The sequence below is a fragment of the Aplidium turbinatum genome, chromosome 5 (assembly GCF_918807975.1).
Source record: "Aplidium turbinatum chromosome 5, kaAplTurb1.1, whole genome shotgun sequence".
NCBI lineage: Eukaryota > Metazoa > Chordata > Ascidiacea > Aplousobranchia > Polyclinidae > Aplidium > Aplidium turbinatum.
This window is the reverse complement of record NC_137476.1, coordinates 24,785,776-24,857,864: the sequence shown is the minus strand read 5'-3', so window position 1 is coordinate 24,857,864 and position 72,089 is coordinate 24,785,776. Positions and strand designations below refer to the sequence as shown.

At 35.7% G+C, this 72,089-nt stretch overlaps 1 protein-coding gene across 1 annotated transcript; it reads right to left on the bottom strand.

The window, feature by feature from the left end:
* Positions 1–40,479: 40,479 nt before the first annotated feature.
* Positions 40,480–54,934, bottom strand: LOC145771058 (EGF-like repeat and discoidin I-like domain-containing protein 3). Its single transcript, XM_082582802.1, has 5 exons — positions 54,820–54,934; positions 44,676–44,864; positions 43,362–43,502; positions 41,847–42,001; positions 40,480–40,666 (listed from the first exon to the last, which is right to left on the bottom strand). Exons 1-5 carry the CDS (start codon positions 54,932–54,934, stop codon positions 40,520–40,522), a joined length of 747 nt encoding a protein of 248 aa, XP_082438928.1. The 3' UTR covers positions 40,480–40,519.
* Positions 54,935–72,089: the final 17,155 nt, after the last annotated feature.

The window sequence follows — 72,089 nt, the reverse complement described above, 5'->3', positions numbered from 1 at the left end:
ACTTCTGACTAGCTCAAACTCAACGATGGGCTCCACGAGAATCAAAGTTAACTGCATCAAAAGGTGTTAAACAGATCACATGATATGGTAGAAAGGCAAGGTGCGAAAAAACTAATTTTAAAATACAGAGAGCAAGAAAGACGAGCCGCAAGCATACAATTGTCTGTTCAAAACAATTGTCAATGTTACAATTGTCTTTTCCTGTTTATAGATTTACTTAACTATTGTATTTTATTCATATGTAGTTAAGTTGTATGTATGTTATTCCTGAAGAGGACATCTTGTGATGTCGAAAACGTTCGATATTTAATTGTTGCGTAATTTTGTGTTTTTGTAAATATAATCATCTTTAAATATGCTAAACTTGATAGCGTTGCTCGGCTTCGTATGCCTATGGTTCAACATTTAAATATAACAACATAACATAAACAATTGGACATTTTCGTTCATATAAGTTACATATTGTCGTAGGCTATTCAGGTTTTTGCCAGGTGGTTGAATAATTTTGATTGTGAGTAGGAACCCAGTCTTTGTTTCTGATTTCTGACATATAACTCATTGTCCTGCGAAAAACTAAATGATAATAAATACATGTAGCTTACGGTTCGATTTTTGCGTACACCATTAGCCTATTTCATCCCAAGTTCAAAGTTTCTCTTCTTTACAAAACAAGTTTGTTCCTCCTTAGCATATCTGCTTTCCCAAAACGTTTAATTTTTTTACTTATGTCCTATATTTACTGTTTTGTTTATGCGTTGTGATAAGTATCACATATTTTGCATATGAAATAAGCTCTATCAGGAAATTCGACTATCAGGCTGCAATACAATTAAAATATAAAGCACAATTATTCAAATACATCATGCGACAATTTATAAACTTGAAAACTAACATGACACAGAAGTGCTTATTACGCCCACCCCTTGAGTATAGGGATATTACTTTTCAGCAGAAATTTTATAGCAAATGTTTTTATGATAGCCTATTATAGAAAAAGTAGGAGTTTTCTGTGTTGGCTAGGTTACACCACTGTGCACCGCTGTGAAGTATCATGAAAAAGTCTAAGCCGAGTGTGTTTGAACTGACCTGACTGCACATAGCCTTCGCTCAATCTACAAACCCTGTCGTTTAGTATACGGTTAAATCATTTCGCCCTAAAGTTTGAAAACATTTCCTCTGTAATGTCGGATCAAGATGGAATTTGATGTAAACGATTCCACGTCATATACAACTAACGCGACATCAAGAAACGGTTAACATGTTTCATCATACAAACTCACATGGTTTGTTTGGATGCCAAACTCCCGATCCGCGGCTTCGATCTAATCGACCATATTGTGGTTGATACGAGTTGCTGGCAAGACTACTGGCTGACATTTGATTGTCCTTGATTCTCCCATCTTTCAATCCAGCCTTGCATTCTGTTACAATACGCTTGCTAAAAATGTTTAGTCTTAAACCTTTTGTCTATAAATTATGTAGAAATTATTTAAAACGTTATTTTTTTTGCATATTTGAATTATATCAAGAAGTTGCAATAAATTTAGCATGAAACTCTACGTAGTTATCTTTTGTTTTTAACTTATTGCAATTTTACTAAATCAAATGTGAAGGGGGTGAGGTGGTGGTGGTAGGGGGGTCCGGTGATCTCCATATTCTTTTTGGTTGACCAAGAATGGTCACCATTTCTCAATGGCACAAGTTGAATTTAGGCAAATGCATATTAGGTTAATGTATTGTGAAAGTGAAATTTAGACTGTGCTGCAATTTCGTGAGTCAGAGCCATGCAAACAAATTGGTAAGTCGCTTGAACACCAAGACCTCGGGAACTTGTTCGGCACAATATTGTTTTTTTATATTCAGGACATTTCGATTGATCTGTCTTAACTGCACAAAATTTAGTACATTATTAATCAAGCAAAATTCAAAGTTATTATGATATTATAGATCTATAGACATGAAAAATATGGACAGTAGACTTCTATCAACTCGCTATATATGGGCCAAGAATTTCGTTTGCCGCATCTCGATAGATCTTGGGGTATCTGTTGGAGAACTGCTTTGTTGGTCCGAAAATCTGTTTGAGAATTTATAATAATCAATGGTAAAAACTAATTTTTTCATCTTCAAGGCTTTTCGGTTGATGCAGATAGTATCGTGTGTTGCATCAGTAAGCTACATCCAAGCTGATTAAAGTAATTTAACAAACAATTTTCATGGTTACGAAAGAACCTTCAATCTTGCCATGGTGTTAAAACTTGATTTTGTCAATCTAGTTCGATGTTTAAATGCTGCTTCACATCGCCGCTGCTTAAACTTAACATAGAACAAAATCATATTCTTGGTTGGTTTTGAATCTTTATCCTCGGACTGACAAAGCCTTGATTGGTTATTCCTGGTAGTTTCGCATACTTGTAGAGCAGGGTTTCCCAAACTGTGGTCCGCGGACCATTGGTGGTCCGCGACGACTGCACAGGTGGTCCGTGGCGATATGACAAGAAATCACAAAGTCACTCATATACGTTGTACAGTACGTATACACTGTCAAAGATAATTGCCGCAGTTCTTTACAACTTAAATGATTTCGATAGCTTTTGCTTTCCAATATCGTAAATCTTACTTGTTAAAATTGTTCACGAAAAATTCTCGTATTCCTCGTCTATTTTGACTGGATTTTAAACCCTTTTGTTGTTACAAAGACTGATCTGTCAGGACGCGAAGAAGAATTAGCCGAATTATCATCTGATCGAACTTTAATTCTTAGTTTCAATCAAACAGCTATTGCATCTTTCTGGTTGAGTGTTGTGGAAGAATACCCATTGCTATCGCAGAAGGCAACTAAAATTTTATTGCCTTTTGCCACGACCTACATGTGTGAGACAGCATTATCAGCTCTTACCAACATGAAGACAAAATACAGGTCCAGACTTTCCGTGGACCCTGACTTACGAGTTTGTCTTTCACAAATAACTCCGAGAATTGATGACTTATGCAATAAGAAGCAATTCCATCCGTCCCATTGATGTTGTCAGTTTTTTAAATAAACAAAATTCGGTTTTATTCATTTTTATCTTTGTATTGGGGGTCCGCGAATAAACAGATTCACAAATAGTGGTCCGTGGCACAAAAAAGTTTGGGAAACCCTGTTTTAGAGGCTCTTGACACAGGGCCGGTTACCGAGATTGGCAGAGTGAAGTTTTCCGATTGTTGAAGTGTTGTTGCCGGAAAATTATTCCATTGACTTAGGTGCCGCTGAATGGAGAGCAGTCCTGAAATGCGTTGCTCAAGCGCACATCCCGAAAGTCGAACCAGCGCCGCATGATCTTGAGCCGGGCGCGCAATCACTGAGCTAACGGGGCGAATTTTTATTTGAACTTGCCCAAGTTTGTTGTTATCGTAGAAATTTAAGGCTTTGATTCAGTAAAAAGACTTTTTGACAGGCGTTTTAGTTTTGTTGGTGTTCAATTTTAGTCCATATTTTTCACCAGTTTGAAAACTACATTTTGGCTTTGCATGCAAGACTGTGTCGTTTGCTCAGAGAATGTTATTTATAAGTTTGCTATTTACAACAATGCCGTTGTCAATATCCTACATCTTTCTCAGGGTGAAATCATTGTAGCGCACTATTTATAGAGATCCTAGCTTATGACACAGCCTTCTCAAACACAGCTTATGCTCAATTGCTCATTCATTAGCGCATTGTTTCCCAACCTTTTTTGCTCTATTACTCAAATAAACCTAGCGATTATGACGTATTACCCTCAATATTTCACTTCGTAAAAGAACTCAATTATTATGTTTATATTTATATCGTTTTATTGATTACTTTTCAGCAAGTTTTTAGAAACAACCACTGCAGGAAAAAATATCGTTTTCTGTGTGACGGTTGCGACTGCGTTTGTGAGGTGAAGAACAACGTCCAGCCTATCATGTAATGGAGAGCAAAATTTATTTTTAGCGTGATTGTGGTAGCATGTTACCCCGTAAATCGCATAGTACCTCTCGAGGGTAATTTACCCCCATGTTGGAAACCACTGATTTATCTTGATCATAGCAAGCGATGGACATGAACATTAACTTGCACCTTGCCTTCCTGCTACTCAATCTAGATATTCAACCACTGGACATTTTCTGGACAAAACAACAAACATTCAACAGAGGTTCTGACATAACTTGATCACTCATAGCAAGTCGAGATATCCTGCACTGCTGATGTTTCTTCTGCTTCAACTGATGCGATTGACATAGTCAATAAAACCTTTTGATAATTCTGTTGATTGTTGATAATCTTGAAAATTTTTACACGTAAAATCTGGCGGGATCTCGGATGAATTGGTCACTGCAAGAAACCGTCAAGTATCTCTAGAAAGTACATTGAACTTTATCGAAATGTCAGCAACTTGTTAAAACGAATGATCGGTAATGTCCTCACCCCATAATCTTTCTGGATACTCCCCAAGGCATGTATGCTGCCTAAACTAATCTTTGGAAAGTTACCTCGGGCAGTGCCAATAAAGTGTCAAATTACTTATTAGTATCATTGTTTCAGACAGCAAGTATTTATCTCATCTTCTGTTGAACGTTTGTTATTGATCTTGAAAAACTAGTTCTAAAACTAATACAATAAACATCGATCTCATCAGTGTTATTTATTCGGTTGTACTTATACAGACTGAAAGAAACACACTTGCAAAAGTGTCCTTTTATGGCATTTTCCATCTGAAAGAGATATCCAAACCACACCCAACTGCTTCAAATGTCGTGCATGTCGTTAAAACTTTCTGAAGATTATTGTCACGTGAAACTACAAATACGTTTGTTGGCTATCATGACATAATTCTGTCAAGTTATATTCGAAATATATTTATCTAAACATCTCTCAACTTTTACCTGTTCGTGGTTTACATTGGTGTATGATTGATAGGGCCACTTTTAAACCACTAGGATATGGGCTGCTGTGGCGAATGATGCACAAAACTTAGAAATGCATTTTGAAGAAAACATGTAATAGCCTAATAGCCTAACATTGAAAGTGCGCCAACTCGAATTGTTTACCGGAAACTGCAGCAATGCATTTCACAGATGATTTGTAATTGAGCTTAAGCTTTCTTCTTCTTCTTCTTCGTTTGAATCTTCTTCGCCACTTCATGGGTCGAGGGGATCTGCCTTTTACCACTCTTGGGCAGTGGCGGCGACGCGTCTAGATGTTTGGGCAGGTGTCGAGCAGCCATTTAATTGATTGGTCATCCAGTTCACGCAGACCACGCACATCAATTGGCACATGGTTGGTGGCGCAGTTACAGATGGTGTGGTCTGCCGTTTGTTCCTCCTTGCCGCACTCACAGATCGCGCATGGAGCCATCCCCCATTTGTGCATGTTGAAGCGGAATAGTCCGATGCCAGTACGCAAGCGGTTGAGCCGCACCCAGGCCTTCCTTGGCAAATTGATTCCGGTTGGGTGGGGGTTGGTGTCGGAAATGAAACTTTGAAGTCTTGAAGAGTTCTTCTTCCACTCCGAGCTCCATTGGTGGTCCGCCCAGGTAGCTGCACTGATGGATTGGTCTTCAGCGGTTTTCATCAGGAGTTGTGCGGCACGTACAAATGGTTTTCTCGATTTCAGTCGCCGAGATTGCACGCTCGCTCGCTCAGCTTAAGCTTTCATTACATTTGACAGATGACTTGTATGAGAGTGCAGACTTGACGTCTCACGCCCACCCAGGCCTATTATGGTCTTTCGCATTCTCTCATTAGATGCAAACTGTAGGCTATGTATTCGTTTTATTTTTGATGTAGGCTATGTTTTGTTCTTGTATTAAAAAAAAAGGAAACGACTAACTGTAACGAGCTTTCATTGCAAATGATTCGTTTGTTATGTAATTTAAGTCACTACAAAATTACGACGATTGCGTTGTTCTACAACTGCAACACTACATATTAAGATAGTTCTAAAACTTCGAATTTGTGTTGTTTGAATTAAATGGAAAAAAACTCATACAAGAACAATAATTACAAACGACATAAAGGCAGAACATGGCGACGGGCTTTTGCGTCAATGCTTCTCAATACGTTCGAAATATCTTTGTTTTGTAAGCCTAATGTGTTAACTCTTCTTGGAAGTGCATTGCTTAAAATCAGATTGTAACGTATTTTCTGACGTCAAAGATTTTCATGTGTTCCGTTTTCGTTTCGAACTGACGACGAAACGAAAATTCTTAGAAAAAAAAAATTTTACTAAATGCTTTGATATGAAGTAAAACCAAGAAACAATTTTCATCGTCGAAATCAAATAAAACGATTTAAAATTTCACCTAAAAAAATGCCTTCAACTGCCCTCCACATAAAGCAAAGATTGTGACATTTCACACAATCATTCGATGTGAACTTCTAATTCTAAGAAAATGCTTTGCGCAGAAACGAAGCAAGGCGTTTTAAAACATTTCGTTTCGAACAGTCCAAGTAGCGATGAGGATAAACAAAGGTTTGCCTTTGTTAGGTCAAAGCTTGTATACAACTAAAAGCATCGACAGTGCTATTGTATTTCGGATTAACTGTTGATTTTGATTTTTATGTTTGATTTAGGTCGCAATGCATTGCGTAAATAGTTTAGTTACAATTTGTTGGAAATTTATCATAGCTTATTCTAACGTGGCAAATTAAATTAGTTTATTTCCACAAGATTGAGAGCCCGGCTTTTTGTGAGATGTCTAAAAAACTGATATCCGAAAATCAACTCTTAAACATTGCGTAACTATTGAATGCAGCTGGTAATTACAAGATATGACATGCAATACTTTGCACGTGGGCGCCATCTTGATTATTCTTTGTTGCTTCTTTTGACTCTGTCAAGTTGCTTACGTTTATAGAGTTACTGCTCATTTATATAGCTTACTGATCAGTTTTATATTAAACGCCACCACTTTGCACAACAATTTGTCTCGTTTATTCAGAATTAATCTTGATGCTTATACTTAGACTTTATTGAGATGACAAATAACTATATACAGATATATCTCTTTGGAATTTTACATTAAGATTACGGATTTACCATCCGCCATCTTCTACATCTAGCACAAATTGCTTTAGCACAGCAGATACTCCATCCTTAAGAAGGGTCCTCCGTGGTAAGAACCAACAATGAGGCGAAAGTATCTTCCGGTCACAGGAGCAGGAAACCGATTTGTCACGTGAATATTTCCATCTGCAGGATTCGCTTCAAAAGTCTTGAAAAACAACGTTTAGTGCAAATAGAAAGTTTCAATGTAAAAACACAGTTAATAAATTCATCACAAAATCCAAGTAAACACGCGCTACAGATTTATTTTTGTGTAGGTTTTAAATTCAAAAAATGAATGGATGTGGTGGCAAACATCCAAGCAGGATGTTATTGAATTTCCAAGCCGTTACGAAATTTCACACATATTACATAAGAAGTAAAGATATTTCAAATAGGTTCAAGCAATGATATATTGAGAATAGTTAATCATTTTGCATTGATGTTGCAAGGTAGGTTATTGAAATTGCAAACTTATTACGTCACATTTTAGTTTGGTATTTTCTTACTTTGATTTTGTTAGTTACTACGAAACTTTAAAAGTGGCATTTATCTTTTAAAAATTACAGTGATTTTTCTGTATTAATTATACTAACCCTGGGCATGCGCGAACTAACAGTAGCCTACACTTCAAAGAGTTTTCAAACTTTATCGCTAGAACGTGGGCGGCTATTTTAATTAATAAACGAAGTTGTATTGGAAGAGGTGCATCTACTGTTATCTGGAATTTCAATCCTAGTCGTTGATAATAATCATTCGCTATATCCGCTTGCAGCAGATTGCGCATCAACGTGGGTTACTTGACAGGGTTCCATGTTATTTTATGAGCCGTAGCCTACTGCTTCCATGCTGGCTCAAGGCAGATTGGAAGAAGAGTCGTTGATAGTTTGAAGTATTTCTTGATGATGCACAACATAATGTTTTTTTGGTGAAAATTCAAATTTAAGGATTTAAACCTTTAACTGCCACTGTTTTTTTTATGCATTTTAGGTTTGTGTTTTTTCATATTTTTTTCGTTTCCGTTTGGATATCTGAAACAAAAACTTCAAACTGAGGAAAAGTTTACCGCTAAATGTCAGGCAAGTGTCAGGCTTTCCACACAAAACTTGTTGCAGTGATGTTAATGCGTCAGTGGTTCCCAACCTTTTTGTCTTGGTGACCCCTTTTAAAAATTTTCGTAGATGCCGCGACCCCCACTTATATTCTTTCCTAAATGCAAGTATACTATTAATGATTCTGCGCTAAGAACAACTTTGCAGAGAACACACTGCTGTGGCTTCTCAACACCATTGGTCAATAAAGAAGTAAAGCCAAGGTTAATGTACTCTTTAACGTATTTTTGTTTTTTCTCCATAGAACGATGCTCCCTTTAACTATTTTTCAGCAATCTCGAGTATTGACTGATCTCTGTTGTCTAATATAAAAGGCTATTTCGTTAATACAGTTTCAATTTACACTTTTACAGTCGCAGTAATGTTGTGCTACAAGCAATCCGAATGAAATGGCTAGCGGACCGGTACCTCGTCCTACTTACATTCACTTTTGTTGTTGCATGAGCAACAGCTTCGCGACCCCCTATAAAATGCTCTGCGACCCCGTGGGGGTCGCGATCCCCAGGTTGGGAACCACTAATTTATAGGAAAAAACAACCGAATATACTTCAATTTGCAAAAAAATACAAATTCCCTATAAATGATACAAAACATACCAGAATTATGGTGATTGCAAATAGTGTGTATTTTTAGGGGAAGGCTTCATCTCTATAAAAGGAGCCAGTGGTAGTTCAATGGTTGACTTACTTTATCGCCTCCTGTGGAAGCTTGAATCACTTGCATTTGATTTGTCAAATTTCCATATGATATTTTGAATCCAGTTACCCAGTAAGGTGAATACCGGGGCCCTTGAGTTATTACTCCAACTACTCCAGTCGGGGTCAAAAAATCCACTTGCAACCAAGCTCCAACATCTGCAAAACAAAACCTGTCAACAGGTTGTAGTTTAATCAGGCCGTGCTTGCAGATTCGTTGGCGATAATTTGCAGGTGTTTAGTTGTAGGATGACTGGCTTCCATTGCTTTTATTTTTAGATATAATTATGTCTTCCTAGTTAAATCGTAGAACGTTGCTCATTGACTGTTTGACCGCTCTTTAAGATTTTTGACATACCCCAGACAACAACTTTATGTGGTCCAGGTGTGGACCAGATAAATTAGTTGTCTGCTACAGTAGGCTACATGCAATTACAGCAGCAATAACACTGATACAAATAACAACAATCTACGCATGTTAAACATGCCATGATGCTTCTTGTAAAGTCATTTAATGCTAGGCAAAATTATATTAAATTGCATTTGTACCTACATTTAAATATAACAACATAACATGAACATTGGACATATTCGTTCATGTACATTTTGTCGTAGGCTATTCAGGTTTTTGCAAGGTGGTTAAAACACTTTGATTGTGTGCAGGAACCCAGATTTTGTGTCTGCTTTCTGACATATTACTCATTGTCCTGCGTAAAACTAAATAATAAATAAATACATGTACGGTTCGATCTTTGCCTACACCATTAGCCTATTTCGGGCCATACAGTTTAAATTTTTTCTTCTAATACATCAAACAAGTTTGTTGCTTCTCAGTTTCACCGGTTTCTCAAAACTTTTAACTTTTTTACTTCATGGAATTCCATTCCATTATTCCGAAGGAATAAAGGAATCCTGAAGAATTTGTGAACTTGCCTGGGTTGAATGAGAATGTTGATGAGTTGACGAAAGCGAATGGAGTGAGGCGATATGGACATGTTTTGAAAAGAGATAAAGGTGATGTTTTGAGAAGAGCGTTGGAGTCGCAAGTGGAAGGTCGTAGAAAACAAGGAAGACTCAAAAAACGTGAAAAAGGCAAAACGTTGAGGAGGAAAGCAACAAGGTGCGCTTGACAAGAGAGGACGCCTTAGACAGATCGATGATGGAGGCAAGGTGTAAAGGCGATTGCGGCACTTGGAGGTGAATCTGGCTATACCTTCGGTAACGGGAATATCACCGGATTAAAACTGGACTACTACATCTACAATTCGTAGAATTCATCTCATATTCACAATCTAATTCGATTTAATATTTCAGTCAATTCAATGCAATCAATTCACTCATTTAATCATTCACCATTTTATGAATTGTGACCTTTGCATTTGATCAAGTAACAGCTTCCTAGTCCAACGAAAACAGCCATTCAGCAAATAGGTGAGTATACCTTAGTGACCTTAATAGATGGCTATGGTGAGTGGTATCGGGTATTTCAATCCCGTGTGCAATGCGTTGACAACGGAAGCCAGACTTTTCCATTATAGCCTATTGAATACAAAATCTTACCACAAAAAACGACAAATTTCTCAAATTCGTTTCAAACTTTTATGTACAGTTGATTAGATGCTTGACTTTGAATCTCAATATTTTGCATGGTTTGATATCAGTGACGTCATAACAATGTAACTGGGAGCCCAGAGTTTAAAAAATCTCTTCGGCATCGCTACTGATGGAAAGGCAGTTGAAAAACAACGATATTGTTTAAATCATTTGGAACGTGGAGTTGTGATCTGGCAAGTTAACCTTAGAGCGTTACTATTCGATGGGAGGATTTTACTTTTAACCTGGGTGGATTTATTATCATTGAAAATACATTTGTGTATTCATTGTTGACGATAATATATACATGTACGGTTCGAACTTTGCATACATCACTAGCCTGTTTCAGCCCACTAGTTTAAAGTTTCTCTTCTTCACATTAAACAGGTTTGTTGCTCTTCAAGATACCTGGTTTCCCAAAACTTTTAATTTTTTTTTACTTCTGTCCTATATTTACTGTTTTGTTTATGCGTTGTGATAAGTATCACATATTTTGCATATGAAAAAAGCAATTCAACTATCAGGCTGCAATACAATTAAAATACAAAGCACAATTATTCAAATACATCATGCGACAATTTATAAACTTGAAAACTAATATGACACCAAAATGCTTATAACGCCCACCCCTTGAGTAGGGATATTACTTCTCTGCCGAAATCTTATAGAAAATGTTTTCATGATATTATAGAAATATTTGAAGATTTCTGTGTTGACTAGGTTACACCACTGTGCAGCGCTGTGAAGTCGTATTATGGAAAAGTCTACGCCGAGTGTGTTTGAACTGACCTGACTGCACATAGCCTTCGCTCAATCTACAAATCCTGTCGTTTGTATACGCAGGTTTTTTTTAAGGTTTGGTTTGGGTGACAGCTAAGTAGTTTTAAGAGACCGCAAGTGTTTCATTTAAATACCAAAAAATAGCCATATTTCCTTAAACGAATTATTTATTAGGCTACAGTAGTTGCAAGTCCAAATTTTGGGAAACCGCTGGAGAAATTTGGGGGACCGTTTCGGTCCCCCAAAACACCTTAAAAAAAACACTGCTCAAGCGCAAACTATCCAATATATATATAGGCTATAGCCTACGGTTAAAATTAATTTCGCCCTAAAGTTTGAAAACATTTCATCTGTAATGTCGGATGAAGATGGAACTTGATGTAAACGATTTCACGTCATATACAACTAACGCGACATCAAGAAACGGTTAACATGTTTCATCATACAAACTCACATGGATACTTTGGAAGCCAAGTTCCCGATCCGCGACTTTGATCTAATCGACCATATTGTGGTAGATACGAGCTGTCGTGTTGACTACTGGCTGACATTTGGTTGTCCTTGATTCTCCCATCTTTCAATCCAGCCTTGCATTCTGTTACAATACACTTGCTAAAAATGTTTAGTCTTACACCTTTTGTCTATAAAGTATATAGAAATTTTTTAAAACGTTATTTTCTTTGCATATTTGAAGTATATCAAGTAGTTGCAATAAATTTAGTATGAAACTCTACGTAGTTATCTTGTTTAGTTTTTAAGTTATAGTGATTTTACTAAACCAATTGTTAAGGGGTTGAGGAGGTGGTGATAGGGGGTCCGGTGACCTCCATATTTTTGGTTGACCAAAAATGGTCACCATTTCTCAATGGCACATGTTGAATTTTCAAAATGTGGAGAATGATGAACCCTACGCGAGAGTCGAACCAGCACCGCTTGATCGTGTATTTTTTTTTGTTTATGAAATCAGGAATTTGAGAAACTGAGTTATTGGGACGGATAAAGGGATCAAGACAAAGAGTGCATTAATTCATGTAAGTCAATCTAAATTTGCACAAGTCACAGATTACGTCGTTGTTTTAACGGAGCTGGAAATTTCCTGAAAGCAAAAGTTTCAATTGAAGTTGGGTTACATTACCTACCACGATGTCAACTACAAGCTTTGTTTTGTATATAGTCGGATTCTGAATAAGTATGTGCTGGCATCTTGAGCTGGGTTGAAGACTCTGGCCTTGGTAGTCAACATTGACTATAGCCTACTATAGGCCTGTACTATACTAGCCTACAACCTATACTATATATGGACTATACTACAAGCGAGAACCGCCTTATGAGGATCCACGACTGTTTAGAAGCTCAATCATTTTAGTTTGTTTTATCCTTTTTAGCGGTGTTTATCAACAACTAGCTTGAAAGAGGTGTCGAACAAGGTTTCATTTCATTATTTGAAAGCCACCATCTTATCCACTTCGCCATCCCACCGCTTTTTTCTAATAGCAAACTTTATCAACCGTTTTGACAGTAGCGTATTTATGGGGAGAATAAAGGGCGATGGCCTCCCCCTAATGATCAGGTAAAAAAATACAAATATTGCAAAAAAAAAAGATTTTTGGCAAGGCCTGCTCAGTTTGAAATCCAAATCTCCCGGAGAGTACTTAGACAACAACATCGACCTAACATTCCAGCTGAAACTGAAGAAATCTATTTCAAACGAACAGTTTTTCTTCCTTTTCTTGACAATTGAATGGCACAAATTCATGAGAGATTCAATGAGCACTGCTGGCTAGCTTTTAAAGTCAGCACATTTCTGCCTTCATTGCTTCATGAAGATGAGGACTGCTCAATCGACGATATTTTCGACTTCTACCATTGTTGAACCAAGCAATTGCTTTGCAGCTATTGAATTGCGAAGATGGAGAGCGAAGTGGCTTGCAGTTTCTGTGGATAAACGACCTGCGACCCTTGTGGATGCGTGTCAAGCTGCTGAACAACTCGGCACTTATCGCGATTATTCATAAATAACTCTTCGAATCTTTGCTACGCTTCCAGTTACAACTGCCTCCAATGAGCGATGTTTCAGTGAAAACTAAAGTGCCTGAAAAATTATTACCGCACGACCATGACCAAGCCACGTTTGGATGGTCTAGCTCAGGTGTTCAGTATTTAAACAAGCATATTGTACTCGAGTGTGATGGTCATTGATACATTTGCCAAGCGTTTAAACTGTAAATTAAACTGTAAAGTGTCATTGCGCATCGCTGAGAATGTTCCAAAGATATTGGAGGTCAGAAGAACTAACTTATTGTTTATGATCTGAAGTGTTTGATATCTTTTGTTGGTTCATTGATAGGAACAGTAACATAATTCTGCGGATTCTCTCTTGATTTTGAACCCTCTCCCTATCTGACGGTTTCAGCTACTCCCATCTCCCCGTTCTAACGCATAATATGACTTTTTGGTATAGTCTCCCCTCTATTAAAAGGGTCAAAAAGTCTAATTTTAATCCAAGTAGAAAAAATTTGAACAAATTAACAGCCATTTTCACCAAATTTGAGCTTTCTGTGCACTACCGTTGAGACTACCCCGTGTGTACTAGTACTACCCCCAGACCCCCATTCTAACAAACTTTCTAAATACGCCACTGCGTTTTGACCTCCACTTCAAGAAAGCTCAATACACAACAGCATTGTTTTGTCAAACAACATAAGAAAAAAGTGAAGATCACAAAATTAACTTACGCAGACAAGTTGGTCGTTCCTGGGTCCATGTTAGATCTTCTTTGCAGGTAACAACCAGTTGGTTGTCCATATGCTCATTGCCTATACTGGTCCCTTCATCGCATTTGTATGTGATTGTAGCTCCAACTGGTACTTCAGCAATATTTGGAAACACCGAACCAAATTGAGGAGCGTCAGGTACGCGGCATCGTTTTTCTGCACAAATGTAATGAAATCTATCTGAACTGTTTTGTAATCGCATCCACAGCAGTGGTGCTCAAAAACCTCAAATTCACAACTGCATTGTTTTGTCAAACAACACAAGAAAAAAATGAAAAACACAAAGCTAACTTACCCTGACAAGTTGGTCGTTCCTGGGTCCATGTTAGATCTTCTTTGCAGGCAACGACCAGTTGGTTGTCCATATGATCATTGCCTATACTGAACCCTTCATCGCATTTGTATGTGATTGTAGCTCCAACTGATACTTCAGCAATATTTGGAAACACCGAACCGAATTGAGGAGCGTCAGGTACGCGGCATCGTATATCTGCACACAATAAAAAAATCTATCTAAACTGTATTGTAATCGCATCCACAGTGGACTATCATGTGTTTCAGCTCAGCAGCAGAATGAAAATAATAACTTTACATGCAAAACATTTCGGTGCAGGATACTTTATTTATGATTTTTAATGAATTTTCTTTACTTTTTTAAGTATTTGGAAAGTTTTTTCTCCATTTTAGTTTCAGAAGTTGTTTTATCGTTAAAAAAATCCTTTCCGTTTTTGAAAACAAGTTAATCACATTTTAGTTTATCCAACGTCTTACTTTCAAAAAAATCTTTTTATTGAAGAAAATTGGACATAGCACAGTAGTTTCATTTTATAAATACATGCACAGTATATTATCCCAGACAAAGTAATGTAAAGCTACGATAGCTTTTAATAAAATCAAACACAATTATTCATGGTGACATACCATTTGGAGAACTTTGAGTGACGTTAGCAAGCTGTTGGACAGTGTCTAAAAAACAAGTTTCGTAATAAAAGTGAAAAAGTGAAGTAATCAGTAAAAAAAAAACATTGCATATGAATAGCAAACAATGATTACTAATGAAAATTCAATTTTAACCTTTTCAGTCTAATTTTTATAAAATTTTAAACTTTTATAAATTTTACAAACACGAAATCATGTTCAATTTTTATCGTTAATGCTTATCACGAATCACAATGAAATACCGAAGTTAAACAGTTTTAAAACAGTTTTTTTAACAATACAGTACTAAAAGTATTTGTGTTTAATTTTTTTTTTCAAAATTTTTGTTTACTTGCGCTGTCAAAACAAACGTTTGAATGTTGGCAGAAGATGATCTGCCACAATTTTGTTATATGTGACGTCAGAAACTTACCATTGAGAATTTTTAACTGTTCTACTAGAGCTTGATTTCTTGGGCTGTCGTCACAATTGCACTGGCCGGGTGGTCCAATGTCTCCCTTGTCACCTTTTGGCCCAAGTTGACCTGCAGGTCCCATTTTACCCGCACGTCCCTGGATAACTTCGGGAGGCGATTGTACCTGCTGATTTTGATCGACTATTTGGCTAAGAGGTACACACAAGTTTGAAGGGTTTATTCCACAAACAAGATGAATGAACATCAACATTGCGATGAGTTTAGTCAACATTTTGAAAGATTGTTACTCTGAAACCTTAGAAATTTTACTGTCACGACAAAAGGAATTAATTTGTGTCTGTTTGAAAGTTGTTGTAATTTTATGCCCAGCAACATGAAAACAGTCATGGTTGCTTTTTCAAGCATTTTTGCTTCAGATTAAAAAAAATTAACGAATTGTTTGAAATTGAAAAATGGTTGACGACGCGCACAATTTAATATTTAAATTGAGCTAAACGGATTACAGATGGTGTAAATCAGATATACTAATCTAAAGTTATTTGATTGTAATTTATAGTCTTTGTCTACAGCAATCTTCAACCTTTTGTCTATCACGGACCGGTTTTACAATGAAAATAGCTGTCACAATCAATATGCGAAGCCTCTCGACAGGCTACTTTATCTCTTGACCGAGTGTATTATTTTAATTGTAAAATTCTTATCATCATTATCTCGTGCCGTCGCCGATCCGAAGGTTGGCTGTCATTTTCTTCCACAAGTCACGTTCTTCCGCTACCGGTACTATTTTTGTTTTTCCGGTGCTTGATAAATCAGCCCCCTGTATTACGCCATCTCCCCATGTTCGTCTCCTTCTTCCCCTGCACTTCTTTCCTTCCACCATACCTTCAATAACCAATTGATGTAGCTGTCTTTACGATCCTTTCAAAAAAGGTCACGCGAATTTCATTCTTAGTTTTGCTAAGTCGTTTGCCCGTCAATTGCCCAAATATGCCCATCTATCTTGCACTTCAATTCTTTTCCTAATTGCTTCGTTTGTAATGTGTTTTAATATGATATTTTTAATATTCTTTTGTAGAACCAGAGTTGAAAATCATTAATTTTTTTGTGAATTTCTTTGCTGTAGGTCCAAATTTCACTTCCATATGACATGACTGGTTTGATGCAACAATATAGAAGTCTCGGTTTTAATTGCAAATTTATATCTCCTCTTAAAATTCCTTGCATTTCCAAATTGATGCTTTTGCTTGACCGATTCTTCCTTTTACATCATTGGTGCATCTTCCATCTTGTGTATTGAGGGACCCTGGTATGTGTACGTGGTGACCTGATCCAATTGTTCTCCTTCCAGCTTAATTTTTATTTTATTATTTTCATTGCTTTTTTCGATCAGCATTGTCTTTGTTTTCTTCAAATTGAGTTTCAATCCGCATTTTTTACTGATTTCAATGATTTTGTCCATGCTTTCTTGCAGTTTTTCTTCTGTGTCTGGGAGAATGACAGTGTCAAGTGTCATCTGCGCATCGTATGTTGCTTAGTATTTGACCATTGAATTTTTTCTCCATTTTTGTTTAGTGTTGTTACTTTTTCCTTGATTATTGCTTCGCTGTACAAATTGAATAATTTTGGTTAGAGTATGCATCCCTGCCGACCTCCTTTGAATACCGGGAAAAATTCTGTGAGACTACTACCACTTCGAAATGCTGGTGTTTGTTTAAAATATATGTTTTTTATCAGAACATAAAAATTATAAACAATGAAAACTATTAATACTACAAAAAGTGCTCAATGCCAAGCAAAAAGCAAAACAGAGTGAATTAACAAATGGCACTAGGGAGATTGCCCGTCGGATAATTGCCCGTCGGAAAATTGCCCGCCGGAAAATTGCCCGTGTGGGAATATTGCCCGCCGGAAAATTGCCCGTGGGACGATTGCCGTCGAGAAAATTGCCACCCGGAAAATTGCCCATCTTTGAGTAAGAAATAGCTGCGAAAAAAAGTCCAGCTGTGAATCTGTATTGAACCATTGTTCCTCGAAGAGTTTAAACTTAGCCCCCAGCTGTGATAAAAGGCGTGATAAACTCAAGATGTTATTGAAGATTTTGAGAAACTCTCTGATGCTGAAGAAATCCCTTTAGAATTTTCATCCTATTGTGAATTCACCTATATAGGAATTGAAAGGGGAACTCAAAAAAATAGGAGGAGGGACCTTTCGCAATTCCCCATTGCTAGTTGGAATGTTTATACTCGTTTTGAAAATTCGTTGCCACGCCTACCAATAATAGCGTCGATGCCTTTCACAAGTCTTTAAATAAATCCGTTTGTTGTACTCATCCTAATGTTTGGAAATTAATCAATGCCTTAAAAAGTGAAGAAGGTTTAGCCCATGCGAGAAGAATTCAATTGGAAAGAGGGGATACACTTCCCATACGAAATACTACCGAGTCTTAGATGTCCGGCTTAGAAATCTTATTTCAAAATATGATAGTAATAATAAAATGTCATATTTAAGAAGTGTGGCCAATATGCATATATTTTAAATTTTTAAAGTAACCCCCATTAGGCTTTACCAACATGCCTTTGTAAATCCCTGTAATTGATGTTGTTATTGGTGTAAAAACTTGCTGATCTGCCATGCACAACGCACATGATACGAACTGTTATGTTGCCACCCTTCTTAATTGTTTTACACTTTGTATATTATCATGGAATCGTCCGGGTGTTTTGATGGATGTATTCTCATTATTTGCCTTCTGTATAATCGCTTTGGTTAACACATGAGCAACAAAACGTAAATTTCTGATATCAATTAAACCTTCCCCAAAGTTCCCCATACTTGTCATGCCATGCAAGGATGCTAAGTTTAGACTATTAGAGGAACAATAGTTCAATACAGACTCACAGCTGGATTTTTCGCAGCTATTTCTTACTCAAAGACGGGCAATTTTCCGGGTGGCAATTTTCTCGACGGCAATCTTCCCACACGGGCAATTTTCCGGCGGGCAGTTTTCCGACGGGCAATTTTCCTGTCACGTTAACAAATATAGTTATTACTATCTCAACCCTTGACAGCCTGTTTCACCTAAAAGGAGGGTCATCAGAAGATATCAGGTAATATCCTATTAAACTACGTCATTAATCCTTTCCAAGTCTCTTTCCTGATAAGAAATAGAGATAATCGTGACAATAGCCTCGCGGACCTGCATTAGGAAAAACGAAGTTTGACATTTACTTATGTAGTTACAGTAGTCTAATTTTTGTACCGGTTCAACCCTATCTGTAGCGACACGGGGTTTTATGAGGACGCCCCACTCTAGTAGTGAAATATTTCACAGAAGGAAATATGCTAGAAATGTGAAATCTATTTGAATTAGGACTTTCTGATGATCCACTTTTTAGGTGAAACAGGCTGTCAAGGGTTTAGATAAAAATAACTATAAATGATTTAAAAATTATAAATATTATAAATAAAGTTAAGTCAAAATAAAGTTAAAAAAAGTGAGAAGAACAAATATGTCAGAACATATGGACATGAACGTGCTTAAAAATGAACAATATCGAGAGAAATTCAGTATTACAGTAAACAATAAGTTTGAATTATTACAGCAAACAGAAATTTCTCTAGTAATTACACAAGAAACTATAGATAGAAGTTGGAATGAAATTAAAGAACCTTAAATGATGCAGCTACTAACATTTTACCATCAAAGAGGAAAAATATTAAACAGCCTTGGATTACTGAGAAGATACTTGACTTAATGCAACAGAGAAAGAAAAACAAATTCAATAATCACAATAAATAGGCTATAAAGCTTTAAATAAGGAAATATCCCAATTATGCAAAGATGCTAAACAAAGATGGTGGGAAAATCAATGCAGTGAAATAGAACAACTAGAAGCATCTCATAAATCAGTTGATTTACACAATAAAGTTAAACAGCTAACATGTTTGACGAAAGTTGAACAAGCAAACAGTTGCATCATGGATAGTGGAGGAAAAATATTATTTGAGGAAGAGGATATAAAGAGTAGATGGGAAGAGTATGTAACAGAATTATATGATGATGATAGAACATGTATGCCTGAAATTACCAACAATGAAGGAGAAGAAATATTGATATCTGAAGTTGAGAAAGCCATTCAAGATCTGAAATGTAATAAAGCTGCAGGAAAGGATAACATTTATCCAGAAATGCTAAAAGCACTCAATGGCATAAGTTTAAAACGCATCAATTTAGCATTACCAGTACAGGAAAGAAATTTCCTGGTTAGAGATAGAAAGAATCGTGACAATAGCCTCACGGACCTGCATTAGGAAAAACGAAGTTTGACATCTATACTTATATAGTTAGTCTAATTTTTATACCGGTTTAACCCTATCTGTAGCGCCACGGGGCTTTATGAGAACGCCCCACTCCAGTGGTGAAATATGTCACGGAAGGAAATATGCTAGAAATGTGAAATTTCTTGACTTCTAGTTTCTATTCTTTGCAATTTTCTAAACCTACACTGGTCATATTTCTACCTTCCTGCCCTTCACAATAAGCATTTCGTCTCAGGTGGCTAGACATTTTCGTGCAATGCTAGTTATATGTTAATGTTAGTGCAATATAAATGCTAGTGCTATTACTTTGAAATGTAAAAACGCCAAATAATGCCTTATATTTATGAGCAAAAGTAATTATTTGTTAATTTAGCATTACTCTATGTTATAGTTCAAAAATTTAAATTTTAAAGCTATTTTTGAGAAGTTAGAATAAAAACCGATTTTCTGAAATTGTTTCATCTCAAACACTTTATTTTAATAAATTTGTTGGGTAAAAAATTTATTTCTACACGCACAATTCACATGGCTATTATCTTGTAAAATATTTTAGCTCTGTGATTTTCATAGCTCCCTTTATTAGCGATTATTTAGCACGGAGCTAAGATAGCCCGTGACCTGCTTTCCGCTCACGAAAACAGCTCGTACTGAGATAGAGTTAAACATAGCCTACTTCAAGTTATCAGTATCTTGATATTTGAGGGGCCCTGAACAATTTAACGGTTAATTGGTTTTGAATCTTCATCCTCGGACTGACAAAGCCTTGATAGGTTAATCCAGGCGGTTTCTCATAGCCTCTCAGAGAGAAATTAGAACTGGTCGGGAAACAACACGAAAATCGGGCCCCCAAAAAACAATTTTTAGCAAAAATAAAACCAACAACTTTGTATCATGCGTTGCATCATACCTCTTATGCTGAACTTGGCCTACTTTCCTCAATGTGAACTTGAATTTCTTTAAAGTTTAGATTTTTTCAACCTACCGTTATGAAAAAAACAACTTCTTTCAATATGAAAATCAACCAAAATCACTCAACTACACTTGCAGCAAAATTGCTATGGTTCTCACTACCTTGTCTACAAAAATTGTAGTAGGCCTATATTCGTATGGTGTGCACAATGCACATAGCATGTATGCGGTGCATTTGACGCTTAAACCAGTGTTAAAAAATATTGTCACATGCGTGTAGGCTACTGCTCCATATCTGCCACTGATTTTGGTAGATGGGCAATCCTTCACCAGGTGGTTGACGTCCTGAATGTTGGATGCGCAGTGTGAGCATTCAGGGCTGCTGAGAGTACTCCATCCAAGTAGTGTTTGGGTAGTGCGGGCGTGTCTGCTGATGATCCTGTTAGCTGTTACCCATTCTTGTCTGTTTGTTGTGTAAAATCCTGGAGGAGCCGTTGTTTGGTCGGTGATAACGTCTCCATCCCTTGACAATTCGGCGTGCCAGGCCAGTTTTGGTTCCAGTTATGCTGCGAATCAAAATTGTTGTATCTGATAATTTTAGTATAGTCTACATGGAGAAAAAATTTTTAGTGTGCTAAAGCCACGTTCTCAACACGCAACCGTTGGTGGTACTGGTATACTTAAAAGATTCTCAAAGCAACAAAAATATTTGGAAAAGTGTTTCGAAAGTTTCGATTAATGTTTTCCTTGAGTAAACATCGTGGGTGATGAGTTCCGGTTTGAAGCTCAAGTTTGCTGTGTAGCTTTCTTTCAAAAGTGCCAACTCATCCAAAATATCATTATTGCTTAAATTTATTGTACATGCTTGCAACTGCATATCAGACATACGATGAAGTTTCCATAGAACTTCAAACTAATCGATGATGTGCTTGAGTTTTTTGATACATCTGTTACTTATAGACTATCAACAGCTAGCGAATCTTTTCCAACATAGCCTGCGATAGAATAAATTTAGTTTGTATGATTGAGCCGGTGAAGCAGTTTTGTAGGAGAATTCAGTCCCCAGAAAATCTTTTTCTTTTTAATTCTTAGTTTCCACAACAAATTTAGTTTGCGAGTAGCCTACTCTTTCCAGCTTTCTCTAATTTTGTTAACATCTTCCTGTAATTTCATTAAATACATCAGTTGATTGTCAATTGAACAATGAACAGTCCTTTGGCTGTATGAAGAAGTTAGTGGAGTGAATCTCGTTTAGGACTGTAATCCACACATAGGCAATATAGGCATACAATTTAAACGGTTATGGTCACATTGTTCGTAAACAGTTATTCGTAAAACAATTCTTAGTGTTGTTCGTAAAACAATTGTTCGTAAACAGTTGCTGGTGAAATGAAATCTGTAAAATCAATTCTTCGTAAAGCATTTCTTCGTATACATCAAATGTCAATTGCATGCACGAAGAAATGCTTTGGGAAGAATTGTTTTACAAAGAATTACTTTTACGAAGAATCGTTCACGAAGAATTGTTTTACGAAGAACTGTTTACGAAGAAAACGTCGAACACCAATTTAAATTGTGTGCTGCAAGTAAGCTGCTTAAATAACGGGGCAGTTTTCTTTTAAATTTCCTAACTGGCCGATTACAATTGAAAATGACACACGCTTACTTCGATCAAATACTCCAAAATTGATATGACATCTGGACAACAATGTAGCCGACATTGTAAACCTAACTAGATTAAAGTAATGCCATCCATAAGCAGAAAATAGGCAAAAAAAGGTTTACTTTCTTTAATGTTACTTGAAAATCTTTACTTTCACCTTTCCAAACATGTTGGATTAATATGCATGGCCAACGCATTGTTTGATGTCAAGGTTTAGTTGCTCAAGTAAGAATAATGAGCTACACGCTTAGCCAACGCAGCACCAGTTTTCGAATTAAAACAACAGAAACCGTTCAGTGATAGAGAAATCAGTTGGCTTAATTGCAGCAGATTTTACGTATTGAAGCAATTGAACATAGCCTGCCTTAATACCACAATGATTTGTTCCTGATGAGAAGCAAATGAAGTAGCATCTACAGTACAATAATGAAAAAATACTTGATACTATACATTTCACTCAAAAATCTATTCATTTTTAAGTTGGTACATTTTATTTTAGTAGCAAAAATGGCTCGCTCAAACGTGAAAAAAACTACTCGCTATTCTTTTACAATTTTATGCTAGGGGGAAAGTTGCCTCACTTCCTCTCCTCTCGGAGCCCCTGGTTTCGCATACTTGTAGAGGCTCTTGACGCAGGGCCGGTTACCAAGATTGGAGTGAAATTTTCTGATTGTTGAAGTGTTGTTGCCGGGAAATTATTCCATTCACTAGGTGCGCTGAATGGAGAGCAGTCCTTGCGTTGCTCAAATGCTCAAGCGCACACTCCGAGAGACGAACCAGCGCCGCGTGATCTTGAACCGGGCACGTAACCACTGACCTAACGGGCGGACTTGGCTGTATTATTCCTTCAATGCATTGCTGAAATCATGCTTTCCCAATGCTACTAGTAGTGAGGCAAATGACAGAGGTTTTTGCAAAAATGTAGAGAATTTATGTGTTTTTTAATTGTTGTTGGAGAGCACGTGACTAATAGGGTGGAGTGAAAAATTTTTTTTCTTTCAAATCAAAAAGTCTAGTTTACCAAAATTCGGAGTTGAGCCCAAAAACAACTTCAAACACAATTTTGGGTCGGTGTCCCCCAGGGGGTGCAGGCACACACCCCCTAAAGTTCGAAAAACCCCAATTTTATAAAAAAAAATTAATATCTCATTAACCACAGACGATAGAAAGTCGGTTGATGGCTCAAAATCATCAGAAGGTACAAGTTTATATTACCTTTAAGAGAAGTATTTTTACTAAAAGCACTACAAAGTGGTCATTTTTGCAATAATGTATTTTTAGTCGTAAATTTACCTCAAATTTGGTCGATTTTGTAAATTAAGTTAATCTTTGTGCTTAGTATGTGTCATAGAAGTGAAAAATCAAGCAGATTCATTGTCATTTCACAATATGAATATCATAAAATGGTAACTGTAATGCAGTGTTCGCTCTAAGGTGCAAAGTTGAGAAATTAATTGAGCAATTTTTTCCTTGATTTGAAAAATGTGAAGATAGATTTGTGTGAAATTTTGGCATATTACTTAAAAAATTCGTGTGTTGAAGTAAAAGTATGGGCACAATTTTTCTAAAGCAGAAAAAAATACGTTGGGCAAACTTATACTTAAATCTACTTTGGGCAAATACTTATTTTACAACTTTCTTAGCGAAGAAAACTGCTGTAAGAAATGCACTTAACTACAGTGAGCTGATGTAAAACTGTTCAATTACGTGCAAGTTATACGACCAAGTTCAAATTTATCATAAATCAAATTTCAGCAAATTGTTCATCAGACATTAAATTGATTTTTGGTATTGAAGCACGGCATTAGCATACGCGACTTAATTTTTTGTCTGATCATGCCATCTCGTCTGTGAAAACCTTCAACGCTTGCAGCAGCTTCAGTTACCAAGTGCACATGCCTTTCCACTGCCTGGTTATGGCAGGGATGGTTCAGCTCAAGTTTATCTGTCATAATTTGTTGCACAGCTTCATTCGTCATGTTCCTGACTGCAGGCGGCTCGTGAAAATCGGAAAGGTCCAAACTTGACATATCGTAATAGGCTTTGGCTCCCGCATCTAACTTTGGAAGAATGAACATTCGTATCTTAGCAGAACCACTTTCTTGATGGAATGCTTTGACTTCTGCTTTGAAGAATTTTGTTTATTGCAGTGATACGAACGCTTCGGTCATCATCTCCCAGCATTGCCAAAATTATGTTTTCATGGTGGGCAAAAAAAGCATTGTTTTGCAAAACTTTAAGTCCAACGTTGTTTACCAGTACATTTGGAAAATGAAAAATGGCATTTAGCATAAAGAAAAAATTTTTGGACCCGTCTGTAATTCTATGATGATATTTGATGCGGAACCAACAGGGAAAATAGACTCGAACAAGGTATTCAGTCAAAGTGCGCAAATTCTTTGAAGGCCTCTTCTTTGAAACGTAATAACGTAGGATTCGACATCCTAAGGTCAACCAACGGGAATGGCATAATCCACCAACTTCAAGGTATTTCAAATCCTGTGTAACTACGCCTGTCATAACAGCTTGACACGTTTGCATAGCATAATACTGATCACTGCTGAGACTTTCAATTACTTCATCAGGAAGAATAGGAAATTCGTCATTTAAGATAGGCAGAAAATTCGCCACAGCCCAAGCTGACACTTTTCCATTCAATTGCTTGCCAATTGTTCCAGAAAACGATTCTGGACCACTTGTTGAACCATCTAATTCTTGAAATATATGCCTTAGAGGGAGCTCATTGAGATGCAGCAAGCACACCACCCATTGCAATGGACGGCCAAGCTTTTTTTCAAGGGAAGTAATGAAACCAGATTTTTTCCCTGTCATAGTTGCTGTTCCGTCTGTCCCAAAGATGTTTAGCTTGCTTTCCATTGCTGTGCCTTCAATTGCACCATACACGGCTAGTGCAATTTGTTGACCAGTTCCATTTTCTGGTGTGATATGCGTGATGTAAAATTCAAAGGGTTCACTGACAACTACATAGTGCTCTTCAATGATTCTGGTTCGATGATAGTTGCTCCCTTGTTTCACACTGGTAATGGTGGCATCCTTTCGCCCATCAACATAAAGTCCATCCACAATATCGAACTGCAATTCTTCTTCCTTCTGAATTTCTTTGGCAGTAGCAATAGCAGCACCTGCTCTATCCGAAATTCCAAATCTTTCACAAGTTATTGCTACTTCTTTTAGAGATGATCGGTTTTGTGTAGTAGATTTGGTTGGCAATATTGACAAAGCTGAAGAAGCTCCCTCACTCTTACTTGTTTCACTGTCAGTGTCTTCCATCGTTACGTTGCTTATCAATTCCAAATTGCTAGCACTTGTTGAAGGAGTATTTGATTCAACTTTTTCTTTAGAAGCAACCATTTGCATAAACTTGATATCAGATGGAGCTAATTTTTCAACAACATCTGTGCATTTTCTTTCTCTCGGCCCTTTTTGGTCTTCATAAAAAACATAATCAGATTCTACCATTCGCAGTTTAAATTTCTCTTCCAGGATACGTCTTTGACCTCTGTCTTCACAAAAAATATCAAATAGCTTGTGTGAATCTTCCAAAAATATCGTCAATTTTGTTCAAAAGCAGCTCCAACTCTTCTTTTTTTGAGAATTGCATCAACTTTTTGAAATTCTTCAACAAGTTTTGATATTTTCCAACTTATAGTATTGACACTTACACAGTACACATTGCAATGAATCCATATCCAATACAATTCTTCTGCAACCGTATTGGCTGCCCCTTTCTGTCTCCAGTTTTCCTCAGAAAGAAGCCTCTCAAGCACATCTTGTTTTGTAAGAAGAACTCTTTGATTCAAATGTTCTCGACTTGTGAAATTATAGTATTCGCCGCATTGACGCACACGTTTTATTGAAAGTTTTCTAGTTAACATGATTAAATTGATTAATGCTGCATGAAACAATGCACCGTTATAGCAGAAGATAGCTCCAAAATGAACCAAAACTGATTCTTTCTATTTAGATTTGGCTTTATTACTACTGTATTTCGCTGATTTTTTTGACTAACAAAGATCTACTAATCGACTAGAGTAGTTTCTGAATGCTGTTTAAAGCAGAATACTTGCATAAAACAAACTCCAATACATGTATAAAACAACTGCAGCTGCCAGAAAAGTTAAAGCAACTTTTAAACTGACTTCCAGCTTAGCATTAAAATGATAATATTGAAGCAGGCCTAACTGCTGTCTTCTTCAGCAATACACACACCGCTACTAACTATTTTAGTTTACTGGAATGAAGTAGCCTACAGAATGCAATATGCAGCCAGATATCGGGCACTGCATTGTGATGTCACAATGCGTTATTCCACTTTTGCTAAACAGGTGGCGTAATGACGTAGAGATAAAGAGCATTGCAATTGCGCCACAATATCGCATTTTGCTGGTTGATGAAGTTACCAGTCCTTTGAGCACGTAATTAATCTGAACAAGTGAACATAGATCGAAATAAACTTACAATTATTGAAGCTATATCCGTGGCTCCGTGCCTAATCATAACAGATTAGGACTAAAGAAGTCATTAACAATGCGGTTTTGTAGCCAAGCGCCACTGTACGCATTTACACCGTACTAAGCATAAAATATCAACTGAATATACAAAAATCGACCAAATTTGACGTAAAGTTACGACTAAACTTACATTATTGCAAAAATGACCACTTTGTAGTGCTTTTAGTAAAAATACTTCTCTTAAAGGTAATATAAACTTGTACCTTCTGATGATTTTGAGCCATCAACCGACTTTCTATCGTCTGTGGTTAATGAGATATTAATTTTTTTTTATAAAATTGGGGTTTTTCGAACTTTAGGGGGTGTGTGCCTGCACCCCCTGGGGGACACCGACCCAAAATTGTGTTTGAAGTTGTTTTTGGGGTCAACTCCGAATTTTGGTAAACTAGACTTTTTGATTTGAAACAAAAAAATTGTTTCACTCCACCCTAGTGACTAAGTGCCCACTCCCTGGATCCGCCACAAAGTGACCACTCCCTGGATAGATATGCGGCAGGTCATAAGTAAGACTAATACGTATTAAGTGTATGATTGCAATTGGTTTCAATGTAATCAATTTATGTCATGACTGAGTACATACCTACAACCAACTCGCACTCTTGAAGGCCATTTTGATCGAGTGTTGTGACGACCAGGTGGGTGTGAACGAGGCTGTGCCAAAAAATGGCGAGGTTCATGGATTTTTCCTAAACTTTCTTAAAATTTGTAGTGGACTTTTACAAACACAAACGTGAAAAAAAATAATAACGTCACACGGTCGCTCTGGGCGTTTCTATGGTTACCAGTACCCATTTTCATAAAAATTGTCATATTTTGAAAATCACTTGAGATAAAAAGATGAACGTTACATGAAAAGCTGCATAAGTGGCATGTTTATATCTGCTCTAAGAACACTTTTTATTCTAGGACTATACTTGAAAAATAGTTATCAGCAAAAAACTCAATTTTACTATTTTTTTGTAGTACCGTAGAAGAGATACAGGAACTATTTGACATTTTTTTCTTTTTTGCTCTCATTTCTTCAGCTTATATCAAAATAAGACAAAATTTTATTGAAAATACGGCCAAGGTTCATGTTTATTGACTTTGTAAATATTTTGACAATAGAATTTATTTTTGTGAGGTTAAAGCTGATACAAGTTTTTTTGAAGAGTGTATAATCGGTCCTGCCCCTGAAGAACCTATTATACACAAGCAAACATTGAAAAACAAAACAGGTTTTTTCACTTTCATTGCAAAAAAAGCACATAAAAATGTGAAACAATAATACTTAGTGTCTATAAACATTTTAATTGCGAAAGTAAGATTAATTAGCGTTACATCAATAGCTCTGAACTGTGTAAGACGCGTCTTCATAAGTGGGGTGTTAAACTCTTTTCAGCCACAGCCAAAATTCATTAATTTTGTTGAAATGACTTTTGGAGCGTAGCCTACATGTAATACATGTAATGTAACATGTAATACATGTAATGTAATACATTTAATACATAGACTCTTTATGGACAGACATAAAACGAAAAACATTGTTGTCAGTGCTAAAATCTTGCAATTTCAAACAATTGTAATGCCTGTCAATAAAGAGTCTACATGAAGCAATACTTCGAAAATGTGTCTTTGTTTTTTGTTACCTCAACTTCAGTTATAATCAACAACGGCAATTGCTTATATAGTCACCTGCTCTGATGATGTCGCCAAACTTCCAAGCTTTTCTTTCACACCTTCACACCTTTGAAATGAATCCTTGAAGGACCTATTAAACAGTAACGTCCAAGACCTATTTTAGGCCTACAATGAATTAAGCATTTAAAGAATTAACTTTTGTACGTTTAAAAAATAAAGCTTACTTTTCTAGCAACATTATATTACATGTACACTCCAAAAGTCATTTCAACAAAAATAGTGAATTTTGACCGTGGCGGAAAAGAGTTTAACACCCTACTTATGAAGACGCCTCTTGCACAGTTAAGAGCTATGGATGTAACGCTAATTAATCTTACTTTCGCAATTAAAATGTTTATAGACACTAAGTGTTATTGTTTCACGTTTTATGAGCTTGTTTTTGCAGTGAAAGTGAAAAAACATGTTTGGTTTTTCAATGTTTGCTTGTGTATAATAGGTCCTTCAGGGGTAGGATCGATTATACACTCTTAAAAAACGTTTGTATCAGCTTTAACTTTACAAAAATAAATTCTATTGTCAAGATATTTACACAGTCAATAAAAATTAACCTTGGCCGTATTCGCTAAGAATTTTGTCTTATTTTGATATAAGCTGAAGAAATGAGAGCAAAAAAGAAAAAATATCTAATAGTTCCTGCATCTCTCCTACGGTACTACAAAAAAAAAAGTAAAATTGAGTTTTTTGCTTATAACTATTTTTCAAGTAGTCCTAGAATAAAAAGTGTTCTTAGAGCAGATATAAACATGCCACTTCTGCAGGTTTTGGTGTAACGTTCATCTTTTTATCCCCAGTGATTTTCAAAATATGACAATTTTTATTAAAATGGGTACTGGTAGCCATAGAAACGCCCAGCGCGACCGTGTGACGTCATTATTATTTTTTTTCACGTTTGTGTTTGTAAAAGTACACTACAAATTTTCAGAAAGTTTAGGAAAAATCCATGAACTTCGCTATTTTTTGGCACAGCCTAGTGGGGACCTATGATCTACATTATGTGCGAATTTGACCTGTTTTTGTGCCACGTTTGGGTAGAGGCTTAATTTTTTCTGGCAACTGAGCTCATAAAACAATAAATCATCTGGCAAAACTAGTAGCAATTATTTTTTTTTAGAAATCAAATATCATTCAGTCATCACAATTTAGCTGGTTGCTTTTCTACAATCATTTCAGGCATTCTGCAATATAGTTTGAACTACAGAGATTGGGTTCAAATAGACTATCACTACTGACCTATCACGAAACAGTTCAGTCTGATTTTTTGACCATTCACGCAAAAACACATAAAATGGCCTAATAATCTAGCAATGATAAAGCTTTGGTAGAGAGTTTTCTTTGTTGAACTATAGAGAAATAAAACAAAGTAACTTCAGCGGGTTTAACATGATGTAGGCCTATTACATACACAGATATAACATAATTAAAAATAAAATCTAACGTTTTCGACACGTACGTCGTACGTCGTTTGAGTGTCTTCATCAGGAATTACATATCTGCAATATACATAAAATTAAAAATGTAATGTAAATTTGACTTTTCGCTATAACTGTAACTGTATACTAACGACACTCCATTTATAGCTACAATCCAGTATACAGTTATTAGTGCAAAGTCAAATTTACATTATAATTTTCATTTCATGTATATTGCAAATGTGTAATTCCTGATGAGGACACACGTACGTGTCGAAAACGTTAGAGTTTATTTTTAATTATGTTATATATTTGTGTATGTAATAGCCTACATCATGTTAAACCCGCTGAAGTTACTTTGTTTTGTTTCTCTAATATAACAATACAAATTAATGACTTAAATAATGTTTGCTATTAATTATTTTCAATGTAATAAATCAAAGAAAAGCAGTTAAAAAAGGCAAATAACTAGTCGAACAAGAGATCACAGGCTAAACCTATAGATTCAATCCGCATGTCATGTAAAGATGTACAGTAGTTATGTCAAAATGAACACTACTCTAAGCTACATTTAACGGCTAACACTAAATTAAGATGATCTAAACCGGGGCCTGTCCGCAAACGTCTTTCTCGCTTCAAGTAGAATAATTGCTTATAAGTCTACCTACCAGGTGGTCTATCTGATTGTGAACTTTTCATGGCTGTTGACTACACTCAATTGGAACTTTTTTTTAACACATTTCCGACAGAATTTAGTCCATAATCACAATCTTATTTGATTCAATGTTACAATTAAATGCAATCAATTCATTCAATCCTTAACCTTTTATGAATTGCAATCTCTGCATTTCATCAGAAAACAGTTTCCTAATCAAACGAAAACAGCCATTCAACGAATAGGTGAGCACCTTAGTGACCTTTATAGATGGCTATGGTGAGTGCTATCGGGTATTTCAATCCCGTGTGGAATGCGTTGATAACGGAAGCCAAACTTCTCCATTAAATAACGTATTGAACATAAAATCTTACCACAAAAAAAAGACAAATTTCTCAACTTCGTTTTAAACTTTTATTTACGTAGATTTGATGCTTGACTTTGAATATCAATAATTTACATGGTTGGTTTGATATCAGTAACGTCATAACAATGTAACTGAACTGGCAGCCCAGAGTTTAAAATTTGCATTTCATCAGGAAACAGCTCCCGAATCCAACGAAAACAGTACCTTATAGTGGCCTTTATAGATGGCTATGGTGAGTGCTATCGGGTATTTCAATCCCGTGTGCAATACGTTGATAACGGAAGCCAAAGTTTTCCATTGTAATCTACTGAACACAAAATCTCACTACAGAAAACGACAAATTTCCTGTTTTTTTTACATTGAAATTTTGTGTTCATTTATACAACAAGCACTTTGATTAGAATACCGTAACGTTCGTTGGTGCTTTTTGCCTATATATTTGCATTTGGTTTGTAATATTGAAGGGCAACTAAGCAATCTCTCTCATTCTTCCATCTACGAAGGCAGGGCCGTGTTAGTCACCGGGGAGACACGGCTGTTCAGGGGCTCTTTATTTTAGTCTGTTCAATGTTTTTTGGCTGTAAAAAAAGAAAAACTGCTACAGAAGCATGATATAATCGTAATCAATAACTTAAATTATGCAAGGCGTATTTACTGCTTTTCAAACCCCTGGCTGTGGGCCCACCTCCGTTTATAGGATCACTCATATTTATTACATGTAGCGTTTGTCGGGTTGTAGTTTTACATATTGGCCAACATTTAAGATGTACATATTGTACAGGTATTGTTTTTTTTCCTATTTTGCAGAATTTTCTCGCTTGCTTTGCTCGCACAACCACATTTTATTCACCTAGCCAGCGACCTTGGGCATACATAGTTTCAAAAGTGGATTGAGGGATTAAAAAATTTTTTGCGTCTTGCAAAAACTAACGAAGTACTGTAATATTCTGAAGTAAACACTGTCCATTCAAACAGCCTAGTTAATTAATATTCAAATTGATAAATTTAGGTGCAAAATGGAGACTGCTATAAAACGAAATGTTCCATGAAAATATTATAGGTGAAGCGAAAATGAGAACACATCAGATAGATTTTTGAAGTTCTAGTTTGTTGAAAGGCTCTACTATACTAGGCTCTACAAATTTTCTAGAAATTACTCATTAAAATCTTTCTATGGTCGCGAATGAAGTTTTTTGAAATGGTAGACCAACTTAAATTTAAAACCAAAGCTTCTACCCAAATCCAATTTTAATTTGATGAATTAACTAAAGCGACCTATGGTTACAGTTACAGTTAGCCTACATACAAATTGAGAATCTTGATAAAGAAAAAAACATTATTTGCGCCAAAAATATCTGAAAAGTGATCAAAACAAGATTATACTTTTTAAAATTTTCTTGAGGCAAGCCCACTACACCTCCAATCCGACTGCAATTTTTTGGACATTAAGTTTTGCATTGTCCAATTATCTTATCGATGTTGCTTTGTTAAATATCTGGTCCTTTCCCTAGCTCTTTTCTACATCCGCTACTGCATAGTCAACTTATTTATTATATTTTTACAAAAATCTTAGAGTTGTTTACTTTTTGCTGGAATGATAATTGTAAATTCTTTACCTACATTGAAAGAATTTGCGGCCATAATGTAGGCTAATGATTTTTTCGTATATAAAGCCATCACTAAACATAAGGACCAACTATAGTGGATTTGGGGGGCAAGATGGTGCTCACACGACCTTGCATGAAGGGTGTTACTTTGGTACCCGGACAATTTGCCGAAAGGACATTTTGCCGAAAGACATTTTGCCAAAAGACATTTTGCCGAAAGGACATTTTGCCGAAACTCATTTTGCCAAAAGGACTAATTGCCGAAATTATACAAACGTATCATATGTATTATCATAACATAATAACGCATAAATATCATTCACAAACAATTAATCCTTTCGGCAATTTGTCCTTTCGGCAAAATGAGTTTCGGCAAAATGTCCTTTCGGCAAAATGTCTTTCGGCAAAATGTCTTTCGGCAAAATGTTCGCGCACGGTTACTTTTATGAGGCATATACTGTAAGTTTATTGGCCTACGTCACCTAGAAATTGACTCAAATTTTGTATCTTAATTATCATGACGCAATATTACGAGCCAAAAACTAACCCCGTGATATGAACGATTCTTGTTCATCAGTTGTATAGATAGTTTGATGACTCTTTTTTCTCACTCGAAAAAAATATCGTTAGTCGACCACTCGGCATGCGACAAATCAGCATTTACATTTCAGCTACTGCCCAAGTCAGCAAAAGATATTTTCTCGTAGCATCGAAATTGCTTGGTCATCGCTTGCTAAACTGCTAATTTTTTTATGTATGCTTTGTTTTTGTATTCAATCAAAAATAAAGAACTGACTGTAATAAGCTTTTTTCGCAAATGATTCATTTGTGATGTAATTTAAGTCACTACAAAATTACGACAATTGAGTTCCTCTACAACTGCAACACTACATATTAGAATCCAAATACGGCCACTGCCTTTTGCGTCAATGTTTCGCAATGCGTTCGAAATATGTTTGTTTGAATACTTGCAGTAAGCTTAATGTTATTCTTGGAAGTGAATTGCTTAATATCAGATTATAACTTATTTTCTGCTGTTAAGATTTTCATGTGTTCCGTTTTCGTTTCGAGCCGACGATGAAACGAAAATGCTTAGAAAAAAACGAAATATTTTACTAAATATTTGCTATGAAGTAAAACCAAGAAAGAAGTTTCAGCGTCGTAACCAAATAAAGCGATTTAAAATTTCAAAAAAAATGCCTTCAACTGCCCTGCACATAAAGCAAAAATTGTGACATTTCACACAAGCATTTGATGTGAACTTCTAATTTTAATAAAATGCATTGACATTTTTGTCACTTCCACTAGCCCAAGAATATTGTTATTATTCCACTTCCCAAGCTCAATCGTTTTGCGCAGAAACAAAGCGAGGCGATGAAACATTTTCGTTTCGAACAGTCCAAGTAGCGATGAGGATAAACAAAGGTTTGCCTTTGTTAAGTAACAGTTTGTACAGAACTAAAAGCATCGACAGTGCTACTGTATTTCGGATTAACTGTTTATTTTTATGTTTGATTTAGGTCTCAATGCATTGCGTTAATAGCTAGTCGAATTTTTGTTGGAAAGTTTATGATAGCATATTATAATTTGCCAAAGCAGTTTATTTCCACAAGATCGAGAGCCCTGCTTTTTGTGAGATCTTTTTAACGTTCTTTTTAACGTTTCATGATAAAGCTTTGGTAGAGAATTTTCTTTGTTGAACCATAGAGAAATAAAACAAAGTAACTTCAGCGGGTTTAACATGATGTAGGCCTATTACATACACAGATATAACATAATTAAAAATAAAATCTAACGTTTTCGACACGTACGTCGTACGTCGTATGAGTGTCTTCATCAGGAATTACATATCTGCAATATACATAAAATTAAAATTGTAATGTAAATTTGACTTTTCGCTATAACTGTAACTGTATACTAACGACACTCCATTTATAGCTACAATCCAGTATACAGTTATTAGTGCAAAGTCAAATTTACCTTATAATTTTCATTTTATGTATATTGCAAGTATGTAATTCCTAATTCCTAATAAATCAAAGAAAAGCAGTTAAAAAAGGCAAATAACTAGTCGAACAAGAGATCACAGGCTAAACCTATAGATTCAATCCGCATGTCATGTAAAGATGTACAGTAGTTATGTCAAAATGAACACTACTCTAAGCTACATTTAATGGCTAACACTAAATTAAGATGATCTAAACCGGGGCCTGTCCGCAAACGTCTTTCTCGCTTCAAGTAGAATAATTGCTTATAAGTCTACCTACCAGGTGGTCTATCTGATTGTGAACTTTTCATGGCTGTTGACTACACTCAATTGGAACTTTTTTTTAACACATTTCCGACAGAATTTTGTCCATAATCACAATTTTATTTGATTCAATGTTACAATTCAATGCAATCAATTCGTTCAATCCTTAACCTTTTATGAATTGCAATCTCTGCATTTCATCAGAAAACAGTTTCCTAATCAAAAGAAAACAGCCATTCAACAAATAGGTGAGTACCTTAGTGACCTTTATAGATGGCTATGGTGAGTGCTATCCGGTATTTTAATCCCGTGTGGAATGCGTTGATAACGGAAGCCGGACTTAACCATTAATAACGTATTGAACACAAAATCTTACCACAAAAGAGACAAATTTCTCAACTTCGTTTTAAACTTTTATTTACGTAGATTTGATGCTTGACTTAGAATATCAATAATTTACATGGTTGGTTTGATATCAGTAACGTCATAACAATGTAACTGAACTGGCAGCCTAGAGTTTAAAATTTGCATTTGATCAGGAAACAGCTTCCTATTAGTCTAACCTCTAACGAAAACAGCCATTCAACGAATAGGTGAGGAGTACCTTGTAGTGACCTTCATTGATGGCCATGGTGAGTGCTATTGAGTATTTCAATACCGTATGCAACGCGTTGATAACGGAAGCCAAAGTTTTCCATTATAATCTACTGAATACAAAATCTCACTACAGAAAACAACAAATTTCTTGTTTTTTTAACATTTAAAACTTTTGCTCATTTATACAAGAAGCAATTTGATTAGAATACCGTAAAGTTCGTTGTTCTTCTTGCCTATATATATGCATTCGGTTTGTAATATTGAAGGGCAACTAAGCAATCTCTCTCTCAGTCTTCCATCTATGAAGGCAGGGCCGCGTTAACCACCGGGGAGACACGGCTGTTCAGGGGCCCTTTTATTTTAGTCAGTTCAATGTTTTTTTTACTGTAAAAAAGTAGAGCTGCTACAGAAGCATGATATAATAGTAATCAATAACTTAAATCATGCAAGGCGTATTTACTGCTTCTCAACCCCTGGCTGGGGTCCCACCTCCGTTTAGGGGATACTCATATTTATCACATGTAGCGTTTTTCGGGTTTTAATTTTACATATTGGCCAACATTTAATATGTACACTTGTACAGGTATTGTTTTATTCAATTTTGCAAAAAAATTTCGTTTGCTTTGCTCACTCAACCACATTTTATTCTTCTAACCAGCGACCTTGGGCATACAGAGTTTCAAAAGTGGATTAAGGGATCAAAAAGTTTTTTAAGTCCCGTAAAAACTAACTGACTAGACTATTGTAATATTCTGAAGAAAACACTGCCCACTCAAACAGCCTAGTCAATTAATATTCAAGTGCTGTGAAAATATTATTGGTAAAGCGAAAATGAAAACACCTCTGATAGATTTTCGAAGTTCAAGTTTGTTGAAAGGCCCTACCATAGCCTACTTATAGGCCATACAAATTTTCTAGAAATTACTCATTGAATTCTTTCCATGGTCGTGAATGAAGTTTTTTTGAAATGGAAGGCCAACTTAAATTTAAAACCAATCCTTCTACCCAAATCCAATTTTAATTTGATAAATTAACTAAAGCGACCTATGGTTACAGTTATGGTTCGCCTACATACAAATTGAGAATCTTGATCAAGAAAAAAAAAACATTATCTGCTCCAAAAATACTTAAAAAGTGATCAAAACAAGATGATACTTTTCAAAATGTTCTTGAACCAAGCCCACCACACCCCCTATCCAACTTTAATTTTTCGGACATTAGGTTTTGCATTGTCCATATCCATATTGTCTATCCATATCCATATTGTCCATGTTTTGCATTTGCATATATCTTATCAATGTTGCTTTGTTAAAATTCCTGTCCTTTCCCTAGCTTTTTTCCACATCTGTTACTGCATAGTCAACTTATTTATTATATTTTTACAAAAATTTTACAGTTTTTTACTCTTTGCTGGAATGATAAATTTAAATTCTTTACCTACATTGAAAGAGTTTGCGGCCAGAATATAACGATTTTTTCCTATTTTTAAGAGTCATCACTAAATATAAGGACACACTAGTGGATTTAGGGGGGGGGGACAAGTTGGTGCTCACACGACCTTGCATGAAGGGTGTTACTTTTAGGAGGCAAATAAGCTTATTGGCCTACGTCACCAAAAAATTGACTCAACTTTTGCATCTTAATTATCATGACGCAATATTACGAGCCAAAAACTAACCCCGCGAAATGAACGAATCTTTCATCAGTTGCATAGTTTGGTGACTCTTCTTCATCACTCGAAAAAATTTCTTTAGTCGGACCACTCGGCATGCGACAACTCAGCATGTACATTTCAGCAACTGCCAAAGTCAGCAAATGAAATTTTTGTCTAGCATCGAACTTGTTTGGTCATCGCTTGCTAGACTGCTAAATTTTTTATGTAGCCTATGTTTCGTTTTGGTATTCAAACAAAAATAAATGACTGACTGTAATAAGCTTTCATTGCAAATGATTCATTTGTGATGCAATTTAAGTCACTACAAAATTACAACAATTGCGTTGTTCTACAACTGCAACACTACTAGGATAGTTCTAAAACGAATTTGTGTTGTTTGAATCAAATGGAACGAAACTGGTACAAGAACAATAATTAAAAACGACATAGAGGCAAAATAGGGCGACGGGCTTTTGCGTCAATTTTTCGCAATATGTTGGAAATATGTTTGTTTGGATGGTTGCAGTAAGCCTATGTGTTAACTATTCTCGGAAGTGCATAGGTTAAAATCGGATGGTAACGTATTTTCTGAAGTCAAAGATTTTCATGTGTTCCGTTTTCGTTTCGAGCTGACGACGAAACGAAAATGCTTAGAATAAAAAATATATATTTCACTATATACTTTGATATGAAGTAAAACTGGTCTGAGCTCTGGTCATACAGGCAAATGTTAAAAATTTCATGGAAACAAAAGATCACTAACGATGAAGAATTACCCAAATCCAATTCAAGCAAAATTCGCTTACAATTAGTCAAAAAAAGAAAATTGAAGTATTTCGGATACACAATAAGGCAAAACTCGTTGCAAAGATCACCAACAGGAGGAAAGATAAACGGTAAAAGAAACAAAGGCAGACTAAGAATAATTTGGACTTCGAACATCACTAAATGGACAAAATTAACTTATGAAAGTGCAGTACGAACAGCTCATGGTCGAGAACAATGACGCATTGTATCCAACCCTCAATACGAGGAAGGAACGTAATGATGATGATGAAGTAAAACCAAGAAAGAAGGTTCAGCATCGAAACCAAATAAAGTGATTTAAAATTTCAAATAAAAACATGCCTTCAACTGCCCTGCACATAAAGGAAAAATTGTGATATTTGATTGACTGAGTCTTTATCCTCCGACTGGGAAAGCTTCTTGCAGAGCTTAATCCCGGCTGTTTCGCATACTTGTAGAGGCTATGAATCACTGACGCAGGCCCGGTTACTGAGATTGACAGAGTGAAGTTTCAGATTGTTGAAGTGTTGTTGCCGAGAATGATTCCCTCCATTAGATTCCGCTGAATGGAAAGCAGTTCTTAACGTGCGTTGCGCAAGCGCACACCCCGAAGATGCGAGATTCGAAGTCACGTGTTAACCAATTGAGCTATCGGGCTATATTTCACACAATCATTCGCTGTGAACTTCTAATTCTAACAAAATGCATTGACATTTTTGTCACTTCCACAAGCCAAGAATGTTGTTATTATTCCACTTCCCAAGCTCAATCGTTTGGCGCAGAAACGAAACAAGGCGTTTTAAAATATTTTCTTGCACTCAATATCAACCAGAAGCAACAATCACTTTTTCCTCCCCTACTTCTCCAAAAGCTTGACTCAACAATCCATTCAGTTTAGTGGAGTTAAAGTGTGGAATCATCTCCCGAAAACCATCACTGAAATTGAAACCTTTTCAATATTTTGCAGTAACCTGAAAAAGCACTTGCGTTTTGAAAATTAACCTCTAACAACCTATGCTGTAACTCTTTAATTATCTGACTGTATTATTGATTGTTGCACCATATCCTGGTATAGCATGCCTTTCCAAATGCCACTTTTGTAAATTTATCCTACATATCATATATTACTATATTATACATTAACATATCTTACTATACGTATATCTTATATATTACACCCGACCGGATAAGGATGATGATTACTATCTTAACTCTTCCATGAATAAGCTACTATACCGTATTGCATAATTTAATATTTGTCAGATAAGAATATATCACTAAGTTACTACCAGCTTGCATCTAACTACTCCCCTGATTATTATAAGCTATTATGTTCGTTCAGAGGATCGCTTGACTTTTCGTAAGATTATTATTTAGGTTGGTTTGGAAAAGATGCTTGAAACAACTCAGACACTACATCCTTCATCGGCGCTACCAAAGAGTCTCCACCTCTCATTAGCGATACCAAAAACACTCCATCCCTCACTGACGCTATCAAAGATGATTCAACTCTTATTAGAAATACCAAAAACACGCTGCTATATCATCATGCAGTTGCTCTTACATGCGCAGGAAATTAATTTAAAAAACAAAGCTTTTTTAACTATTTTATCTTGATAATGAGCTGCCATATTATGTATTTGTTCTACAATATATAGGCTACTTAATATCGTTGCTGCGAACACTTTATTTCTGTAAGAAATCTGTAAATAGTCCTTGTTTTGATAGTCCGTTATGTAATTTCAATATGTGTGTGTAACTGTGTATATTAGTTTGTTTTTGTGATGTTGGGTTCAGTCGTGTTCTCATTGCTTTAAGAATTGGCGCTCCAGTTGTTCCAGGAACGAGGAGGCGACTGATTCTTAACTAATTCATCAACTTATTTTAAAGTATCAGGTTTGGTGGCCGTGCTTAACTATATTTATTGATGCATATACCGCAATATTAGATCCTTTCACGCACGTCTTAAACCATTAAGGTTTTGCCACCTTTTCCTTTTGTTAGTTTTGTTACTGTATTTCTTTTTCTCAATATCATTTCTTTTGCATTCTGACAAAGAAAAATAAATTGAATTGAAAAATTGAATTGTCGAACAGTCCAAGTAGCGATGAGGGTAAACAAATGTTTGCTTTTGTTAAATAACAGTTTGTATAGAACTAAAAGCATCGACAGTGCTACTGTATTTCGGATTACTGTTGATTTTGATGTTTGAGTTAGGTCGCAATGCATTACATTAATAGCTAGTTTGATTTTTATTGGAGTATTTATGATAGCTTATTTTAATTTGGCAAAATAGTTTAATTCCTCAAGATTGAGAGACCGGCTTTTTTCGAGATCTCTAAAAAGCTGATATCCGAAAAAACAATTCTTAAACACTGCGTTATTATTGATTGCAGCTGGTTATTGCAGGATATGACATACCATACTTTGCACGTGGGCGCCATCTTGATTATTCTTTGTTTCTTCTTTTGTCTCTGTCAGATTGCTTGCACAACGTTAAGAGGATTACCGCTCATTTATGTAGCCTACTTATCAGTTCATTTTTAAACGCAACCACTTTGCACAACAAACAAATCTTTCGCATCGTTTATTCAAAATTAATTTTTATGATTATACTTAAACTTTATTGACATGACAAATAACTATACACAGAAACCAGTCTTTGCAATTTCACAATCAGATAACGGATTTACTATCCACCATCTTTTATGTTCAGTCGCATAAATTGCTTTAGCACAACAGATACTCCATCCTTAAGAAGGGTCTTTCAACGCAAGAACTAACAATGAGGCGAAAGTATCTTCCGGTCACAGGAACAGGAAACCGATTTGTCACGTGAGTATCTCCGCTTTTATCTGCAGGATCAGCTTCAAAAGTCTTCAAAAACAACGTTTAGTGCAAATGGAAAGTTTCAATGTAACAACGCAGTTAATAAATTCATCAAAAAATCAAAGTAAACACGCGCTACAGATTGATTTTTATTCAGGTGTTAAAATCAGAAGATAAAAGGATGTGGTGGCAAACATCCAAGCAGGATAATTAACGAATTTCAAAGCCGTTACAAAATTTCACACATATTATATGAGAAGTAAATATATTTCAAATAGGTTCAACCAATCATATATTGAGATGAGTTATCATCTTGCATTGACGTTGCAAGCTAAGTTTTTGAAATTGCGAAATTATTGCGTCACCTTTTGTTTGTTATTTTCTTACTTTGTTTTTGTTAAATTATTACGATACTTTAAAAGTGGCATTTATCTTTTAAGATGTTTCTGTATTAATTGTGCTTACCCAGGGCTTGCGCGAACTGACCCATCGAAGATTTTTCAAACATTATCACCAGAACATGGCTGGCTATTTTAAATAACAAACAAAGATATATTGTTAGAGGTGCATGTACTGTAATCTAGAATTTCAATCCTTCTCGTTGATAGTTTAAAGTATTTCTTGTTGATGCAAAACACAACGCTTTGGTGAAAATTCAAAATTAAAGATTTCAACCCTTTAACTGCCACTGTTTTCGATGTTTTTTTTAATTAAGCAATTCTTTGATTAAATAAATTAATTAAATAAATAAAAATTAAATAAAAACATGAAAGTTTTTTTTAATTTTTAACAGCCTTCTGAAATATGTTTACATTTTTTCTTATTATTTTTTTCGTTGCCGTTTGGATATCTGAAACAAAAAATTTAAACTGCAATAAATTTCACCGCCAGATGTGAGGCAAGTGTTTGTCTTTCCACACAAACGTTGGCACAGTGATGCTAATGCGTCATGCGAAAAAGAACCGAATATACTTCACCTTGCAAAAAAAATACAAATTCACTATAAAATTTTGAAAATTGCAGAAAAAATTCAAATACAACATTGGTAATTTTTTCAACTTTCAAAGAACGCAAGTCCTCCTCTTTCTAATAAAGTAGGTCTAAAACCCTAAACCCAGGCAGTTTCGCAAACAAAGAACTGAGTTATAGTGATTACAAACGCAGTGGGTATTTTTAGGAGGAGGCTTGTGGTCTTTAATGAGCCCCTGGTAGTTAAAGAGTTACTTACTTTATCACCTCCTGTGAAAGCTTGAATCACTTGCATTTGATCTGTCGAATTTCCATATGATATTTGGAATCCAGCACCACCCTGGTATCCTTGAGTTATTACTCCAACTACTCCAGTCGGGATCAAAAAATCCACTTGCAACCAAGCTCCAACATCTGCAAAACAAAACCTGTCACAGGTCGTAGTTTAATCAGGCGATGCAGATTAGTTTGCAATAATTTACAGCAGGTGTTTAGTTGCAGTATGACTGGCTTCCATTCTTTTTAGATCTAATTATGTCTGCCTAGTTAAATCGTAGAACGTTGCTCATTGACTGTTTGACCAGTCTTTAAGATATTAGACATACCCGAGCAGACAACTTTAAGTGGTCAAGGTATAAACCAAATAAAGTTGTTGTCTGGGACAGTAGACTACATACAATTACAGCAGTGTACCAATAATAATAATACAAATAACACCAATCTACGCATTTCAAACATGCTAATGATGCTTCTTGTAAAAGCATTCGATGTTATAGGCAAAATTATATTAAATTGCATTTGCATCTACATTTAAATATAACAACATAACATGAACATTGAACCTATTCATTCATATACATTTTCTTGCAGTCTTTGTGTCTGCTTTCTGACATCTTATTCATTGTCCTGTCAAAAAATAAGTATGCAAGTGCAACCGATGCCTTTCTGACCGTCGCACAGGATTCTTTCTACTCGACTACGCAGCCGACATCCTACCTACATATGAGGTGAACCGTGCACACACTGCACAATCCAGGTTACTTTTAAATGAGGTAAAAATAAAAACATTTAACCAAAAAAAAGAAACGTCGGGTGAATTTCTCCATTATCCGCTTGTTTTGAAACAGCTACAATAATTATTCATTGTTGACGATGATAATAAATGCACGCAGTCTACGGTTCGATCTTTGCGTACACCATTAGCCTGTTTCGGCCCACTTAGTTTAATTTTTACTTCTATACATCAAACAAGTTTGTTGCTCCTCAGTAGCCTCTATCCGGTTTCTCAAAACTTTTTACTTTTTTACTTCATTGAATTCCATTCCATTATTCATAGAATTCATTCCATATTCACAATCTTATTCGATTCAATATTTCAGTCAATTCAATGCAATCAATTCACTCGTTTAATCATTCACCATTTTATGAATTGCAACCTCTGCATTTGATCAGCAAACAGCTTCCGAGTCCAACGAAAACAACCATTCAACAAATAGGTGAGTACCTTAGTGACCTTTATAGATGGTTATGGTGAGTGCTATCGGCGTGTGCAATGCGTTGATAACGGACTAGGTTACACCACTGTGCACCGCTGTGAAGTCATATTATGGAAAAAGTCTAAGCCGTGTGTGTTTGAACTGACCTGAATGCACATAGCCTTCGTTCAATTTACAAATCCTGTTATTTAGTATACGGTAAAAAGTCATTTCGCCCTAAATTTTAAAAACATTTCCTCTGTAATGTCGGATCAACATGCTTCATCATACAAACTCACATGGAGGGCTTGGACGCCAAGCTCCCAATCCGCGGCTTTGATCTAATCGACCATATTGTGGTAGATACGGGCTGGTACCATTACCACTGGCTGACATTTGGTTGTCCTTGATTCTCCCATCTTTCAATCCAGCCTCACATTCTGTTACAATACGCTTGCTAAAAATGTTTAGTCTTACACCTTTTGTCTATAAAGTAGGTAGAAATTTTTTAAAACGTTATTTTCTTTACATATTTGAAGTGTATCAAGTAGTTGCAATAAATTTAGTATTAAACTCTGCGTAGTTATCTTGTTTAGCTTTTAACTTATAGCGATTTTACTAAACCAAATTTTAAGTGGGTGAGGAGGTGGTGGTAGGAGTTTCTTGACCCCCATATTCTGTTTGGTTGACCAAGAATGGTCACCAATTTCTCAATGGTAGAAGTTGAATTTCCAAAATGAGGGAAAATGATGCACCCTACGCGAGAGTCAAACCAGCGCAGCTTGATCGTGAAGTTTTTTGTTTATGAAATCAGGCATTCAATCAACTGAGTTATCGGGACGGATATCAGAATCAACACATTAATTCATGTAAGTCAATCAAAATTTGCATAAGTCACAGATTACGTCGTTGTTTTATTGAAGCTGGAAATTTCCTGAAAGCAAATGTTTCAATCGAAGTTAGAATACATTTCCTACCACGATGTCAACTACAAGCTTTGCTTTGTTTATAGTCTGATTCTGAAAATAATCCAAGTTGGTTAAATACGCACTAAACCTGGCAGTACCTAAATCGCTCAGCGCTAAATGGTTTGGTTATGGTTGTTGCGGCAAGGTGTAAATTTTTATTTGCGGTGCGCGTTCGCGGTCGAACTTGTATTGTAAGCATCGAAGCAAAATTATTGTGAGCATCGGAAGTAGCGATTTGAAATCTGGACACTAATTTTTTTTAAAGTTTTTTCAAAAAAATTATTTCAAATATTGACATCACTGAAGACCAACGAAAATGTAAATAAAAATAAATTTATCATAAACAAAGCGTGTCAACCGCCCTATAAGGTTCCACGACTGTTTAGAAAGCCCACTCATTATAATTTGTTTTATCCTTTCATCGGTGTCTACCAACAACTAGCATGAAAAAGGTGTCGAGCAAGGTTTCAATTCATTACGGTATTTGAAAGTCACCATCTTATCCGCTGCGCCATCCTGCCGCTTTTTTCTAATAGCAAATTTTATCAACCGTTTTTACATCGACCTCAAGAAAGCTCCAATTCACAACAGCATTGTTTTGTTAAACAACATCAGAAAAATATGAAGAACACAAAGGTAACTTACGCTGACAAGTTGGTCGTTCCTGGGTCCAAGTCAGATCTACTCTGCATGCAGCAATCAGCTGTTGACCCACACCGACAAACCCGTATCCTTTTTTGCATCTGTAGTTAATTGTAGCTCCAACTGATACTTCAGCAATATTTGGAAACACCGAACCAAATTGAGGAGCGTCAGGTACGCGGCATCGTATATCTGCATATAATGTAATGGAATCTATCTTAGCTGTTTTGTAATCGCATCCACAGCAATGGTGCCGCCAGACCTTCAACATTGGGAAATATTACTGCAAGACAGTGATACTGTATATTATTTAACTTCTCTTGTTTTCTACTTCTGTTGTCTGCTGCAATACATAGCCTACCTAAAGTCCCACATTTATGAAATGTCTGATCTGTTGAAACAAAATAAATTGACTTGATGCTAGGTGCTTGTAACAGTTAAGTTCTCTTGTATGGGTTATGACCTACCTTATAGTTTCAATCTCACTTGCACTGAACTAAGTTGGCAGTACTGTATCGTAATTTACATTGACCGTCAAAAATAGAAATGTAAAATAATTTTAAAATCGCTTTCCGTTCAACACTCGTAAGCGTCTATCTAACGCAGTGGATAATCTTTCATACCTTGAAATACATCTTCAGTCACAACTTGAGGAATAATATTTGTATACAACTTTCTTCTTACGTCAATTCACAATAACAAAATAGAACACGCTGCACTGTTAAAATCTCTAGTAAAATTTTTCTTCTATTAGTTTTCAGATGTTTCCGCTTTTCTCGTGGTACATTTTACTTAAAATTTGAGTAATTATTACTCAATCTGTTGCAATATTTACTCACATTTTGGTAAAAGTTAGCGTGAGAAAAGTGGGAATAATTGAATACCAAATAGAGGGTAAATTTTATAAGCATTTTTAATAGTGCACTGCATCTACTGGCTATAGCCGCTAAACTTCTTTCCAAGAATAACAAGCTGACTGACAACTAGGTAACAACTAACAATGTCAATAGTAATTTAATAAATAGAACGTAAACGTTACGTTAATGTAGCATCATTCGCCTTGCACTAGCCGAGACAAATTTTCCTACCAACACATTCAAATCTAGCTTTTCACATATGTCTGATTCAGATGACATTATTATCAGATTGTTTAACCGTATCTGTTACTGGCGTAGACCTTATGGTCTCGCCCTCTGCTAATTCAGCAATTTCACATAGAAGCAGTGACGCTAGAAACCTGAGATTTCTTGACTTTTAGTTTATTTTCTTTCCCCAACTTTTAATCCCGATTATGCTGGTATCCGATAATTGTGAAGTTTACAATAAACCTTTTGTCACAGCCAGTTATAAAATGCAAGAAATTTCCTGATATTCAATAGCTTGATTGACAGTTTACTATTAGCGTGCGATTTCATTTTGTGTTTGTTATTCATTACGCGACAGCGCTAAAATTCCATTCTCCACCCAGGCAGCAAAATCCGTCATTTTTACATTGATTCAATGTCGATTTTGCTGTCTGGGTAGGGAGTTGGTCTTTGACGCGATATGAGTCATTCTTTGCTGGCGGACATCAATTAGGAAGGTAATTTATTATTTGCGCAAATTGCTTTGTAGTGCAAAAAGTGAATGGAATACTGTTTGTACAGAAACGGAAAAACAAAATTGATGAAATTCTGTGTTCTATGCAAGAGGACTTTCAAAATAAAATGTGAACTGAGAAATTTGACCAAGAAATGGCGAAAATAGGTCAAAAACCGAGTCTTTATCACCTTTTCTACTAAAATACACAATCACGAATATATTTTGCGAAATAAATTGATTGAAGTGATAGATAAGGCTTTTGACCAAAGGCATACTTTTTCCCGTTGTTATTTGATATAAGCCGACTGAGTAATTAGCAATAAGAGAGACGTAGACCTGATGGTCTCGGCCAGTAACTCTTGCCTCCAAAAGGAAGCAGTGACAGATACGGTTAAGAACCAGTTGGATGATCAAATTGCATTTAAAATCATCGTTGCATGGACAAGGATTGATAAATTTAGAAGATGCAACAATGTGTAAGCTGGCGACTGTTATCAAAATCCAAAGTCTATTGGCAATATTAGTTACCCATCATCACTATACCAACCAAACATTCTATCTTTATTTATTCTATTTGTGGTCAAGGTAAGTGATGGAGCTAATGCTCTAACTTTTATTCAATGGTCGATACAAAAATGAGAAAATGCAAGTGGTTTGATGTACGGTTTTTAGGAATATGATTGTTTGTTTGTTAAAAACCAGTTGGATGATCAAATTGCATTTAAAATCATCGTGGCATGGACAAGGATTGATAAATTTAGAAGATGCAACAATGTGTAAGCTGACGACTGTTATCAAAATCCAAATTGTATTGGCAATATTAGTTACCTATCATCACTATAACAACCAAACATTCTATCTTTATTCATTCTATTTGTAATCAAGGTAAGTGATGCAGCTAATGCTCTAACTTTTATTTAGTGGTCGATGCAAAATTAGAATATGCAAGTGGTTTATTGAACAACTTTTAGGAATATGATTGTTTTTTTGTTAAGAACCAGTTGGATGATCAAATTGCATTTAAAATCATCGTGGCATGGACAAGGATTGATAAACTAATAAGATGATGCAACAATGTGTAAGCTGACGACTGTTATCAAAATCCAAATTCTATTGGCAATATTAGTTACCCATCATCACTATAACAACCAAACATTCTATGTTTATTTCTATTTGTAATCAAGGTAAGTGATAGAGCTAATGCTCTAACTTTTATTCAATGGTCGATACAAAATTAGAATATGCAACTGGTTTATTGAACAACTTTTAGGAATATGATTGTTTTTTTGTTAAGAACCAGTTGGATGATCAAATTGCATTCAAAATAATCGTGGCATTGACAAGGATTGATAAACTAATAAGAAGATGCAACAATGTGTAAACTAACGACTGTTATCAAAATCCAAATTGTATTGGCAATATTAGTTACCCATCATCACTATAACAACCAAACATTCTATCTTTATTCATTCTATTTTTAATCAAGGTAAGTGATGGAGCTAATGCTCTAAATTTTATTCAATTTTCCATGCAAAACTGAGAAAATGCAAGTGGTTTGTTGTACAACCTTTAGGAATATGATTGTTTTTTTGTTAAGAACCAGTTGGATGATCAAATTGCATTTAAAGTCATCGTGGCATGGACAAGGATTGATAAATTTAAAAGATGCAACAATGTGTAAGCTGACGACTGTTATCAAAATCCAAATTCTATTGGCAATATTAGTTACCCATCATCACTATAACAACCAAACATTCTATCTTTATTCTATTTGTAATCAAGGTAAGTGATGGAGCTAATGCTCTAACTTTTATTCAACGGTAGATGCAAAATTAGAATATGCAAGTGGTTTATTGAACAACTTTTAGGAATTTGTTTTTTTTGTTAAGAACCAGTTGGATGATCAAATTGCATTTAAGGTCATCGTGGCATGGACAAGGATTGATAAACTAATAAGATGATGCAACAATGTGTAAGCTGACGACTGTTATCAAAATCCAAATTCTATTGGCAATATTAGTTACCCATCATCACTATAACAACCAAACATTCTATCTTTATTCATTCTATTTGTAATCAAGGTAAGTGATGGAGCTAATTCTCTGAATTTTATTCAATTCTCGATACAAAACTGAGAAAATGCAAGTGGTTTGTTGTACAACCTTTAGGATACGATTGTTTTTTTTGTTAAGAACCAGTTGGATGATCAAATTGCATTTAAAATCATCGTGGCATGGACAAGGATTGATAAACTAATAAGATGATGCAACAATGTGTAAGCTGACGACTGTTATCAAAATCCAAATTGTATTGGCAATATTAGTTACCCATCATCACTATAACAACCAAACATTCTATCTTTATTCATTCTATTTTTAATCAAGGTAAGTGATGGAGCTAATGTTCTAACTTTTATTCAATGGTCGATACAAAAACGAGAAAATGCAAGTGGTTTGATGTACAACTTTTAGGAATATGATTGTTTTTTTGTTAACCGTATCTGTTACTGGCGTAGACCTTATGGTCTCGCCCTCTGCTAATTCAACAATTTCACATAGAAGCAGTGACGCTAGAAACCTGAGATTTCTTGACTTTTAGTTTATTTTCTTTCCCCAACTTTTAATCCCGATTATGCTGGTATCCGATAATTGTGAAGTTTACAATAAACCTTTTGTCACAGCCAGTTATAAAATGCAAGAAATTTCCTGATATTCAATAGTTTGATTGACAGTTTACTATTAGCGTGCGATTTCATTTTGTGTTTGTTATTCATTACGTGACAGCGCTAAAATTCCATTCTCCACCCAGGCAGCAAAATCCGTCATTTTTACATTGATTCAATGTCGATTTTGCTGTCTGGGTAGGGAGTTGGTCTTTGACGCGATATGAGTCATTCTTTGCTGGCGGACATCAATTAGGAAGGTAATTTATTATTTGCGCAAATTGCTTTGTAGTGCAAAAAGTGCATGGAATACTGTTTGTACAGAAACGGAAAAACAAAATTGATGAAATTCTGTGTTCTATGCAAGAGGACTTTCAAAATAAAATGTGAACTGAGAAATTTGACCAAGAAATGGCGAAAATAGGTCAAAAACCGAGTCTTTATCACCTTTTCTACTAAAATACACAATCACGAATATATTTTGCGAAATAAATTGATTGAAGTGATAGATAAGGCTTTTGACCAAAGGCATACTTTTTCCCGTTGTTATTTGATATAAGCCGACTTAGTAATTAGCAATAAGAGAGACGTAGACCTGATGGTCTCGGCCAGTAACTCTTGCCTCCAAAAGGAAGCAGTGACAGATACGGTTAAGCGATCTTGAATCATGGTGGTTCTAAGTTGCGATTTAGAAATTTCCAGTTTTGAAAACGATCTTTCAGCTGAGCATCAAGTGACTGGCAACGAAAGTGCCAGTTTCATTAGAATCACAACATTGCTGTAGCAGTTGCCCTCGTCACAAATTATGCGATATTGGTCTATCAATGTTGCATCTAGGTCTAAAAAACTAGCGTTTTGCAGTAGTAGCAGTTGCAATTTGGGATCGTACATATATAGGTCTTCACGATACCACTCGGCTGCCTTCATAATGTTGGCTGTAGCTTCTTTCGTCAGGAATCGTCTTGGAGCTAAACATCCTAGTCCGCGTAGCACAAATGAACTTGCCTGATTAAATCGTGATATTATCGTTTGCTGCATGATATCAAGGACCTGAAATATAAAAAGGCATGGTGAATACAAAGAAATGAGAGCAAATTCAGAGAATAATTTCGGAGCAACCTACAAAATATAAAATTTGCTTGAGCGGAACGTGTGCTACATTACATACCGACTGCTATCAAACTATCACAAACCTGAAAGTAAAACTGCACGAGGAAGCGATCTTTTCCAGTAAGGTTAGCGACAGTGTGACGATTTTCGTCAAGTCGTTTTGAAACTGTTTCTCTTTCGTGGGCTACCAGAGCTGTCAGCATTGATCGGAAAAACGCTAATGGTATACTCCTGGCACACTGCTACGGCTTCATTGAAAAATTATTCAAACTTCTTGTCATTGCGAAGTGTTTTGACTGTTGCAAACAGGTCTTCCACTCGATCAATACCAGATACTCCATCCAAGGTTTTGCTTTGGATTTTATCTGACACTGGTTTGGTTACAGAAAGAAGACATTTGAAGACCTGAAATGCATAAATAGGAAATGTTAAAGGTAAGTTCCATTGAATTGAACAAAAATTTAAAGCTACTTTTCAAAAAAAATTTCTTTTTCGAAAGTATAGCAAATTATAGATAACGTACGAATACTAATGAAAATATAAGCAATAATCTTTGCTTACATTTAAGGACAGCACAAATTCAAAGATGCAGTGACGAAGTCATCTTGCCTGGCAGCATATAGCAAATTTTTTCCATTCATTAAGATTCCTCTAGAGTGGAAAGGATAGCAGGAAGTGCGCTGTCTATAACACGTCATATAGAATCGATACGGCATCATGCCTACCTTGTGTCCGACAGCTTTTTCAGTGTTTTTACCTGTCAATTGCAATGTACTTTTTGCATTGTTTGGAACAGTTCGTGGCGCATAGAGCAAGTTTCCAAAAACACATAAAGATTTCGAATTTGTCCAAAATTCTTGCGGAGATTCTCTGCACCAGTACCAAATTCATGCAATGTGCATAACAATGCACAAATAGCGCAGACGAAGATAATTCTTGAATCCGCGCTTGAATACAGGCTGTTTAGCCGTTATTTCAATATTCGTATCGCATTTTATGCTGTCAGTGGTACATTAAAAATTCACACATGATTATGACCTATTTTAAATACTGAGAAAGTTTGTGCAACATTACCTGGTGTACTTGCGAGATGTTTAAAAAGATGCATGTCGCCTTCAGCAGCGAATTCTAGAATCCTCTCGAAACAATCCGCAAGGTTGCCGATATGGCCACGAAAAGGTAGTGACAGCTTTCCAACAAGATTGCTAAATACGACCCAAGACACGTATGTTTTTGTTTATCTGCAACACAGTGACATTGTTAGAAACAGTAGCATCCAGTGTTACATAAATAATAATAGTACCTTTTATTTGTATGGAGTATAATATGCACGCTTACCACAGGCTTGAGTGGAAAGTTTGCCACTTACAATGGAAATTAAGAAGAAAATGATGATATCAATAATTACATCATAAATATTAAAGATACCACTTCTTCATGATAACTGAGTTGTTCTGGTTTTTGCTTATCCAAAAGAACATCAACGCGGTTTGAAGCCTTCCAAGATATCCATTCTCAGTTTGATTCCGCATAGAGAAATTCCGCATAGAGAAATTCTGCGTAGCTTTTATCCAGATTGAAAACCCATTTTTTACAAATGCACTTTCTGATTTTCCAACAGGTTTTTAATTAAATATGCCTCATGGTTTTGACTAGTCTGTTAGTTGATCGAGAAATTATCAAATACTGCACTGAAACGCTTTGAAAACGTTTTTCCATGCTAAGAAGATACAAATCTCAAAACACAGTAGATAACATCAAAAGCGGAGGCGGTCACGTGTGTAGCATATGACATTGCAGGCATTGAGGCTAATAAAAGTTAATAGAATAAATATACTGTGACTTCCACCGGGCATAGTTCAACTGCAATAAATGCTCTGCAGGTGTTAAACGATTTTTTATTCCTAATATTTCTTCTTCCTATCCACGAAGATTTCATCAGGAGTCAGGAGAATGCACAATATCAAATGATAAGTTTAAAACACAAAATTAGGAAACAACTTTTATACTTCTTATTAAGATACTTCTTATAACAAAAATTTAAAGCTACTTTTCTAAAAAAATTTCCTTTTCGAAAGTATAGCAAATAGATAACGTACGAATACTAATGAAAATATAAGCAATAATGTTTGCTTACATTTAAGGACAGCACAAATTCAAAGATGCAGTGACGATAAGATGCATATGCCGCCGGCTGCATAGCCGAGTGGTGAGAACCCTGGAACGGCAATCGAAAGGGCGCCGGTTCGACACCGCTCAAGAGCATGCGGCTGTGTCTTTGGCAGGACACTTTAAGGCATGCCTGAAGGTGGACACGAAGATTGGCTTCCTTGCCTTCCCGTCCACTTAATCTAAATCTTCAACCACCAGGTGTAAGCCTGGATACGACAAACATTAAGATGCCAAAATGCAGTATGATGGAACAATACAGTTAAAGTCAACATGTTTCTATTTTTATTAGACGTAAGAACACAAGCTTCACTGATAGTAAAAATAACCAATTAAAACACAACCCCAGCCAGCTAAATCTGATACTTTTTACATCGATTTAGCGTTGTAGGGCGTTGAATTGATGTAAAAAGTGTACAATCTTGCTCGCGGGGACGCAGGTATTTCAAATTAAAGGCAATAAGCAACGCAATATCCTTAGAAATAAAAGAATGAGAAAATAATTTTACTACAAGTTAAACGCATTTTAACGTCGAATAAACGTAGGAACATGTTGACTATAGTTGCATTGTTTCGTCATACTGCATTATATGCAAATTAATACCTAATATATTTGTTCGCTCATTTGGTGTTACTTTATCGTCATTTTATATTGTGCATGAAATTTTCGTAGATTGGAAGTAGAAATATTAAGAACAAAAATTTATTTAACAGCAGTAAAGCATTATTGCAGTTTAATAGAATAAACTTTAACTAATATTAACAGGACTATTACATACCAAGCTGTTGAAAACTCGACAGGGAAAGCAAATTGCGGAATCCTTAGCTTCTGAATACTCCAGCCAGAGATAGTCATCAAACCATTGTGAGCAAAATTTTCTAACTTTAACTTTCGGACAGTTGGCCTTGACAGTTTTAATTCGTCCTTTATTGATAACATAATTACTTGCTTCACGACATTTTGGCATGGGTAAGGAAAGATCAAATTTGTAATCTCTTAAAGTCCTTTGTAGATATTTAATTGTTGAATATTAAGATTTACTGAATCACTGTTGTAAATGAATAACATTGATTACTTCGTAGAATACAAAGCTAAAATTTAATTCTGAACGAACTTTACATTTAAAACGGGTTGATGTTCTTTTTACTGTCAACAAAGCCAAACTTACTTTTGGCCCACCTTCCTACTGTCATCCTCATTGCATTTCCTCTTTATTAAAACAATGTGTCATTCTCTTCTCACTCATTTCAGATACCAAATAGCTTTTGCAGATTTTGTAACGTGCAATAATTAAACTTGTGCAACAAAAAGCACTGTGGAAGCAAGTGACCCTTATGCGTTATGCAGCAAGTAAATTAAACTAAGCTAAAGAATTACAACCGCTTACATTATCCTAGTACTGTATGCACTGTCACTACTCTACTAACTTAGAAAGGTAGTCTCTCACATAGCTATACATTTCCATTCTATCCAACAACCTTGCTGGTTACAAAATAAATCCTAAAATAAGTCGTGAAAAACCATGCCCTTGTTGTACTCGCTGTTAGATCAAAATGTTAGCATTGTCTCCGGTTTTCCACCACAAGGTAAAAATATGATGAAATATTAAACAAATAAAAATGAAATAGCCAAGCCAGAACCAATCTGCTGAACTGCCGGTAACAATTGTTACGTAACAGGTAGCAAAGTGCGTAACTAGAATCAGAAAATCATAATTATAACAGCAGCAAGGAGAACGCATTTAAATTAAAAGAAAAAGCTTTTACCCCCCAAAACATTGGGAGGCATCTTCCCCCCTTACCCCCCCTCCCTGTCGGCGCCACTGATCCGCAGTGGGCTGTTATCTGCTTCAACTCAGCAGCAGTATAAAAATAATAACTGCAAATGAAAAATAATTCCCTGCGAGATATTTTATCTGTTTTAACTGTGAGTTTTAACGACTTTTCTTTACTTTTGTAATCATTTGGAAAGTTTTGTTTTTCTCCGTTTTTGTTTCAGAAGATGTTTTATCTTTAACGAAATCCTTTCCATTTTTGAAAACAAGTTAATCACTTTTTAGTTGATCAAACGTCTTACTTTCAATAAAGTTTTGTTTTTGAAGAAAATTGGACATAGCACATTAATTCTATTTCATAAATACATGCACAGTATATGATCCCAGACAAAGTAATGTAAAGCTACGATAGCTTTTAATAAAATCAAACACAATTATTCATGGTGACATATCATTTGGGGAACGCTGAGTGAGGTTAACAAGTTGTTGGACAGTGTCTGAAAAACAAGTTTCATAATCACCACATTGCGTATGAATATTAAATAGTGATAACTGAAAATTCAATTTTAACCTTTTTAATCTAAATTTTATCAAATTTCAAAGTTTTAAAAATTTTAAAAACACGAAAATCGTGATCAGTATTTATCGTTAATATTTATCACGAATCACAGTCACAGTGAAATAGCGAAGTTAGTTTCAAAATAGTTTTTTAACAATACAGTACTGAAAGTCTTTGTCTTGAATCTAATTCTTCATAAATTTTAATTACTTGTGTTGTTAAAACAAATGTTCGAATGTTGGCCGAAGATGATCTGCCACAATTTTGTCATATGTGATGTCAGCAACTTACCATTGAGGATTCTTAACTGCTCGACTAAACCTGAAATTCTTGAACTGTCGTCACAATTGCACTGACCAATATCTCCCTTTACACCTTTTGACCAAGGTTGGCTTGTAGGCCCCATTGTATAGGCACGTCCCTGGGTAACATCGGGTGGCGATTGTACCTGCTGATGTTGATCGACCATTTGACGAAGAGGTAGACACAAGTTTGAAGGGTTTATTCCACAAACAAGATGAACGAACATCAATATTGCAATGAATTTAGTCAACATTTTGAAAGATTGTTACTCTGCAACCAAATTGTACTGTCACGACAAAAAGGATCAATTTGTGTCTTTTGAGTGATTGACTGAAGCTTTATCCGCGGATTGGGAAAGTTTCTTTGAGAGCTCAATCCTGGCAGTTTGTAGAGCACTTGTAGAGGCTTTGAAGCAATGACGCAGGCCCGGTCACCGAGATTGACATTGTGAAGTTTGCGATTGCTAAAATCTTGTTGCCAGGGAATTATTCCATCCATTAGATGCCGGTGAATGGAGAGCAGTCCTTAACCCTATCTGTAGCGACACGGCGCTTTATGAGGACGCCCCATTCTTGTTGTGAAATATTTCACAGAAGGAAATATGCTAGAAATGTGAAATTTCTTGACTTTTAGTTTTTATTCTTTGCAAATTTCCTAAACCTAAACTGGTCATTTTTTTCCCTTCCTGCCCTTCACAATAAGCATTTCGTCTCAGGTGGCTAGACATTTTCGTGCAATGCTAGTTATATATATGTTAATGTTAGTGCAATAAAAATGTTAGTGCAATTACTTTAAAATGTAAAAACGCCATAAAAATGCCTTATATTTATGAGAAAATGTAATTTTTTGTTTAGTTTTGCATTACTTTATGTTATAATTCAAAAATTTCATTTTTAAAGCTATTTTTGGGAAATTAGAATAAAAACCGAGTTTCTGACGTCTTTTCATCTCAAACAATTTATTTCAATAAATTTGTAGGGTAAATATTTAATTTCTATACGCACAATACACATGGCTATTATCTTGTAAAATATTTTGGCTCTGTGATTGTCATAGCCAGCGTTATTAGCGATTAGTTACCACGGAGCTAAGATAGCACGTGACGTAGATAGCACGTGACGCACGGAGCTAAGATAGTACGTGACGCAGTTTCCGCGTACGAAAACAGCTCGCATTGAGATAGGGTTAACGTGCATTGCTCAAGCGCACATTTTGAAATATAGTTTGAACTAGAGAGATTGGGTTCAAATAGACTATCACCGCTGACCTATAAAGAAACAGTTCTGTCTGATTTTTTGACCATTCATGCAAAAGCACATAAAATGGCCTAATAATCTAGCAATATAAATTATTGATTTAATATGATGTTTTGCTATTAATTATTTTCAATGTAATAAATCAGAAAAGTAGTTGAAAACGGAAAATAACAAGTCGAACAAGAAATCGAAGGCTAAACCTTTAGACTTAGTCCGCGTTTCATGTAAAGATGTAGCCTATTGTACACTTTGTACAGTAGTTATGTCAAAATGACACTACTCTAGGCTACATATAGGCTATAACGGCTAACACTAAATTAAGATGATCTAAACCAGGGCCCGTCCGCAAACGTCTTTCTTGCTTCAAGTAGAATAATTTCTTATAAGTCTACCTACCAGGTGGCCTGTCTGATGGTGACCTTTTCATGGGTGTTTGACTACACTCAATTGGAACTTTTTTAATACATCTCCGACAGAATTCATTCCGTAATCACAATCTTATTTGATTCAATGTTACAGTCAATTCAATGCAATCGATTCACTCATTCAATCATTCACCATTTTATGAATTGCAATCTCTGCATTTGATCAGCAACAGCTTCTAAGTTCAACGAAAACAGCCATTCAACAAATAGGTGAGTAGCCTTACCTTAGTGGCCTTTATAGATAGCTATGGTGACTGCTATCGGGTATTTCAATCCCGTGTGCAATGTGTTGATAATGGAAGTCAGACTTTTCCATTATAACCTACTGAATACAACATCTCACTACAGCAAACGAAAAATTTCTTAACTTTGTTTTAAACTTGTATTTACAGTAGATTATTTGCTTGACTTTGAATCTCAATATTTTACATGGTTTGATATCAGTAAAGTCTTATGTAACTGGTATAGCACAGAGTTTAAAATTTCTCTTCGGTATCGCTACAGATGGAAAGGCAGTTGAAAAACAACAATATTGTTTTCATCGTTTGAAACGTGGGCTTGTCATATGGAAAGTTAACCTTAGAGCGTCACTTTCCGATGGGAGAATTTTACTTTTGGCAGTATATAGATTTATTTCCACCGAGATGTTTTGTGTAAAATTCAATGATGCTGGCCTGAGAGCGCAGTGGCGTTGTGTGACTGATTCGTTTATAGGGAACTTCACCAACACAAACCTACTTGATAAGCAAGTTTAACCTTGGGCAGCTTTTAGTTTATAAAATTCGAAATTTTATTCATATTCTACCAAAATCAGTCTATTTTTGTCTTTCTAACTGCTGCATGCTGATAGTTGTTTGCACATTGCGCACACGAAAAAAACACAGCAGACAGAAATGAAGATCTGAGCAATTTGGCAAGCGCCTTAACAAAACCTACTTATTGAAATTAAAGCTCCTGCTATAGCCACGAATATGAAGGAAACAAACCAATTTGTTGGATCTTGTCCAAAACAAGAGACTGTTTTTTTCTTGTTTGTTTTTTGCAAAAAGATTAACATACGTTTCTCTTGTCCCCAGTTTATCAAAACTAGAAATAATTAATAACAAAGCATCTATAATCGAATAAATTGTTAAAAGGCACCAGAGTTTCATCTCGAGACAGAAAAATTTCAGATAAAATGGCAATTTATAGTAGCGTGTAACATGAAAGCAAATGCTCTTTTTTAAACAAATTTGACACTTTGACACTTTTGACACTTTTTTAAACAAATTTGACACAATTTGACACAAATCATCCAAACCACTGGAGATTCGCTGCCCACTTGCGAGTTGCGATCCTCTTGAGGCACACTAGTGTGCCGTTGTAAGTTTGGAAAGTTCTGAACTTTACAGATAGAAGAAATTAATTGTAGAGTGAAACAAAACAATTAGAAAGAAGCAAACCACTTGTATTTAAAAAAACGTTACAAAAGCGCTCTGGTAAAACAAATTTGTATGTTTAGATTATTTCATTGCAACTCATTCTATTGTTTCGTTTATATAAAACCATACGTAGCCGATTTGTCAAACAATGCAACGTTTAATGATATTTTACGTTAATGGACTGCTCACAAGGACGTCACATTTCACTGTTTCTATCACATACGTTGGTTCAATGTTTACGTGTGCATTATTTCAAACTGTTTTTTTTAACATTTAAAATTTTGTGTTCATTTATACAAGAAGCATTTAATTAAAATACCGTAAAGTTAGTTGGTGCTTCTTGCCTATATGTTTGCATTTGGTTTGTAATATTGAAAGGCAACAAAGCAATCTCTCTCTCAGTCTTCCATCTATGAAGGCAGGGCCGTGTTAACCACCGTGGAGACACGGCTGTTCAGGAGCCCTTTTATTTCAGTCTGTTCAATGTTTTTTGACTGTAAAAAAGAAAAGTTGCTACAGAAGCATGATATAATAATAATAATCAATAACTTAAATCATGCAAGGCGTAATTACTGCTTCTCAAACCTCTGGCTGGGGGCCACCTCCGTTTAGGGGATTACTCATATTTATCACATGTAGCGTTTGTCGTGTTGTAATTTTACATATTGGCCAAGATTTAAGATGTAGCCTACAGGTATTGTTTGCAAAATTTTTTCGCTTGCTTTTTTCGCTCAACAACATTTTATTCACCTAACCAGCGACCTTGGGCATACAGAGTTTCAAAAGTGGATTAAGGGATTAAAACGATTTTATGTCCCGCAAAAACTAACGAAGTAAGCTACTGTAAAATTCTGAGGTAAACATTGCCCACTCAAACAGCTTAGTTAATTAATAATCAAATTGATAAATTTCGGTGCAAAATGGAGACTGTTGTAAAGTTAAATGTTCCATGAAAATATTAGCTTATAAGTGAAGCGAAAATGAGAACACCTCAGATAGATTTTCGAAGTTTTAGTTAATTGAAAGGCTCTACCATACTAGGCTATAAAAATTTTCAGGAAATTACTCATTGAAATCTTTCTGTGGTCGCGAATGAAGTTTTTTTGAAATGGTAGGCCAACTTAAATTAAAAACCAAATCTTCTACCCCAATCCAATTTCAATTTGATGAATGTAGTAAAGCGACCTATGGTTACAGCCCTACACATAATGCAAAAATTGTGACATTTCACACAATCATTCGATGTGAACTTGTAATTCTAAAAAAATGCATTGACATTTTTGTCCCTTCCATAAGCCCAAGGATATTGTTATTATTCCATTTCCTAAGTTCAATCGTTTTGCGCAGAAACGAAGCAAAGCGTTTAACTTTAAAGCATTTTCGTTTCGAACAATCCCAGTAGCGATGAGGATAAACAAATGTTTGCCTTTGTTAAGTAACAGTTTGTATAGAACTAATAGCATCAACAGTGCTACTGCATTTCGGATTAACTGTTGATTTTTATTTTTAAACTTGATTTAGGTCTCAATGCGAGTTAATAGTTAATTTAATTTTTGTTGAAAAATTTATGATAGCTTATTCTAATTTGGCAAAGTAGTTTAATTCATCAAGATTGAGAGCACGGCTTTTTGTGAGATCTCTAAAAAACTGATATGCGAAAACAACTCCTAAACACTGCGTAACTTATGATTGCAGCAGGTAATTGCAAGACATGACCAGGGATGGATCCAAGGGGGGTGTGGGGGGGTGCCCACCCCCCAAAAAATTTCAAACTGCTATTATTTTAATAAGCTAATGGTATTAAGATCTACTAGTATTACTTTATATATATATTGATAGATCATAGCATTTTATATCAGCATGTAACGAATTGATGCTGTCACTGTAGATTATGGAATGTGTACCAATGGAAATAATCATGTGTTTTGTACTGCTCATGTTTTTAAACTTTAGAATATTTCTCAAAATTTCATCACGTTCTTGAATTTTGTTATACCATATATAAGTGTTTTTTATTCATGCTTGTTTTAAAGACTTGATTTTACATGCACACTTTCTCTGTTTTCAGGTCTTTATTAATATTAAACAAAAAGGATGCAACCTAGTTCGTACCCTGAACAGTTCGTACCCTGAAAAGATCGAGAGAAAAAATAGCACAAAGCCGGTCGCTGGTCGCAGTTTCCATAAACAAACAAAAACTCAGAATCATTACCTGAAATTTTAAAATGTTTGCGAAACTCCGATCTCAACCCTAAACCCTAACCCTTTTAAAAATTTGCGGAAACTGCGATCAGTGACTTCGGTTCGGCAAACTCTTAGGATCATGACCAGAAATTTTAAAATGTTTGCGGAAACTGGGGAAAAACGGAAACTGCGATCAGCGACTTAGGCTTTGTTCTAATTTTTCTCTCGATCTTTTCAGTTTGTATGTTTGCTGAAACTCCGATCAGCAACTTCTGCTTTTTTTAATTTTTTTCTTCAATCTTTTCCTAACCCTAACCCTTTTAAAATGTTTGCGGAAACTGCGATCAGCGACTTCGACAAACCCTTAGGATCATTACCGGAAGTTTTAAAATGTTTGCGGAAACTGCGGAGAAACGGAAACTGCGATCAGCGACTTCGGCTTTGTTCTATTTTTTTCAATCGATCTTTTCAGTTTGTTTGTTTGCGGAAACTCCGAACAGTGACTTCGGCTTTTTTGATTTTTTCTTGATCTTTTTAGGGTACGAACTGAGGATATGAACTGTTCAGGGTACGAACTAGGTTGCAACACGGCCATGGTTGCACCCAACAAAAACATCTGTATTAACAACATGAATGCTTATCAGTATGCCAAATACAGCATAGACACATTTTGACAGTGCCACACTGATGGACCTCCTTGAATGAAAATAGATTTCAGCAGCACCCCCCCGAAAATTAGAGGCTGGATCCATCCCTGGACATGACACACAATACTTTGCACGTGGGCGTCATCCAGATTATTCTTTATTGCTTCTTTTGTGTCTGTCAGGTTGCACCACGTTTAAAGTATTACTACTCATTTATAGCCTGTATAACAGTTTTATTTTAAACGCAACCACTTTGCACAACAATTTGTCTCGTTTATTCAGAATTAATTTTATAATTAGACTTTATTGACATAACAAATAACTATATAGGCTACAGGTATTTCCCTTCTCAATTTACAATCAGATAACGGATTTATATACACCATCTTCTACATCCTGTAGCATAAATTGCTTTAGCACAGCAGATACTCCATCCTTAAGTAGGGGTATCTGCGGTAAGAACCAACAATGAATCGAAAGTATCTTCCTGTCACAGGAGTAGAAAATCGATTTGTCACGTGAGTATTTCCATCGGCATCTGCAGGATTTGCTTCAAAAGTCTTGAAAAACAATGTTTAGTGCAAATGGAAAGTTTTAATGTAACAACGCAGTTAATAAATTCTTAACAAAATCAAAGTAAACACGCGCTACGGATTTATTTTTGTGCTGGTGAAAATCAGAAGATGAAAGGATGTGGTGGCAAACATCCAAGCAGGATAATTAATTAACGAATTTCAAAGGCGTTACGAAATTTCACACATATCATATGAGAAGTAAAGATATTTCAAATAGTTTCAACCAATGATATATTGAGAATAGTTATCATTTTGCATTGACGTTGCAAGGTAAGTTATTGAAATCGTAAAATTATTGCGTCACCTTTTAGTTTAGTACTTTCTTAGTTTGTTTTTGTAAAAGTTATTACGATACTTTAAAAGTGGCATTTATCTTTTAATAATTGCATTCATGTTTCTGTATTAATTGTGCTAACCCTAGGCATGCGCGATCTAACAGTAGCTTAGCCTACACTTCAAAGAGTTTTCAAACTTTATCGCTAGAACGTGGGAGACTATTTTAATTAATAAACGAAGTTGTATTGGTAGAGGTGCATGTCTGTTATCGGGAATTTCAATCCTTGTCGTTGATAGTTTGAAGTATTTCTTGATGATGCAAAACACAATGTTTTAGTGAAAATTCAAAATTAAAAATTTCAACCCTTTATCTGCCTCTGTTTTGATGCATTATTTCAATTGAGCAATTCTTTGATTTTGGGCTGATGTATTTTGAGAAAGACAACTGACAAAAATTATTAAAAGCATGAAAGTTGTTGCATTTTTAACAGCCTTTTGAAATATTTTTACAAATTTTGTGAATTTTTTCTTGAAAATGCCTTAAAAATGACTAAAATTTCTAACAAACTACAAAAATTTTTCGTTTTTTTTTCGTTTCCATTTGGACATCTGAAACAAAAACTTCAAGCTACGATAAATTTCACCGCTACATGTCAGGCAAGTGTCAGGCTTTCTGCACAAACGTTATCGCAGTGATATTATTGACGCGTTATCAGAAAAAAGAACCAAATATACTTCACTTTGCAAAAAAAATACAAACTTCCTATAAATGATTAAAAATTGCAGAAAAAATTCAAATACAAACCTAGTAATTTTTTTCAACTTTTAAAAAACGCAAGTCTTCCTCTTTATAATAAAGTAGGTGTAAGATCCAAAACCCAGGGAGTTTGCCAAATAAAGACCAGATTTATGGTGATTGCAAACAGTGAGTATTTTTTTGGGAAATTCTTGAGCTCTTTTAAAGAGCCTGTGGTAGTTAAAGGGTTAACTTACTTTATCGCCTCCTGTAGAAGCCTGAATTACTCGCATTTGATCTGTCGAATTTCCATATGATATTTTGAATCCAGTTACCCTGTAAGAACCATATCCTTGAGTTATTACTCCAACTACTCCAGTCGGGATCAAAAAATCCACTTGCAACCAAGCTCCATCATCTGCTAAACAAAACCTGTCAACAGGTCATAGTTTAATCAGGCTGTGCTTGCAGATTCGTGGGCAATAATTTACAGCAGGTGTTTAGTTGCAGTATGACTTGCTTCCATTGCTTTTATTCAGATATAATTATGTCTGCCCAGTTAAATCTTAGAACGTTGCTCATTGACTGTTTGACCGCTCTTTAAGATTTTTGACATACCCCAGACAACTATTTTTTCTGGTCCAGGTGTGGACCTAATAAAGTGGTTGTCTGGGACAGTAGGCTACATGCAATTACAGCTGCGTAGCAATAACACTGATACAAATAACACCAATTAATCTACGCATTTTAAACATGCTAATGATGCTTCTTGTAATGTCATTTAATGTTAGGCAAAAATATGTTAAATTGCATTTGCACCTACATTTAAATATAACAACATAACATGAACATTGGACATATTCTTTCATATACATTTTGTCGTAGGCTATTCAGGTTTTTGCAAAGTGGTTGAAACATTTTGATTGTGTGCAGGAACCCAGATTTTGTGTCTGCCTGCTGACATCTTATTCATTGTCCTGCGAAAAACTAAACAATAAATAAATACATGTACGGTTCGATCTTTGCCTACACCATTAGCCTATTTCAGCTCATACAGTTTAAAGTTTTTTTTATATATATCAAACAAGTTTGTTGCTTCTCAGTATAACCGGTTTCTCAAAACCTTTAACTTTTTTACTTTATAGAATTCCATTCCATAATTCCGAAGGAATAAAGGAATACCGAAGAATATGTAAACTTGCTTGGATTGAATGAGAATGTTGATAAGTTGGCGAAAGCGAATGGAGTGAGGCGATGTGGACATGTTTTGAAAAGAGATAAAGATGATGTTTTGAGAAGAGCGCTGGAGTCGCAAGTGGAAGGTCGTAGAAAACAAGGAAGACTCAAAAAACGTGGAGAAGGCAAAACGTTGAGGAGGAAAGCAACAAGGTGGGCTTGATAAGAGAGAACGCCTTAGACAAATCGATGATGAAGGCAGGGTATGAAGGTGACTGCGGCACTTGGAGGTGAATCTAGCTATACCCTCGGTAACGGGAATATCACCGGATTAAAAGTGGACTACTACATCTACAATTCGTAGAATTCATCTCTTATTCACAATCTAATTCGATTTAATATTTTAGTCAATTCAATGCAATCAATTCACTCATTTATTCATTCACCATTTTATGAATTGTGACCTCTGCATTTGATCAGGAAACAGCTTCCGAGTCCAATGAAAATATTCATTCAACAAATAGGTGAGTATACCTTAGTGACCAGGGCCTGATTAAGGCTCACGGGGGCCCGAGGCACAGCTAAGTTTAGGGGCCCCTATTGGCAAACGCTTTCGATGCAGAGCAGGATGTGCTCAACTGTTACTGCAAAATCGTTACACAATTTGAAATTGTTACTCAAAAATAACAAGTGTGCACACACTGGCACAACAACTTTCACTACCTATGTCTACGATAGGGGAAAGTGCTATAAAGTAGACCGGCTGATAATTTGGACCACTGCTGTTTTTTTCAATGACTGAAGTAAATAATTTCAGGGTTAGGGTTAGTCTGCCCCGATAGCTCAATTGGTTAGCGCGTCACTTCTGGAACGAAGAAGCTTTAAGATCAAGCGGCGCTGGTTCGACTCTCTGGGTGTACGCTTGAGCAACGCACGTTAAGGACTGCTCTCCATTCAGCGGCAACTAATGGATGGAATAGTTCCCCGGCAACAAGACTTCAACAATCGGAAACTTCACTTTGTCAATCTCGGTGACCGGGCCTGCGTCAGTGATTCAAAGCCTCTACAAGTATGCGAAACTGCCAGGATTAAGCTCTTCAAGAAGCTTTCCCAGTCCGAGGATAAAGATTCAATCAATCAATCAATGGTTTGAGAACAGCTTGAATTAACTTTTCTTACTGACCTAGTTTTTACTATTTCAGAAATTCAGATTCAAAGGGTTGAGCTGGTTCTTTGTTGTTACTAGAGGTTTTGTGTTTTGGGGGTCTGTGATGTTATTTTGCTGGTCTAAACTATTGAGAATTTTTCAAATATTGCTACAGTTACAACAGATTATACCAAAGTAATCTGCAGGAGAGGCATTAGCCTACTAATGACTATCTGCCAAAATCTTGAAGAAATGTCCACTGTTTAATTCTAAATGACACCAAGCAACATAAGATTATGCTAACTGTAATATGGACCACCTAACTGTTTGGTAATATGGACCAGTGGTCCAGGTTATGGTCAATTGGTAGAAATTTGTTTCTCAGTAATGAAGACAGGCATAGAAACGAAGTTCCATGAGATTTATGCATTTTCTTCAAACTTTCTAGAGTGCATCATAAAATATATTTGTAACTTGCTTTCTTATAGTGATAAAAGCTACTACCAGTAATTTGCATAATCACTTTGATATAATAAACAATTTGATTAAATTCTGACAACATGCCTAACCATGGAAATTGGATTTAAAATGGATTTAAATGCAGTAAATGGATTTAAAAAGCAGGAATTTACCCCATTAATCCTCTTATATTTGATGAAAGTAATTTTCACTCAGCTGAAGTTACTGACAAGCCTCATGAAGTAGACACCTCTGGGAACAACGTATCACCGCTGATAATAATTGATGATCAAGATATGTCTACTCAAGATGCAATTTCTCGAAACATTTCACCTTTGTCACAAGATGTGGTAAACATTGAGAAAGTGGCAAAAAAATCTATCATGTCAACAGAATTAAATGCTGGAACTTTAGCTGATGCACTGTATGAAGCAATCTCACATCACAAGCACCAGGACCATCGTCATTGAGTGTTAAGAACTTAGGCTACAACCTTGTTCAGTTAGCATTTCATGCAGGGTATCTGTCGAGGACATAAGCCCACTTCCAAAACAAGTTACAAAGGGAAGAAAACGTAGAAAAACTACAAAGGCTACTGTGCGGACAGGTAGCCTACGCTACACAAACATAAAATCAAGTTCACAGAAAAAGCTAAACCAGCAAAACAAGTGAGAAAAGGCTGTAACCTTTAAGTCTTCAAAAAAGAGAGTTATTTCAAGCAATGCTGCTTCTGCATGCACTTGTCTTGTGTGTGACGAGTTCACTGATGAGAATTGGATTCAGTGTTGTCAGTGCAAGAAATTGGCCCATGAAAGTTGTGCTGATATATATATCAAATGCTCATTTTTACTATTGTGACAAGTGACAACTGTGCCAACGATCAATGATTTGAAACTTATTTGAGATGACTATCATGAACGTTTCAGACTATTTTTATTTATTGAGTGTTTGTGTTCTATTTCATGCCTTTGAAGTTTGACTTCCTTGATATATTTACTTTCACATGACAACGGTCCATATTACAGTATGGTGGTCCATATTATAAAACAGGTGGTCCATTTTAGAAACTGGGTTGATAATATGGACCACTATATAAAAAAAATAACAATGTAGTTTTCTTTGTTTGTGTTATGTTTTTTTGATTGGAATTGTTTTTGCAAACCAACTAGCCTGTAACTAATCAAATAAAGTTAGTTGCACCCCAATGTTGTGGATCTTTTTAAAAATATTAAGATATTTCATTAGATGGTCCAAATTATAGTACTTTCCCTACTAATGTAAAAAAAATGGGGGCCCCCAAAACCAGGGGGCCTGAGGCCTGTGCCTCGTGTGCCTCATGGTTAATCGGGCCCTGTTAGTGACCTTAATAGATGGCTATGGTGAGTGGTATTGGGTGTTTCAATCCCTTGTGCAATGCGTTGACAACGGAAGCAAGAGTTTTCCATTATAACCTATTGAACACGAAATCTTGCCACAAAAAACGACAAATTTCTTAACTTCTTTACAAACTTTTATTTAGGCTACAGTAGATTAGATCCTTGACTTTGAATCTCAATATTTTGCATGGTTTGACATCAGTAACGTCTTAACAATGTAACTGGTATAGCCCAGAGTTTAAAAAATCTCTTCGGTATCGCTACTGATGGAAAGGCAGTTGAAAAACAACGATATTGTTTTCATCGTTTGAAACGTGGGCTTGTGATCTGGCAAGTTAACCTTAGAGCGTCACTTTTCGATGCGAGGATTCTACTTTTAACCTAGGTGGATTTATTTCCATCGAAAATGTTTTTGTGTATTCATTGTTGACGATAATAAATACATGTACGGTTCGATCTTTGCGTACATCACTAACCTATTTCCGCCCCTAATTTAAAGTTTTTCTTCTATATAAAACAAGTTTGCTACTCCTTAGCATACCTGGAATACAATTAAACCTGGAATACCTGGAATACAATTAAAATATCAAGCACAGTTATTCAAATACAATACGCTCACCCCTTGAGTAGGGATATTACTTTTCAGCAGAAATCTTATAGCAAATGTTTTAACGATATTATATAGAAATATTTGAAAGTTTCCGTGTTGACTAGATTACACCACTGTGCAGTGCAGTGAAATCGTATTATGGAAAAGTCTAATCCGAGTGTGTTTGAACTGACCTGACTGCACATAGCCTTCGCTCAATCTACAAACCTTGTCGTTTAGTTTACGGTGGAAGGGTGTCATAATCATAAAAATCATTTCGCTCTAAACTTTCGAACCATTTCCTCTGTAATGTCGGTTCAAGATGGAATTTCATGTAAACGATTTCACGTCATATACAACTAACGCGACATCAAGAAACGTTAACATGTTTCATCATACAAACTCACATGGACGATTTGAACGCCAAGCTCCCAATCCGTAGTTTTGATCTAATCGACCATATTGTGGTAGATACGGGTTGCCGCCGCATTGACTGCAGCTGGCTGACATTTGGTTGTCTTTTATTCTCCCATCTTTCAATCCAGCCTTGCATTCTATTACAATACGCTTGCTAAAAATGTTCAGTCTAACACCTTTTGTCTATAAAGTATGTCGAAAATTTTTAAAACGTTGTTTTTTTTGCATATTTAAATTATATCAAGTAGTTGCAATAAATTTAGTATGAAACTCTACGTAGTTATCTTGTTTTGTTTTTAACTTACAGCGATTTTACTAAACCAAATTTTAAGATGGTGAAGAGGTGGTTGGTAGGGGGTCCGGTGACCCCCATATTCTTTTTGGTTGACCAAGAATGGTCACCACTTCTCAATGGTAGAAGTTGAATTTCCAAAATGAAGAGGAATGATACACCCTACGCCAGAGTCGAACCTGCACCACTTGATTGTGAAGTTTTTTTGTTTATGAAATCATGCATTTAACCAACTAAGTTATCGTGACGGATAAAGGGATTAAGACATTAATTCAGGAAAGTGAATCTAAATTTGCACTAGTCACAGATTTCGTCGTTGTTTTATTGAAGCTGGAAATTTCCTAAAAGCAAAGGTTTCTATAGAAATTTGATTACATTACATTCCACGATGTCAACTACAAGCTTTGTTTTATTTATAGTCGGGTCTGAATAAGTATGTGCTGGAATCTTGAGCTGATTTCACGACTGTTTAGAAAGCCCACTCATTTTAGTTTGTTTATCCTTTTTAGCGGTGTTTATCAACAACTAGTTTGAAAAAGGCGTCGAGCAAGATTTCATTTCATTACGGTACGGCATTTGAAAACCACCATCTTATCCACTGCGTCATCCGTTTTTACATCCAACCGTTTTTACATCAAGAAATCTTCAATTCACAACATCATTGTTTTTTTAAACAACATAAGAAAAAAATGAAAAACACAAAGCTAACTTACGCTGACAAGTTGGTCGTTCCTGGGTCCATGATAGATCTTCTTTGCATGTAGCGATTAGCTGTTGAGCCACACCAACAAACCCGTATCCTTTTTTGCACTTATAGTTAATTGTAGCTCCAACTGATACTTCAGCAACATTCACCGAACCAAATTGAGGAGCGTCAGGTACGCGGCATCGTATATCTGCACATAATGTAACGAAATATATCCAAACTGTTTTGTAATCGCAACCACAGTGGACTGTTATTATGTGTTTCAGCTCAGTAGCTGAATGAAAATAATAACTTTAAATGCAAAACATTTCGGTGCAGGATATTTTTTCTGGTTTTAACTGATCTTTTTATGACTATTCTTTGCTTTTTCGATCATTTGGAAAGTTTTTTTCTCCATTTTAGTTTCAGAAGATGGATTAAGATCATTAAAAAAAAAGTTCCATTTTTGAAAACAAGTTAATTACTTTTTAGTTTATCAAACATCTTAGTTTCAAAAAAGTTTTATTTTTTAAGAAAATTAGACAAAGCGGAGTAGTCCCATTTTATAAATACATTCACAGTATGTTATCCCAGACAAAGTAATGTAAAGATACGATAGCTTTTAATAAAAACAAACACAATTATTCATGGTTACATACCATTTGGAGAAATTTGAGTGACATTAGCAAGCTGCTGTTGGACACAATGGACAGTGTCTGAAAAACAAGTTTCATAATGATCACATAGCACATGAATAGTAGGGTGGGCCGTTTTTGACTTTTTTTCGAAATTCAAAAACGGCTAGTCATAAAAAGTGGCACATGCTTGAAAAAATTACGTGTGCAAAATTTCATCAGTTTGGGGGTGCATCTTCTGCCCCCGCAGGGGGGTCAAACTTTCAATTTTTTGAAAAAATAGGGGAAATTTCACTTTCCGTTTTAACATAATTTTTTTAATAATTTTTCTACTGGCTAGTTATAAATTGTAAGTGGGATGTACCCAGAACTTTCCTATGTAAAGGCATGTTCGAAGCTTAAGGTTTACTGCCCCCGCTTCGACAACCAAAATGCTGAATTTTCACCAATTTGAAATGCTATTTTGTCATTGATCAATAAACAAACTTGTCGCAAAAGGGCGAGATGTTGTTAACGCTTAACGCTCATTTATGTTCTGTCCACTAACTTTGCAAGATGATACGAACTGACAAACTATAAGACGTAGTCTTGCTTAAATTAAAAGCAATAGTAGCCTACGTTTGATCAGTTGCAGCTATAAAACGCAACCTATAATTTACTTCAGAATAAAAGCAATATGATCTGCAGGTTCCGTAAATGGAATGTACTGTACAGTTCCACGTGAATTGTTATCATGATTTTGTTTACACAAATTTGTCATTTACAAATCATTAAACGTTCACTTGATAGGCTACTACAGAACCACATACAAGAGTAAACTTTGTTTGTCAGCAATGTGTCTTGTGTTAACAGAAAAAAAAACGAAATTGTGTCAAAAATACAACAAACAACAAGGTCTTTTAGCCAGTTCCCAAGATTATTGCTCAAATTTAGTTCTGGCTGAAGTCTAATGAATCATAAAATCTTGTTTCGACTGGAACCTAGGAATTCTTTTTCCTTGATTGTAATATTGCTTTAATGTAGTCTACCCATCTCTTTCAATGCTGTCCACCACATGTGATGAGCATCTGTTGTGTGTGGCAGAGAAAACGTAGAAAACAACTGTTGTGAAGGCATCTTTGTTTTGATGTGCTCTTTTATCACATTGCTGTCAACACCACGCATCGCTGGGGGTTCCGTAACTGGAATATTTTGCCAGTCTATCATATCAAAGTAACGTTCGGAACTGAACTGCAATATTGACAGGATGAATTTTTGCTGACGAGTGCTGTGAGATGATAATATTCTTGAATTGAAAATTCTTCTCTATCCTAGTTCTCTTACATATACTCTTTGGTATAACATATGATTGCAATCAAAATGTTTTCAGAATGGACATAAAATGCATTCCTCTATATTACTTTGTTGAGGATATTGCGAGCTTTATTCGATAGCTTCTGAGCAGAGTGTAGAATTTTAAAGAAATGTTTTGGGCCATTAGTGAAATTGCTTTTCTTTATAATGGCAAACCATGCTGGAATATAAACATTCATAATATAGTCCACACGTTCCACCAATACAGCTGACGTGTTAGATGCAACATATAAACGTAGAATTCTATTGGCAGTGTTCAACTATTTTGAGTGGTTTATCATACCTGGACTCCTATATGCGAAATGAATCGATATCTCTCCACTTTTCACTGCTCTGTGCATGTGTAGAAGATATTTTGGTCAGTGCTGAAGTCATTTTCATCAATTTCAATCTCTGGTGCCGGAACTGCTTTATATTTTACAACATCTAGTTGTGTGACAGTTGCTAGCTGCTTTATAATGGGCCCAGTGAAGCTATCAGGTCTGCTAGTATTGCCATATCTTTTATAAGATGCCCAAGAGGCAATTCATTACTATGGAGTAGGCATATTAACCACTGAAGTGGCTTTTGGAAATGATCTTCCAGGAGCTTTATCACGATGCTTTTTTAATATGTGTTTATTGCGGTTCCATCGCATCCAATTGCCATTACATTATCGTAGCTAATTTTATTGGATCCAAGATATCCAAGAATCCTGGTAGCTATTGACACATTAGATCAGTTGGCTGCAGTAAAATGACCAATGAAATGATAACTTGGCTCTTCAAGTAAAGTAATGTGTTCTTCAACTGCGAAATGCTTTCGAAGTTGCTCAGCAATTTCATTTTGTTTGATGGTTTAATCTTTTCGGCCATCAAAATATATGCTTTGCAAATTTATGCACATGATAGGCCTACTTTCCATTTGAGTTGTAAACCTCATCTCTTTTCTCACTCTTCTCAGTTTGCTTTTAGCTATGACTGATTGAGATTCGCTATCCGTTACAACTCCCGCATCTTGTAGAAATGATGAAGCAATAAGTGCTGCAAACCTATCTGAAATACCAGTACGATCGCATGATTAAGCAAATACTACTAAACTGGAAGTAACCTTGCTTTTTCTGGGGTTTTCCGAGGCAAAACTGGGTTGATAATCAAAATCTTCGCAGCGTTCTTCATTGGATGACAAAGTTTCTGAGCTTGAATAAGAAGTTAAAGGTGTTTTAACCAAAGTGCTACTTGTGCCTGCTCTTGGGTCTTCACGTAAAGAACGGAATTGTTCTGATCTTCTCGGAAAACGTTTAAAATTAGATTTTGTGGCCGATTTATCATGTTTATCAATCACCACTATGCGAGTTGTTCTTTGATCAAGATGGAACTGTTTCTGTAACAGGGACACGATTTTCCTGCGGCAAGTAGGCTACGTTGCAGAAAATTGGAACACTTAGGCTAGAAAAACCGATTTCAAATATTTTTGCTTTGCAGATTCTTTCATTTGGTCCAAGTTTTTGCTGAAATTTAGGCCCACCTCTAGAATTTGACTTCAGAAGGTTATTCTTTTTTTTGTAACTCTTTATCATAAATATGTAGTGATGTCCGTACCTCATTCGTATCATCCTGCAAAGTTAATG

What these genes read in the sequence shown, in the direction of transcription:
- LOC145771058 (XM_082582802.1), bottom strand. Translation starts at nt 54,934, where the DNA reads ATGGGGCCTACAAGCCAACCTTGGTCAAAAGGTGTAAAGGGAGATATT. An exon ending in GGAACGACCAACTTGTCAGC is followed by an intron (nt 43,503 to 44,675) that starts GTAAGTTACCTT and finishes GTATTGTAACAG; the next exon opens with AATGTGAGGCTGGATTGAAA. An exon ending in CTTTCACAGGAGGTGATAAA is followed by an intron (nt 40,667 to 41,846) that starts GTAAGTAACTCT and finishes TTGTTTTTGAAG; the next exon opens with ACTTTTGAAGCTGATCCTGC.